The sequence below is a fragment of the Dipteris shenzhenensis genome, chromosome 4 (assembly GCF_047967505.1).
Source record: "Dipteris shenzhenensis isolate YYH24624 ecotype China chromosome 4, Dip_SZ_1.0, whole genome shotgun sequence".
NCBI lineage: Eukaryota > Viridiplantae > Streptophyta > Polypodiopsida > Gleicheniales > Dipteridaceae > Dipteris > Dipteris shenzhenensis.
In genome coordinates this window covers 11,073,173-11,134,120 of record NC_141599.1, presented here as the reverse complement: position 1 = coordinate 11,134,120, position 60,948 = coordinate 11,073,173, and the positions used below count along the sequence as shown (strand labels likewise).

At 40.7% G+C, this 60,948-nt stretch overlaps 2 protein-coding genes across 2 annotated transcripts; one reads left to right on the top strand and one right to left on the bottom strand.

Moving 5' to 3' along the window:
- The first annotated feature begins 4,694 nt into the window (after window positions 1–4,694).
- Window positions 4,695–13,677, top strand: LOC147902450 (cytochrome c oxidase subunit 5C-like). Its single transcript, XM_087374008.1, has 2 exons — window positions 4,695–4,846; window positions 13,224–13,677. The coding sequence occupies exons 1-2, from the start codon at window positions 4,744–4,746 to the stop codon at window positions 13,325–13,327; spliced, it is 207 nt and encodes a 68-aa protein (XP_087230134.1). The 5' UTR covers window positions 4,695–4,743; the 3' UTR covers window positions 13,328–13,677.
- A 32,508-nt stretch (window positions 13,678–46,185) lies between these two features.
- Window positions 46,186–48,030, bottom strand: LOC147902449 (uncharacterized). Its single transcript, XM_087373124.1, has one exon. It carries the CDS (start codon window positions 47,897–47,899, stop codon window positions 46,892–46,894), a length of 1,008 nt encoding a protein of 335 aa, XP_087229250.1. The 5' UTR covers window positions 47,900–48,030; the 3' UTR covers window positions 46,186–46,891.
- Window positions 48,031–60,948: the final 12,918 nt, after the last annotated feature.

The following is a 60,948-nucleotide window of genomic DNA, read 5'->3' as shown; positions in this document are numbered from 1 at the left end:
CATACTATGCGAGTCTTTGGATTTGAAACCTAGCAAGGCTGAAGACTTGAAATGGTGGTTTCAACCTTGGCTGGATGCAGGGTCTACATGGTGTAAGCTAGATGCTGAAATGGGAGAAGCTGATGAGAATAATGACTTTGTGGAGCCATGTGGTGAAGAAGAAACTATGGACGAGAATAGCAATGAAAGCGAAGAGGTTATTGCACTTAGTGAGATTAGACATGAAATTGATGACATTTTGAAGGAAACAAGAAACATGCCCCCTAAGAAAAACATTAGCCCCATTGTAGAGGTGGACGGAAAGTTTATTTTCAAGTCAACATTGGTGAGCCAACTCAATGGATGTCCAACCTTGTCAAAAGATAGACTCACAAGGGTAAAGCAAGGTGTTTACTTCAACCATGAAGCAAAAGCACAATCATCAAATGGAAATTTATTTGGCATAGGTTGTGACTGTGCTGTATACTTTCATGATGACAAAAAAGGACAAGGAAATCAACACATGAAAAGAAATGGCAAAGCTACAATCACGAGGAAGATGGATGCAACTCATGGTACATGGTACTTAGGAAGAGTTCAAAAGATGAGGAAGAAAGTCGGAGGGAGGTACGTGGATTATAAGTGTGGCTTTGATTTAGCAGATAGGCCCCAAGGTTTGGAAGTTCAGCTTGGATGGTATCAAAGGGCAAAAGGAGACAAATGTTTACTTCTGATTTGACAGACTTAAACATGGTGGACATTGAAACAATTATAGCATTAGCAAATTTGACATATATTGTAAGAACAGACAAGTACCAGCTAGATGAGAATGACTACAAAGTTTTTAATGACTTCTTGAAAAGTGCTAGGTAAGTTTACTTTGCATTTTTCATGCAAGATGAAACTTTCCAAAATGTCTTATAATGAGCTACATCATCTAAGGATCATCCTTGGCTAATTTTGGTTTCAGATAATGATACGTCACATGTATCGCATAAGGAGTTGGGCTAGTTCTTGAGGCAAAATTCTACATTTTTTGTAAGTCAAATACCTTAAGATAAACTTGAATACAAACTTTTCTTGAGATATAATTCTATATTTTTTGTAAGTCAAGTAATTTAGATAAACTTGAGTGCAAACGTTTTCTAGCTTTATCTAACATTAATCATGCAAAATTCTTGATTCTTATTGGTGAATAAATAGGGCAATACTGGATGGAGGGTCAAATTTGGAAGCCAAGTGGCCTGTTTTAGGGCCCTCCCTTGGCTATAATCTTTACACTATAAACAAGACAATTCCACATCCTCCATGTTATCCAGCAGAGGTCATTCAAGGATCCATCAGTGAGGAGGAGAAGTCTGTGTAACAACCTTTAGTCTAGCTATCTCTAGCTGATTTTTTGCCATGTCTAAGTCTAAGGTTTTGATTAAACTCTTGATGACAAGTCTTGGTTGTAACTTGTATCTATTTTTAGATATCAATATGCTTGTACTTTGGATTCAACTCTACCTTTTCATTTGGTACTTTTGATGAAATTTGGCTATAGCTTGTGAGCCTCGGTTCTGTGCTAGAGTCTAAATATCAAATTGAGCATCTAAATAGAATTTATCTACCAAATTGTGCAATCAATGCAAGTTTGATATGGATCTCATCGAAGCTTGAAACATCCCAAACCTCTAACTAAACCTTCATGTGAAATTCCATATTGAGCAACAAAATATGGATTATAAAACTCTAAAGGACTACTAAAGGAAGAATAGACTATATCCAAAAAACTATGCATCCAATGTACAGGTGGTCTATGGCTTCCCTTAAATATCCACGCAATCCAATTCTATCTGCCAAAATAGCTCATTATTTTATTTACAAATGGTCTCAAAATTGTAAGGGGAAGCATGGGTCCTTCAAAAGTTTGAATTGAAATATAGTAGGAATGGAATAAAGGGTGCTTTCCAAACTGAAAAATTGTCGGATGCATTAATAATTAGGATCTAAATTCAATAAAGTATAGCTGGCTTATGTAAGGTGGACCCCCCGAGGCTTGGACCCAGTCATGCAACTGACTCCTCGTGGGAGTGAGACCCGCCAACCACTACTCTGTCCTAGAGTGACTAAACTGTTTTCTTCACATGTTTCTTGTCTCCTAACAAAGGAGAACCTTAACAGCTTGTTGAGTCAAGGCTACTACCATTTGAGCCCCTCTTGCCCAACCAATCGCCACCAAGATTCTTTCTTTGAGAAAAGCAAACAAATCACTATGCCATGGAAGGAAGAGGGGGTGGAAAAGGAAAAGAAGAAGAAAAGAAAAGAAAAGGAAGGGGCTCATAGCTAAGGACAAGTAGGCACAGACTTTACACCTCTAGCCTTTGAGCAAAAAAGGCTACTCTCCAAGTATGGGATAACAAAAAGCAAGAGGCTAAAAAGTGAGCTTGAGTCTACAAGTAGAACTCCAACAACCCAAGGGTTAGATGTGCTCTTCTTAATTTGATCGCAATGGCAAGACCAACCACAAACACCATTGCTATAACCTTGAAGAAGCATGAGCTGCTTGGATCAAGAAGAGGCTACAACTGGCCAAAAAACAACACCAGGAACTAGGCTATGGAATTCAACTCAGCCTAGAAACAATGCATTGCCCCACCCTCAACACTAAGGAGATCTGCAATCACCAAAACCAAAGGTTGACTGGTTGTGAAGTGCCCAAAGATACCGTATATTGGTTGTAACTAGCCAAGACTTGTTGGAACACAATCACTCCCATGGCATACTCAGCCAAATGATGCCACGAGAGACATCTCTGGCCGGAGAAAACCATCAAGAACAACCACCAGGGAGCACCTAAGCAATCACAACAGTTCCAAACTATAGAATGGGTAGGCAAGCTAAGATTCAGTTTTAATGTTAAAGTGTAATAGGCTCGTGTGACCATTGGAATTGGCAGGGCAGATACCGATTTAGGTAGATGGATTCTAGAAAAAAGCCTACATCGAAAGGATATATTTAATTGAGTAAAGAGGTACAATTTTCACATGCATTTACAAATGGTGTAAGAACAACATATGGTTGTATTTTTTATGGTAGTTACATGCTCAATCCAAATAAAGCTTCCATTATATGCTAGCTTTGCAGAGTGTCTATTAAATATGCTTCAAATAAGAAAATATTATCTAGCTTCATCATGGATTACCCCATATCAAGATAGATGTATGGAAGTCAAGAGAACTAGTGCTCTATAACATTCCATATGCAACATTACACTTGTGACTTCAAATGATTAGGAATATCCTTTGTGGATATGATGGTCTACACATATCAAAGCCACACAGATATTTCAAAAGGAAATCCAAGCAAAAGCATTTAATGTAGGCGATTCCAATGATGGGAGGTTTATCTCTGAAATTGTAATGGTAGACATGAAACGTATGCCTTTGAGGTTGAGTTTGGTAATAGTAAGGAAAGTGTTATTAGAGAAAGAATACCTGGCAACATCGAGGCAATAATGGAAGTCCATGATAGTGACAAAACTGATAATGATATTCCTAGAAACGTATATGATTATATTCCATTGTGTATTCACAAAATTTACAAAGGTTACACATTGGTAAATATAATGATTTTAGAAAAATTATTTCATTCATTATGTTTTCATATGATGTCAAATAATTGTTTTGATTGCACGTGAATTCTCTTTGAAATTTCTCTCTATTGTGAGAAACCATGCTCAGTTCTGATTTATGCATGTTGAGTTACACTTCTAGGAGCCCTTTAAGATTCAAAAGTATCTGCTTCTATTAGAGGGAGCTTAATTCCACGTCGGTCTCTAAATCTTTTTAACCCATGCGGTAGGCAAAAATAAATAGAGTCTTTATTTCACACCTATTGAAACTCATACTAATGGGTAAGATGCTAAGTAGCATTCCCGTAATTTTGGAGGTTTGGACAATAGTCATTGAGCGTCAAGACACTCAAGGTAGATCTTTTGTGGCCATTGTTGAATTGGAGCATGATGTTTGGAAGGAGCAATTGCCACATCATGCATGGGTTGAGAAAATCAAGTAGAGTTCAGGTGTCTCAATAAACAAACCCATTCGTCAAGGTTGCCGCTTGAAGGAAAGACTGGCTAGACCGATTGAATGGCCAGGAATGCCATGATTATAGGATGAAATGTTGCCCCTTGGCCAGCTCTTACCATCTTGTCAACATTAGCCTCATGAATGATCTCGACGGTAGGGAAGGCATGTTGATTAGCATGATAGGCTGTCGGCTACCGCCTATTGCCTGCACGTCTCCCTCATTTGCATCCTCCAACCAAGGCTCTTTACCCAAATAGAGCCCAACGTGTGGGCGGAGAAAAGGAGTCTTTGGCAATTTTGGAATGGGCACACATGATCGGGCTGCTAATGTATGCTTCCCAATGTGTGATTGGTGTGGCGAATGGAGGAGATAAAATGGTGTAATGATGTACCGGTGGGAGGAGGTGGGCAGGGAGTGGGTGGCCGTGATGGGCCGACGTGTGAGTGAGGGGGCGGGGCGGTGTGCAAGGGGGGGAGGTGTGAAGGGAGCCTAAAGGGAAAACAAGGTGGCGATGCCAATGAGGCCCTCCAAAAGGAAAGAGAAGATACGATGGGGGAATAAAATGGGATATCAGCCTAAACAAGTCAACATGTCAACATGACTTTTCTCAAAGGAAACTAGAGAGAGAGAGAGAGAGAGAGAGAGAGGGAGAAGTCTGGCAGTGTTGAAGAGACGAGAAGGGCGAGTACGATGGGCTTTCCCCGTGTTTCTCCTCATGCCATGGCCGCAACTGCCAAAAGGGGTTCTGACGTCCTCAGAGAAATCTGCTATGCTATGACCGCTGGAGTCTTTGGTATGTTTCGCCCTTTCCCTTTAACAATTAGGCTCATTTCTCAAACGTGCATCCGTAGATTCACCATCTTCTCAACACAGCACTTCATCATTGAATTTCTCCCTGCTTCCTGTTTATTACTTTGTGTCTCACTTAAGGGCGGAGTGTTTTAATCGTGCCCATGCTCATCGCCCTTGTCTCGAGCGTACTTCTTTTCGGCCCTGAATTTGTGTATCTGTATATCGTATGAATTTTGGCGTGATATCTCCACAATAACTTGAATCAGATTGAATCTTCCAAGTTTCAGTTTGAAGACGTTTCAGATTTGGGCTCTTGTTTAAAACGGGTTTTCATGGTCTATGGTATCACTGATTTATTTTGTGTTTACGTTTGAAAGAGGGCTTATGACACAAATATTTTTTCGTCTTAGGACCAGTGTCCCCCAAGTCTCCAACAAACCGTGTTCCTGCATTAGTCGGAAGTGTGTGTGTATGTGTGTGTGTGTGTGTGTGGAGGGTTTCCACAATTGGAGGTTCCATCCTCCTCCCCCCCAACCTGCCTCTCCCCTACTTTGCCTCCCTTTGTTGTCAGCCTCTAGGGTCCTCCTCGTCCAGCTACCTCCTCTCCTCCACCCCTGCCCCTCCCTCCTGCTTACTTATCTCTTCATGTCCCCCATGCATTTCACCTCTCCCTCCTTGTCTGCCTCTCCTTCTCTATCCCCTCCTCTTATGTGCATCTCCACTTCTCTCTCAGCTTTTATGTCTCAGTCTTAAGCCTCTTTCTCAGCCCATCCCTTGTCTCCCCCTTGTTGCTCCTAGAGGTTGTGTGGCTCAGTGCCTGCCCCTCCCCATGTGCGTCTCCTCCTTCTTTGCCATTCCCCTCTTCTTGGCATGCCTTGCCTAGTCTTTTGCTTTTGTTGTTGGGCCACACCTTTGTGAGGCATGTTGTATTGTAATCAATACCTTCCTGTGCCTAACTTTAGGGAGGGAAAGCTTGGAGGACCTAACTACCCTATAGAGGTCTGAAGATAGATTATTATCCTTCCCAAGCTCACCTACTTGCTTGAAGTAAGATCCACATTTGGATCCTGGGACCACGTGGAATCCCATGAGGCCATCCACAGGCTAGGCCATAGGACATGCAATGAATTAAAGCTTGACGTAGGAGAGAATGGGTGGGGCAAACAATTGGATTTATGGTTGACTATACAGTCCAACCAGTTGGTGATCTAGGTCCGTCTAGGAGGAGGATGTATAGTTGTCTCCAATCAGTAGATTAGGCAACCCTTAGTGCCCTTGGATAGGGCCAAATATAGAGCACTTTCCTCTTCTACCATCATGTGATGCCATGTTCAAGGAGAGTGCCTCTGGAGTAGTTTATCTTCACTAGTGTACTCTTGGGAGTTTGCCACTTTGTATGAGCGGTGGAGGTTAAATTCACATGACATCTTTAGTTTGTTTTCACCAATGTACTCTTGTGAGTTTGCCACTTTGTATGAACATATGTTTTGCTCACATTTGCTCGAGTTTTTTCACTAAATTGTCCACTCGATTTATGTAATTGCTCTTTCTGACGTTGTTGTAAAACTCTTGGTCCACTCACACGTTTGACACCGATGAAACCGACCCAAATTACCTATGTAATGCTTATTTAGTCCATGCATGCATAAGAAGCTACTGTGCATTGGAGTCTGGAGATTCAACGTGGGTGACACTAATTAGCATATATGCTTAATTGTCTTTGAAACCTGAAAGACTTCTTGAAATTCGCAATAAGCAACAGCACATCACCTTCAATTCATAAACCCAAGTTTTCCTTCGGGCTAGAATTGGATCTATGGGCTCAGGTCCTTGATATTTCTTTAGAAGGCTCACATTGAAGGCATTGTGAATCCTCCAATGCTCTAGCAGTTTGTCACATGCACTGTGCAGGGCACAGATGGCAGTGACACCTGGTTGCACAGTCAACGTTTCACAGCATATTCTAGGACCTTTTGGCAAGGATTTAGGGGCAAAAAAGGCACCAAAAGATGTACCACCAGCAGAAGGCAATGCATGTCAAAGTAACGTAGAGTTGACTTAAGTCAACGCGGTGACTTTTTTTGTCAACAGCAGCTTTTGCCTGGCTTGGTTAACTATCGGAGTTGACCAGTTGACCAGGGTCAATGGTTGGCATTGGCCATCTGACCAGGTCCGCTAGTTTAATCTAAAAGTCTATAAACAAAGATACCAGCCCATGCATTCCAGCATTAGTTCAGGGGTTCTGACCTGTAGTTTTGGCCTTCAGCCTCATCATCCACCACGCATTTAGGTTAGCATTTAGTCATCACAGATCATTCATCATACACCCGTAGTCTATAGCATCAACTTCACCTACATCAGGAGTACCATACAGGAGCAGCATTCGAGGTATTCAGCTCAGTCTAAGCCTAATCATTTACTTTGTATTAGGCTCATCGTGGGGCGTAGAATCTCAGCATCCACATCAGCATTCCTTGTAGCCTCTATATCAACATTTAGTCCTCAGTAGTAACACAATAAGAGTCAGTCATAGCCCAACATCTAAAAGGGGCTCATTATTGTATTCAGATGTTTGTATTCATATTAGTAACTTCACATTGCGTTACATAACAATTTGTGTGTCTTGTGCCAGATGTCTATCTCTTTACCTCCCTATCTGTCTCATGCTATTTAGTCTTTAATTGTAGTTAGTCTAGGGTTGTTTAACTATGGTCAAAACCCTGTACACGTTACATTGGTATCAGAGCTTAGGGTTGTCAGCCTTTGGAGCATGAAGATAGCCATGTCGTCAGTCATTTCAGTTGCTTCGAATCAGATAAATCACTTGAAGATCTTGTTGCAAGTCGTGTGCTTCTTGCTAAGCATGTAGGAGCATATAGGTTCGGCTTGCATAAGCACATACGTCACAAATGAAAGTGACAAAGCTATGCTCTGATACCAATGAAACCTTAAAGACTTCTTGAAATTCACAATAAACAACAGCACATCACGCTCAATTCATAAACCCAAGGATTCCAACACAAAATACAACAATTGCAAATGGAGAGAGAGCCTTCCACAAATTGGCCGGAAACTTTGAACTGGCTATGGGCAGCAACGATTGGCTCCAAGAAATCATGCACTAAAAAGGCAGTGATCCAACTAGCTTCTTCAGTGCAATTGAGGAAGGGAGTGGGAAAGGGGAGAAGAGGGAGAGAATGTAGCACTAGGTCCCAGAAATCACCCCCCTGCCCCCACGCGCCCTTTGAAGGTCTTTATTGCAACAACAACTCTTTACAACTGGCTCACTGAGGAGCAAGAAGATGATGCAACTCGAATTCTGATTCTAGGGGCTTAGAGGCTCTCTCATTATTGAACAAGGGGCAGCCATGCTTTTTGGCTTTGTGCCTAAAAGTTGGGAGCTTTTCATCCAAGAAAAGCTGGTCTTTTAGAAAAAGGTACTAGGGCTTCCTGTACCCTGTGGTGTGCTATTGGCAAACCAAAACCTGCTAGGGCATATAGAAAGTCTTATTATCACAATATTTGGTGTTTTAGATAGTATTTGCAAGCAACCTTTTTGCGTATAGAAAAACGGATTAGGGAAACATATGATTGCACTCAAAGTTTTTTTTGAGCTTCAGAGATGGAGTTCGAAGGCAACCTCATTAGTATGGATACTCATGTCACCGATCCATGCTTAGCTAGTATCCTGGGAATGAGATCTGTTCAGTGCCACACTTGTGCCGTGCAATGAGGAGTCAAGAAGAGGCACATAATGGAGCCCTTCTTTTAGGATGGATAATGTTATGGCCTATCTGTCAAGAGATATATGTTTAGCAGTGGAGCCCACGTTGGGGTTGAGCCGACAAGCTAGCTTTGCAAGGGGTCATCCTTGTTGACTCTAAGGTTGGGACCTAGCATTCTAGTGATTCCCTAGCATTAGAGGATGGATGTAGGAGAGTTGTCATACACACGAAGGTTGAGAGGGGAGACTTACACTATATGCTCATCTAGGTTGAGAGAGATTGTGAGATCCTAGCAACTGCTACACTGCTACCGGAGTATAGATAACTGGGGCTGATTCTTGACGGAATACATACACATAAAGATTGTGTGAGATGGAAGTCTGAGAGATGGTGTAGTTATTTTGTGCTGACAACAATTGACAAATATGTCAGTTCGTGTTGAGGTGAAGCACGTTTTCATGATTGTGAGAGAACTGATTTTATTTAGTCGTTAACATGTTAATGCCAGTAGCTCAAAAAATCTTCTTTGTTGTACTTGTAAAGCTTGATTGACAGTGCAGACATTACCTTGCCTGTGAGTCTTCATTTGAGGAAGACAAGGGGGCAGGACACCTGCACTAAAATGGGCTTTGAGAGGGGTAGAAAGGGTCCAGATTTGGTGATGCGAGATGAAACGAAGGGGCCAAAGAGGGGGCTGATTGGGCACTTTATAGGCCAGACCTGGTCGGCTTGAAGCAGTAGGTTGGCTTAGCATCTAGAGGGGTCACGCGGGCTCATAGGTGGGTTGGCTAGAATAGCGGTAGGTCAGCAGATTGGTTGGCTTGTCATGACATGGATACCCAGTACTACCCAAATTAGTATGTTAAATAGGATTGATTGAGAGAAGAACGTTGTTTCAGACAGCTCTAAAATCGGAGTGAGATAGGGAGGAAAAGGTTATGTTAAGTTATAGGTCATTATCTAGGGATAAAAAAGGATTAGAATAATGAAAGTGTGTGTTGGAGGTCTGACCGTTTGGACTCCATTGTGTCTGACTCCATAGTCGATGGCTGTCCTCGCCAAGCAACCGACCATAGTTAGGCATATAGGTGGTGGAGTTAGGCACATAGAATTGTATCTTGGCATGTATGAGGAGCAGCCTACTTGTTAGGGAACAAGAAGAAAGTTTGAGAGGCTGGCCTTCTATATCTTGTATGGGTTTTCTCATGGCTGTTGCATGGGTTCCCAGCCATGAAGTGGTTTCTAATTGGCAATGCTATGCGTATTTTCATCCGTCCAGCGGCAGTGCCAAGGTGTTGCGGGTCTGACCTATCCAACTCCGACTCTGATTAGTGATTGGTCCGACCCACCAAGTGACGGCAGAATTAGCCCCATGGCCGCTCGGATCGTTAGGTGCGGAGTTAGGCACCTAGGATAATAGAATATTAGGTTGGCAAGGCATTGAAGGAGGCATAATGGCCAAATGGGTGAATGGTAGAAGGTTGGCTACATACACCTTCTATGGGCAGCTTCATTATTTGTATGAGAGTCTATGCCCTGATTTGGGAGCTTATGATTATTGCAGTTCTTCCTTCACTCCTGCGTCTCCCTTTTTTTGCTCATATGTGAGTTGCATTGAGGTTTCACCCTATTGATGGCCTAGTCCTCAACAGGCTAGGGAGATGGGTCAAGGAACCGTAGAAACTCTAGTACGTAAGGTTGAAGGATTAACCTAGGTCTTGGGGAAAATTGAAAGGGCAGGTGAGGTGTGACTACTTATGTGGTCACATCCCATCTTCCATCTCTTCTATTGGGAGGATGCTTCCCTCTCATACGTAGAGAGCAGCTAGGACATGTCCTAGGCACATAGTTAGTCAGCCTACAGTAGGAAACGAATAGGATACACAAATAAATACTCAATATGGAGGTCACGGGGGTGCTACTGTAGCATCAAGGTTGTAGGAGGGCCTGTAAATCAGCCATAGAGTTGTAATTTTCTCTGAAAACAGATAGAAATCTGTAATTTGAGTGGAACCAGACTTTCTGGTCCATTACACTTGGTATTAGAGCGGGATCAATCCATTGAAGTGACTGAAAGAGAAGAATTTGTTCATGTGGTGAGCGAGAGAGATGAAGGAAAGAAGAGTGGTGCGAGATAGAATGGAAAGAAGAGGGCATGTGCGACAGACAAGAAGAGGAGGTGACAGACAGGCCTCATGGGCAGGGGGCGGGGACCAAGGCAATGGAAGGTACATTGGCAGGGAGCGAAGGCTCGGCAAACAATGCAGAAGAGTCCTCTGCAGGGTCTTCTTTGAAATTTGACTGTTCGTTTTTAGACGGTGAACGGGATGAGTTTCTACCTTTAGGTCAAAATCCCACGCACATGGATTATGATCCAAATGCAATGAGAGGAGAGGAAGATAACGCTGGTCGATCAATGTTTCCAAAGAGGGAATTCAAGGAGTTGATCACTCTAGCAAAAGGCCGTAGACTCTATCTTCACATGAGTAGATAGGTCAAGTGTTCTAAATTGAAAGAAAAAATGCGAACTATAGGAACGTCAACTAGAGATAATGATATTGTTACATGCAGAAGCAGGGAATAGGCAATTTGGAGCTATAAAGCATGCAAGGTGTAAATTGCAAGAACATAGAAGTAAACCTTACGAGATGAAAAAATGGAAAAGCTAGAAAGAGAGAAATACTGTTCATAGCAGCGCCTACTGAAATGAAGCAAGAGGGTACTTTCATGTCACATGTACCAGTGTAGGGAACAGGTGGCAGTGACACCTGGCTACACAGTCAGCATTTCACAGCATTTTCTAGAACTTTTTTGTGAAGGATTTAGGGCCATAAAAGGCGCCACAGGATGCCCCACTAGCAGAAGACAATGTAGGTTAAAAAAACGCAGAGTAGACTTTTTCAGTCAAATTTAGGTCAACGTTGACTTTTGGCTGACCCACTAGTCGACCAGGGTCAATGGTCTGTGTTTACCATCTAACCAGAGCGGGCCAGTCTGCCTTGAAAGTCTATAAAAGGTGCCTTAGCTGTCCATGGTGGGGCATGCATTCGTGGACCGATTCCAGGCAGTCAGGCCTTCACTTCCAGCAGCAAGGACAGCATTTAGCACTTCATTTCGCATCAGTTCAGCATACTTCAATCAGCAGCAGATCATACCATAGCAACAGTCCATCATACAGCAGTTAGGAGCAGCATTGGGAAGGCACCAGCTCAGCCTCAGCCGGCCTTCATCTGCATTTTCTCAGTGCTATCTAATTGCAGTTAGTCTAAGGTTGTTTAACTTCAGACAAAGTCCTCTGCATGTTACATTGGTATCTGAGCATAGGGACAGTCTTAGGACCATGAGGATAGCCATTGCCGTATGACAACATGTCATCTACACCCTGCACGCCATTTGGGAGCAAGGTACAATGGGTTCTCGGATTACTGCTGAGAGGCGGGCGCGTTTCTGCAAGGCTTGGCCTGCAAGTGTCTTTTATGTATTCATAGATGAGGTATTCACTGGATATATAGTCCCCCACCTTGGTTGTTGGGGTCCTTGTTTCAGAGACTCGTAGGCAGTGAGCTGGGTTCTCTGAAAACAGGCTAGTTGACAGCCAGCATTTAATCCTTTACTTTCTTCCACGATCAGCATGGTTGGTTTTTTCTCAAGCATTAATAGAAAGAGCTTTACTCTGGAAAAAGAAACAGAAAAAGAAAAAAGTTGCCACGGCCATGGATTGTAGGCAGCAGGCTAGGAATCGAGGCCTGCTGACCTGGTAGTCTGCGCCGACTGCCTACTGCAGTCCAGGCCCAAGTGCCTTTCTGCTGGGCCCTTCTGCCTGTTTCCTAGACCTATGGCTGGGCACCTCTAAGCCCAACAGCCAGCCCCAAAGATGGGCATACAGGCAGCCCTAAGTGCTCACCAGGGTGGCCTTAATGCTTCCCTAAAACCAATACAAGGAGGACATTCTCATTCTGTCCATGTGGCAGCCAGCTTGCTGCCCACATAGTAGCCTCATTCCATCCCTCTACAGGTTTCAAGCCCCTTTGGTCTCCTCATATGGGGGCTCACAAGTGGGGCATGGAACCTAATATCCAACGTACTAATCATCCCACCCCCTCAAACTGCTGCAGCTCTGAGGAAGACACCAAGAACATCTGCTGGGCATGCAGCATTATAAGCCTTCACATCTGCTGGGCATGCAGCATCATAAGCCTTCAGCTTGAGGCTACAGATGTTTCTCTTGTGCCTCGCCATGGGGAGCGTGGCTACAATACTTGGTAAAGGTAATTTACAAGTATCATGTTGAAAAAGTGAATGCTTCCCCCTCCCAGGTGGGGTCCACACACACACCTACATTCCCTGAGACAGTTTCCCCTTTCTTTCTTTGCCTTTCCTCCCTTCCCTCTGGAGTCTGATTGTAGGAAAAAAGGACAGAAAAGAGCATAAGAGATCCAATCCCTTGGGATCTGTGGGAGTGCTGTTGAAAGATTGACTACAATAAAGTATTTTCTTTGATTTTTTATTTATGGGACTAGGTTTTTTTATCTAGTCAGAAGCATGGGAGCAAGGAGGTTATTAGATACATAAATTAAAAGGGTTGAGTAAAAGTGTTCATGGCTTTCTGCTTCTGTCGCAGCAAGTTGAACCTTGTCATTGGACCTGTTACAGGTGGTGCTCTCTGGAAAATCCATCACTTGAATGAGAGGCGAAAGACAGAAGAATTCTATTCTCTTTTGGAGAAAGGCATAATCACAGTAGTGGTCCAGGAGTGATGCTACATGCTGGTCGTTTACGGGTTCTTAAAAGGAAATTTTGTCTCTGAAAGCCAGCAAGAGTGGACTCTGTAATAATGGAATGAGTGATGAGTGTTTGGACTAGTGGCAACAATGTGAGTTGCTTTCCGATGTTTGATCGTGTCTTTGTAGGGTTGATTTGAATCTTCCTAAAAGGCAAACACGGCAGATTTCTAGATTTTAGCTTTTGCGCAGTCTTACTGTGGTGTATGCATGTATTGACATGAACGATGGAAGGAAGGCGGGGGATTGCATAATTCATGTATTTGCATCCAGTACACAGCTGTTCTCTAATTATCCTCTGAATTGCTGGAGTCTTCACTTCTTGATTGTTTGTCTTTGCATGTGAAGATCATCAAATGGCAATGTTTTGGTCGTCTTGTCTGACTTTCTTCTCTGCTTTTGTCGCTCATAGTTGGTGCAGTGACAGGAATGTTTGGTGCCTAGTATTTCTATATATATAGATCAAAGCATTCCTAAATTAGTCTGTCAGAAGTTGGAAACTTGAGGTACAGGATTAGGCTCTTCTATACTTACCTGAATTGTGGACTCACATTTCATTCCCAGTATTAATAGAAGTTGAATTTTCTTAAGTCGGCACTGTTTGCCACTGCTTTCTTAACCTAATGTATACTCCTTTTCAAGATTTTGTGGAAACTTAATTTTGTAAAGACTTTTCATGATTGTTGTTTGAGGTAGGAGCACCGACTGCGCAAAGTAGTGACTTGAAAAGGATCAGTACATTACAGTAGCAATACCTTACAAGGATGCAAATCACGGATGTTTTAGAAGGGACAGATATGCCATGTTCAAATATCCTTTCATGAACTTTAATTTCTTGAACCATTTTTTAAAGACAGTGAGCTATGCAATTTTCAAATGTTCATTTTGTTTGATTTTGTGGTTATTAGAAGCTAACAGTTTATGCAAACTTGTTTTATTGGGTTTTATGACATGCATTGCAAACTTGGAGGCACTTTGTGCAACTAAAAGTCTTTTATCACTCAATGTAGTAATTTGATAACTTTACTAATACACAAGAGGTATAATCCAAGAAAAATAATAAAAAAAGTATGCACAATCTTAGATATGAAGTCTTTTATCTATGGTGTATCGTCCTCAGGCAATTGCACATAAGCTAAAAGCAAAAATTGGGGAGTTGAATAGCTTGTTTTTCTTTTAGTTTCAAAATAAAGTTTGATTGACTATGCGTGTGCTTTCTAAGTTAGGAAAGTAATTTTGCATCTTTGTAGAAAGCGGTACATAAGTGTAAGGGTTCATGTAGTTTTCATTCCTGCATGAGAGAGATTTTATTCTTGTTTTTTGGTTGATTTTGTTTCTTGATTTGCTTGTTTATATTTGCTTAGTCACCTTCTTCCTTTCTTCTTTTCTTTCTATGTTGTTGTTTTTTGTTTTTTTTTTAAAAATGTATTTTTTGCAAGCAATGGGTATGCCCAAGAGACTTCGCAAGTCTTTAGAAACCCACTATAGCTGCTTATGCTTGGGCACCGAAGATGATAAAAGTTTTGCTTTGCTTGCTAAATATGTCTTCCTTTTGTTTTTCAAAAAAAATTTGTTATCTCTTTTTTCTTATTTTTCGTTTTCTCTTTTACTTTTAGTGTAGATTTTTGGACTTTAGAACAACATAAAATCTAAATTTGCACGATTGGATATATTAGTCTTACAAAGGCATATATCAATACCATGTTATGAATGTGAAATGGTTGAAGTCTTAGATTTTGAAAATAATGAATTATCAAGAGTTTGTTTAAGTATGCTTGTGCTTTCTAAGTTAGAAATGTATTTTTGACTCTCTGTAGGAAACGATAAATAAGTGCAAAGGACCATTTAGCTTTTTACGTTTTAAATAAGAGTAAGAGTGAGAGTGAGAGTGAGAGTGAGAGAGAGAGAGAGAGAGAGAGAGAGAGAGAGAGATATTCCAGTTTTTTGAAAGATTTTGTTTCTTGACTTGCTTGTTTATTTTTGCTTAGTCACTTGCTTCCTTTCTTCTTTATTTCTTGTTTTCTTTCTCTTCTGTTTATTTGACGTATTTTAGTAAGCACTGGGTTTGCCCAAGAGACTCTGTGGGTCTTTAGAAATCCAGTATAGCTGCTTATGCTTGGGCATTGATGATGACATAAGTGTTGCTTTGCTTGCTAAGTATGTCTTCCTTTTGTTTTTCTTAAAAGTTTTTGTTTATCTCTTTTTTCTTCTCTTTTTATTTTCTGTGTAGATTTTTGATCTTTAGAACAACAAAAAATCTAAATTTGTATGATTGGACTTATTCTAGTCTTACAAACGTATATTTTTCTATCACCTTAGCGGACATGCAAATTCATTGAATTTTCGTCTAAGTGGTGATCAGTTGGTCAACTACATCGTTTTATCTTACGCGGGTGCAGAAGCCCCAACAACTAAACTTTTTCTCTTTTATTCTTATTATTATTTTAATCTTTTTCTTTTTGTTTAATAATTTAATTTAATTTTTTAATTCTCTCTCTCTCTCTCTCTCTTAATTTTAATCTAAAAAAAATTATTTCTTTAAAAAGTGTGCTTTTGCGTTTTGTTTTAGTTGCTCTCCTTGGTTTAATTCATTGTATGACTGCTTTATTTTTTATTTTATTTTATTTTTAAAAATTTTGGTAACTTTTCTTTTCTCTTTCTCTTTCTTTGATGCTTCTAGGTTAATTAAGCTCTTACAGTGGCCTTGGGGCCCTGGCTAACCCTAATTGTAATCACCAGTTTGGGGGTATATTGGCTAAGCGATACATGCTATGATGAATTTGCCTTTTGGAAACCAACAAGGCGATCTCCTAGGATGTCATCTGGCTTCTGTGACATTCCCTTGTAGTAGTAAGGGAGGAGTTACCTTGGGACGAGTAGCGATTGTGCAAGCAAGCCCCTCCCTAAATACTAGTCTCGCTCCTACTAGAATTAGGGGATATAGCAAGGGAGAAACTGCCTTGGGATGGGTAGGAAGAGTGCAAGCAAGTTCCCTAATGTTGGATCATTTGACCTCACTAATTAACATTGGAAATAATAGTGATGGTCTTGTCTCTTTGGTAGGTGATTTAGTTGGGTCTAGCTCAGTAAATCAAAACAAAAAAGTTAGAAGAAACATATATAGAGAAAGGTTTTACTTTTTAGCTAGGTCAATTTTTATTCCTCTCGAAGCATTCAAGAAAAAGAGTCTGCTTTTCTCTTTCAAACCTATGATTTTACGACGCTTTACACAAAGATTGAGCTGGAAGACCTGAAGTTTAGAATAAAAAAGCTAGTGGCTGAAGTTTTCAATATGAGATTTGACAAAGATAGATGCAAAGTGCTAAAAGTTGAGAAAATAGCCTTATGCTTTGACTTCTTATGGCTAAAAAATAAAGATCATGACATAGGTTCTAAAAAGAAAAGATACACAAAGGTAGTAAGTGTGGAAGATGTTTGCTCTTGGATAGATTTTCTTTTAGATAATCTTTACATCACAATAGGTGATTCTTTGTTTCAATAAATTATAGGAATCCCCATGGGCACTAATTGTGCTGTCTTTTTAGCAAACTTTTATCTTTTCACTTATGAATTTGAGTTTATGCAACGTCTTATTTCTATCAATACCTGCCCTATCATTTTACATAAGCTTAGCCAAGTCAGGCGTTTTATAGATGATTTATTTGTACCAGATGTTCCTAACTTTCAAGAGTTTATGTACAAAGATGCTAGTGCTTTTGGAGAAGTAATCTATCCTCGTGACTCTTGTGAATTGAACTGCACTTCACGAGGGGATTCTTGTGTTTTCTTAGATCTTAGAATTTCTTAATCTACCATAGGATTAGAGGTTGATATGTACGATAAACATGAACAACCTAAATATGGTGGTTTATACATTATAAAAATGCCTCACATTGACTCAAACATTTCTGATTTGGCAAAATATGGAGTCATTTCTTCCCAATTCCATAGATTTTCCCGCCTTTGTACAACTCCTTTAAGGAGTCTTTTATTACTTAATGTAGTAATTTGATCACTTTACTATTACATAAGAGGTATAATCCAAGGAAAATAATGAAAAAAGTACGCACAATCTTAGATATGAAGTCTTTTATCTATGGTGTATCGGCCTTAGGTATGTTTAGAATGATTGATCATAAGCTGAAAACAAAAAGCGAGGAGCTGAATCAGCCCATGTTTCTTTTAGTTTCAAAAGAGAGTTTGTTTGAGTATGCTTATGCTTTGTATGTTAGAAATGTATTTCTGACTCTTTGTAGGAAACAAAACATAAGTGTAAAGGACCATTTAGCTTTTTAAATAAGAGTGAGAGTGAGAGTGAGAGAGATAGAGAGAGAGAGAGCGAGCGAGAGAGAGAGAGAGGGAGAGAGAGAGAGAGAGAGAGAGAGAGAGAGAGAGAGAGAGAGAGAGAGAGCGATATTCTAGTTTTTTAGAAGATTTTATTTCTTGACTTGCTTGTTTATTTTTGCTTAGTCACCTGCTTCCTTTCTTCTTCATTTCTTGTTTTCTTTCTCTTCTGTTTATTTGACGTAATTTAGTAAGCACTGGGTTTGCCCAAGAGACTCCGCAAGTCTTTAGAAACCCAGTATAGCTGCTTATGCTTGGGCACTGATGATGACATAAGTGTTGCTTTGCTTGCTCAGTATGGCTTCCTTTTGTTTTTCTTTAAAGGCTTTGTTTACCTCATTTTTCTTCTCTTTCATATTCTCTTTTATTTTCTCTTTTATTTTTTGTGTAGATTTTTTATCTTTAGAACAACAAAAAATCTAAACTTGTATCATTGGACTTATTCTAGTCTTACAAAGGTATATTCTTGTTTAGGACCTTTAAAAGTTATGGATTGCTTGAGGAATACCCAAAGTGCTTGTTGAGGTGGATGTCCCTATGAGGTTGTACTCAAATCAAAAGTCCTTGTCCAAAGTTAGGCTTAACAAGTTCTAATCTTTAGATGGATGTTTGTGTCATTGTTGATTGACAAGCATATTTATTTTGATCCAATAATCATCGTATCACTAAGACCTTGAATCATATCTCTTTTATTTCTTGCTCTTACTCTATCATAAGCAAAACATGGATTGATTATGCCATATATATTTGCAATTGTGATTGAGTTGTAGAGAGTCCTCGTGCCAACTACTGTGTCCATGAAATTGTGCATTCAGTCTACACGATCATCTCAATCTGAGAAAGAAAAGGAGAGAGAGTCTAAACACATTGTCCTTAATTATAGGGGACTACTTGAAAGTTGAAAGTTGATAGGCTACAAACGTTTGGATGGACTTATCTCACAATGTTTGTTGTTAATTTGCCAATCTTGCAATTATGCATGAAACAAAGGTCACAATGGCATGGAACACAATGTGCAAATCACTCTCCCTGAGATACACACTTGTTTTTTTGTATAAATCTCATAGCACCATTGTTACCTTAAACAGTGGGGTATTAATGCTCTTGGTAGAAATGCTTATGGGCATAGATGAGTAGCTTTTGTATGGGAAACCACTTACAATATGTCCCACTGTGAGTTAGAGCCCCCCCCCAAACACACACACACACTTGCATGTGCACGCATGTACACACACGCACGCACGCATCCACACACATACACACTTAATGATTTTGGTGTTATTGCCTATTTCAAGTTGTAGTGAAAGTTGGTGCTTGTTACGATGTGCTTGTAGTAGTGTGTTACAACTTTGGTTAATCTTTATTATGCACCCATTTGAATGTAGGAACACACCATCTTTCTCTAAATGCTACCACGATTTCTTTCCTACCACTTTTATTATGGAAAATATCATCACTACAGTAAGTAACTCTATTACAACATGTCCACTAAATTTACACACTAACACTCTTATGAAGTTTGACTCAACATTTTCCAACACATCCCCTTTACGAAAAAATTGATAAGGGAAAATGTTGTAGAAAATAATTTACATTTTCCAACACGTCCCCCCTCGAGCTCCACAGTTTTATTATGGAAAATATTGTCACTACATTAAGTAGCTCTATTGCAACATGTCTCATTAAATTTGCACCCTAATACATTTATGAAGTTTCACTCAACATTTTCCAACACATCCCCCTTAGGAAAACCTTAATAAGGGTAAATGTTGTGGAAAACAATTTACATTTCCCAACACATCCCCCCTCAAGGAATACCTCCTCATAGTATTTACTAGGGGAAAAAAGCCATTGCACCATTATTCTCCCTTAGAAGGACAAAGTCTAAACACAAGGACAAAGTCTAAATTTGTGTTGTAACTTTTCCAAACTATATGCATTGTTGGTAAAAGAAGAACACTACTAAAGTTCAATTGATCATGCTTAAATTTGATCTTATATGAAATTATATTATATCTCAGCATGCTTGTCAGTGCATGAAAAGTAGGATCCATAACAAGTGCAATTAAATTTAATTGTCACAATAAGCAAGAGTTGGTTCACAATAAGTAAGAGTTGGTTGTTGTTGTGGGATGCTACAGATCACCAAGAATTCATCATAACCATATTGATTCACATGGACTAGAAGATGTACGTATGCATTTTTCCATATTGGACTACTTATTCCTCCAAGCTACTCTGACCACTATTGTTGTCTATGGTGCTGCGCAGGCCTCTCAAGGCCTTATGATTCTTGAGGAATGTTGGTGTTGTTCCTTTTGAGCTTGTTGGATTTATTGCAAGTTGGTATTGCAATTGCTTTGTGCTTCTTTAGGGGCTTCATATCTCTTAAGCATCTTAAATTTTAATTTCCATTTGGCCATTCACTGCCTTAGATAGATGCTCCTTCATTGCTTGTTGGTCATGTGGCCCAAGCTTAGATATTTGGCATAAAATTCTCATTGCTATAGCTATTGGAGGGCTCTTGTTGGTTTTTATTTGCATACTTTTGTGTTGTATTGGCTCTCCACAAAACAATGTATCTTATAGCTTCTTAGTTGCTTTATCACAGCTTCCTTGCTCTTGCAATTATTATATCTTTACTATGGTCTCAACCCTTAGTAAGAAAGCCACAAGGGCTTTGCTAGAGATAGAAGGTTTAAGGGAATTTTTTATCCTTTTCAAACCTTTCACCCTAAACACAAATTGACCTCATAAGATAAATATTTTCTCCACCAAGATGACTATTAAAATCAACTCTAACAAAGGATCATTAAAGTTTCTCCTGCAGGATGACTGTTGAAGTCAACTTCACAAAATATATACAAATTGAAATGGGAAAAGATTAAAGTTTCTCTCCCTTTCAAAATCTCCACACAAAGGAAGAATGAGGTTACCAAAACATAAAAGACACTAACACATGATCTTCTCGTACTATAACTAAGGCGGGGAGGGTGGTGATATGGGGGATCTCTCTCTCTCTCTCTCTCTCTCTCTCTCTCTCTCTCTCTCTCTCTCTCTCTCTCTCTCTCTCCCCTCCAAGAATTCTTAAAAGTCATCCAAGAGACGTTTGGAGGAAGACATGTAGATTAAACATGTAAAGCCTTGAACCTCAAAGTGATTGGCAAGAAGAAAGACGAAGATAGGCCATTAAAAATAGATTATGAATTCCTCCATACAACATTTGGCATACCAAAAGACCAAATTGAGAATCCTCAGAGGGGTAAGACAAAGTGGAAAAACCATTCATTAAAATCAAGGAATGCCCAAGTAACTCAAAAGCTCCTCACAAAGAGTGTGAATTGAAAGGGGGCACTATAGTCTTCATCTATACAAGATCAAATTGACCAATGAAAAGAGAGTGTCAGGAGGTAATGTAGGAAAGGGAGAAGGTCAAATGGGTAATGTATATAGATGAAAGGGGTCCAACTCAAAGGAGTAGACTTGGACCAAGGACATGAAGGAAGAGATCCTAGAATTCCAAGATGGTCATAATACTCCCATCTATACAAGGTGCATTCAGTTGCAAATTAGAGGACATACATGCTAGGGTCATAGGTACATAATATGAGAGATACTTACGAGGCATGTGCACCACTCATGACTTGTTCACCTACAAAGAGATGGCTAGGATTAGAGACATAATATGTTGCCCACATGGAGGCAGCCACAATGTATTGACTAGATCATCTCGCTCAAATAAATTTCGATGTAGCTTCTGGGAAGGAGATCAACATGTCCTATTAAGGGCCGTAAGCTTTGCAAAGCTTATATAGACACGATATATGACATTATTGACCAGCCCCATCTCAGACAATGTCTCTCAGTCTTCACTACTATAAAAGAGTCCAAAAATTATAGAATGATAAAGCCAACGATCAAGAAGGCCTCGAAGTAGAACTACTACACATCGGTACATAAGAGTGATAATGCCTTCTGCAATGGAATTCTAACCTCCTAGACCACAAAATCCATCACAGTCATTCTCAAATGATCCCATGGATGCGTGCAACTATTGGACTATCATGGTTGGTCATTTGATAGCCTTGTTTATGGCTATCTCTCGAGTCATCCATCAAGGAGCATGTAGAGAGCAACGATGCAAGCAACTAGGCAGGTAGGTTTTCGGCAAGAAGATCCACATTGCATCACTTCCTCACCCTTAGAGCCATCATAGAGGAGGCCTAACACTAGAAACATAGAATATACTACATCTTGTAGACTTTTTGTAAGGTCTTCAATTTAGCACAACTTTCTTGCCTCATCATACATGGCTTCAATAAGTTGGCCTCTTTGGTACACACACTAGGTGGTTAAGGAGCATTTCTAGCATAGTCTATCATACCTTTTATATGTTGGTGAAGTAGTATTGACCATCATAGACAGACGAAAGGTCTTATAGATGCATTTGAAAACTTTGTAGGATTTTTGTGATGGTAGAGACATGAAGGTCAATCTAGGTAGCAAAGCCAAGGTCACAATCTTCAATGGTAATGATGCCCACATTCACAATGCAAGGCTTTCAACTATTAGAATAGTAGTTTAAAATAGTCGTATCCTATGTTTATGGGGGGTGCATTTTTAGAGGTCCCAAATAGTACTTATGTCCTTGAAATACAATTTACATATAGATAATGAAAGGGTCATCCATGATAGTCCCTCTTAGCTTGCATTTGTCTAGATGAAACTATCTAACTTGATCCAAGTAGGTGATAATCTAGAATGAGACATCTATATGGAGGGATCTTGTTGCAAACTAGGCTAGGATGACATTCATAATGACTACATCTCTTTCCATAGATCCTGGTTCTCCATTTTAGAAGTAACCTGACCTATCTACGTTGGTTTAAAGAATTGCTCCACTGGGTCTCAAAGTAAGATTTTAAAATGGCTTTAATTTCAAGAAATAAAATTTCAAGTTTCATAGGCAGGATTGGCTTCGCTTTATGATTAATTTACTCAAGGATTTAGGTAGATGAGCAGCTATGTGATGGTAAAAGAGGGGCAAAACATTCATGTAAAAAACTATGCCCCCCCCCTCTCTCTCTCTCTCTCTCTCTCTCTCTCTCTCTCTCCCTCTCTCCCTCTACTTGCCCTCTCTCTCTCTCTCTCTCTCTCTCTCTCTCTCTCTCTCTCTCTCTCTCTACTTGCCCTCTCTCTCTCTCTCTCTCTCTATCTCTATCTCTCTCTCTCTCTCTCTCTCTCTCTCTCTCTCTCTCTCTCTCCTCACCCACACACACACAGACTCTCTCTCTCTCTCTCTCTCTCTCTCTCTCTCTCGCTCTTCTTGCCCACAGACACATAGACATACTCTCTCTCTCTCGCTCTCTCTCTCTCTCTCTCTCTCTCTCTCTCTCTCTCTCTCTCTCTCTCTCTCTCTCTCTCTCTTCTCTCTCCCCCTCTCTCCCTCTCTCTCCCTCTCCCTCTCTCTCTGTCTCTCTGTCTCTCTATGTAGAATGTATTTTTTATAAATATAAATATAGTATATTATATATTTTACATAATATAATGTATACTATAATATATTATAATATGTATAATATAATATAATCTTATAGTATATTCTCTCTCTCTCTCTCTCTCTCTCTCTCTCTCTCTCTCTCTCCCTCTCTCTCTCTCTCTCTTGGCCCCCTATACCTCAGGCTACTGAATGACCTGGTGCCATGTGCCACTCGTGCTTTCCTACCTGTGCAATTCTAGAGTGCGTTGCCATGTGTGTATCCTCGTGTCTTGTGAACTTGACCATCTATATTCATGGCACGTTGGTGCCCTGCATTTATTCACACATGGGGACCCGCACTGGACCGCGTGATTGCCCCCTGCCCCTTCACATTGGCTAGGTGTCATGGATCCTTCTGCAGTCATCACATGATGAGCCACATCACTTGAGCTGCTCAGTCTGCATCGGCACAGTCTGGTTGGTAACCCAAGACGAACCAAGAACACGTGGATCTACGAGAGGGAAGATGTTGTCAGCTATCTGCCGTTGGAGAAACAGCAACACCCATTGCATAAAAGGACAGGTGTCATCTAGCGATCTTCGACTTTGCAATGTTAGCTTGCTGGGCTTCTAGTGGAGTGAGCTATTGGCTGGAATGTGGAGGCACTTGTTGTCTCAGCACAACCACTAGTGAATTTAGTACTACTGGTGGTGGAGGTGGTGGCACTAGCTAGGGAAGAGCGTCGCAATTTTGCGTGTGTATCTAGGTGGACTTGGAGAGCACCGAATACCATGGGGGTTCTGTAATTTGTAATTGTGCTGCCAACTGAGAAAGGCACTGGATGCCCATGCAGGCGTCATCACAACAATCTTCCCGTTGAATATCAATTGATGCCGGGCAGTGCTGAGGTTCTGCTAAAGATGTTGCTTCTCGAGCAGGAGGTCATTGTTGTTTGTTTGCAGGATGCGGACCATCACTGCCATTTTGCAGTGCTCCTCCTGCACCATATTGGAAGGAGGAAGCTCTTACACTTGCTTCTATGGTGGAGGGGAGGAGCACTCATTGGACAAGACATCTTTTGGAGGATCTGGATTCTCTTGGCTCCATGTCTATGCTTTTCTTTTCTTAAGCACACTCATGCTCTTCTCGAGCATCTTGATTTGCTGCTTGATGTCATACTCCTGCTCCACCCAGCTCTTGGACTCGAGCCCAAAATGTATCTTGACTGCTCTGAGTTGGTCCTTGGCATCGTCCTAGTTGCATTGGGCAAGAATGTGTTGCTGTAAGAGCCAAAGTCAATGCTTGTATAACTAGTAGTACTATTGTGTGAAGGAGAGAAGAAGTTTAGTAAGGTCTCAAGGATGGATCGGTAGAGGAATGAATGAGATATACATAGCAAGGCAAAGAACACAACATATCTGCTTGATGATGATGGCTATCATGTGTTTTTTGGCAACAATACATGGAAAATTAGCAAAGGGTCACTTGTGATTGCTAGAGGTTCCAAGCATAGAACGTTGTACTCAATGCATGTGTCAGGCATAAGAGATAATGTAATCAATGTGACCGAGTAGCCATCCATCTCTTTGTGGCATCATTGGTTGGGACACATGAGCATGACAGGAATGAAGATACTTTCTGGTTTGCAGTATGTTCTCGTGTTTAATTTTTCAAATTTTAGCATGTGTGAGCATTGCATGTATGGGAAGCAAACACGGGCTTCACATAAAAAATCTTTGGGCAAGAAGAGGCTTGAACCATTGGAGTTTTTCACAGTGATGTGTGTGGACCTATGCTTACTGTCTCATTGGGTGGTGCTTCTTACTTTGCTACTTTCATTGATGATGCTACACGGAAAGTGTGGGTCTATCCTCTTCGGAAGAAGAGTGATGTCTTTGATGCATTTCAAAAGTTCTTAGCATTTGTTGAAAATCAGTCGGGCAAGAAGCTCAAATGCTTGTGCACTAATAAGTGCACTAATAATGGAGGAGAGTATACCTCTCATGCATTTAAGAATTTTTGTGAGCTACGTGGCATCAAGCGGGAGTTGACTACTCCTGAGAATCCCATTCAAAATGGGGTTGCTGAGAAGATGAATAGAACTATTCAAGAAAGAAATATAAGCATGCTTTCTAAGGCTGGTCTACCTCATGGCTTTTGGGCTGAGTCTATCAAGACAGTAGTACATCTTATCAATAGATCACCTAGCAAGGCACTAGATGGGAGAGTGCCAGAAGAGGTTTGGTCAGGCAAGCCACCATCTTATGGGCATCTTCTTGTGTTTGGCTGTGAAGCTTATGTTCATATCCCTAAGGAAAAATGCAGCAAGCTTGATCCAAAGTCAAGGAATAGCAAGATGCTCATGGTGAGCAAGTGTTGAGATGTTCCACTAGAGTCTCACGACCTCCACAGAGATATGCTCCATCTCTAGATTATGTCATGTTGACAGATTGTGGTGAGCGTTCATGCTTTGAGGATGCTATGTCTAGGAATGACAAGCATAAGTGGGAGAAGGCTATGCAGTCAGAGATGGATTCTTTGATGAAGAATGCTACTTGGGATTTGGTTTATTTGCCCAAAGGAAAGCATGCATTGCCATGCAAATGGGTTTACAAGCTGAAGATGTCTCCAGCAGATGCATTGCCTAAGTATAAGGCAAGGTTGGTAGCCAAGGGTTTTAAGTAGGAGAAGGGTATTGACTTTGATGAGATCTTTTCCCCAGTGGTGAAGATGGCTGCCCTTCGTATAGTGCTTGCATTGGTTGCCAGAGAGGACATGGAGCTTGTCCAAATGGAAGTTAAAATAGCTTTTCTACATGGAGATCTTCATGAGAACATCTATATGTAGTAGCTAGAGGAGTTTGTTGTGTAGGGCAAAGAACGGATGGTATGCAAGCTTCAGAAAAGTCTTTATGGGCTGAAGTAGGCTCCCAAGGAGTGGTACCATAAGTTTGATGCATTTATGCAATCCCAAGGGTACACACGGAGTGAGACAGATCATTGCCTCTACACAAAGAAGGCATCAGTCTTATTTTGATTTTATATGTTGATGACATGCTTATTGCTAGGAAATCTACTTTGGATGTGGATGCCTTGAAGAAAAGGTTGCATGAGACCTTTGACATGAAGGATTTGGGTGATGCCAGTCACATACTTGGCATGATGATTGTTCAGGATAGGAACAAGAAACTCCTTCATTTGTCACTGAAAGAGTACACTAGCAAGGTACTTGAGCATTTCAATATGGAGAGGGGGAAGTCCATAAGTACTCCGTTGCCTCCATATGTGAAACTCAGCCAAGCGAATAGCCCTAAGTTAGATGAGGAGCGGGCTGAAATGGCAAAGATACCTTATGCATCCGTAGTAGGAAGCTTGATGTATGCCATGGTTGCTACACATCCAAATATTGCTTTTGTAGTTGGAGCTGTTAGTAGATATATGGCAAATCTTGGCAAGAAGCATTGGGAGGTAGTGAAGGTATCATGAGATACTTGAATGGTACAAAGAACATGTGCATTTTCTTTGGGAGGAAGGACACATCTATTGTTGGATATGCAGATGCTGATTTTGCAAGGAATGTAGACACCAGGAGGTCTACTATAGGATATGTTTTCTCATTCACTGGAGGTGCAGTTTCATGGGTCTCTTGTTTGCAACCATGTACGTCTTTGTCCACCACTGAGGCAGAGTATGTTGCAGCCACTGAGGCATGTAAGGAAGCTATATGGCTTACTCATCTAGTGGGAGACTTGAGCATTGCAGGAGAGGTTTCAGTTTTGTACTGTGATAGTCAGAGTGCCATCCAAGTGGCACGGAATGCCGTCTTCCATGCAAAGACAAAGCATATTGATGTGAAGTATCACTTCATCAGAAAGATGATTGAGGACAAGTGCATCTAGCTTGTCAAGGTTCACACAGATGAGAACCCTGCAAATCTTCTTACAAAGAGTCTTTCCTCAAAGCGGTTTGCACATTGCAGAGTATTGATGGGTGTCGAATGACATTAGGATGCCCATCTTCTCCCTTAAAGGTGCATTGGCCTTTAAGTGGGAGGTTGTTGAGGTAAAGGCCAATGGCCTAGTATATACCCCTTTGTACCATACATAATAAGAGCTTACCTTGATCTAGGTGAGTTAGCACCCACAATTTCGGTGTTCTCCCTTTCTTTGTTGCTCTCCGATAAGACCTGCTCTCCATCATCTCATTCCCCTTCTCTCTCTCTCTCTCTCTCTCTCTCTCTCTCTCTCTCATTTTCACATTGGCTCTATCTCTTTCTCATTCCCCTTCTCTCTCTCTCTCTCTCTCTCTCTCTCTCTCTCTCTCTCTCTCAATCCCAACCTCTCCACCTTACCATTTTTGATTGAGTGTTCACTTACTTGTTGTGAAGTGTCCATTTGGCCTTTCCTTGGCAAGGATTTTAGTTTGATTGTGTGATGGGTGCATGGGTGCATGGTGTGTTTTCCAATGTTGATAACTAATACTTATCTAAACAATACATTTCTGAGAACATACCTCGCTATTATTATTACTACGCATTTTCTTCTGCACATTACCAGCACTTTGTAATGTTCTTCATTTTGCAGTCCTAGTTTAGGGTCCATAGCAATGGCAAGGACAAAGAAAATTCCTAGAAGAAAGGCAGAGGTTCCATCATGTTGGAAAAGCCACCAGATGCTGCCACATGGTAGCCATAGGGAGCACCAAGTCCCCATAGGCATGCGTGCAACCAGAACTCTCCAAAAGGTCCCAAGAAGGGATAGCTCTAGAGGGTTTTATCTCTTATTTATATTCAAGCTCTTCATATGCGTTCATTGATTTAAAAGATTTATTTTTCTTACATATTACATGTGTCATCCATGCGCTAAGGAGCCTTTTTAGCCCCCTCTGATTTCCATTAACCACATGCTCCACGAGGGGGGTTTGAGCCACATAGGCCTATATTTACAACACCCCCCCATGGTTGACACTCAACGAGTGTGAGCTAGCCAAGCAAACAACACTCATCACCCACACAGGGCGTGAGCTAGCCAAGCAAACAACACTCGCCACCCACATAGGGCTAGATTAACAAGCCAAGTAGATTCTGACCACTCACACAAGGCATGGTCAGTCAAACAATGGAAACCACCCACATAGGGCATGGTTGACCCCAAATTCCAACCAACTCAGCACCATTTAAAGGAAGAACTCATGGTAGGGAGGGAAAGCCTGTGCACATTCTTAAACAAGAGAGAAAGAGGAGATTTAAGCAGAAAAGTGATCGTGTTAAGAGCAATGGGATTTTGCATTCCTAAGGCAACTTTCCAGAGGCTTGTTAAGGAAGTTTGTGACTACTGGAGCCTTGATTATAGGTGGAAGAGAATAAATATTTGGGCACTTCAGGAGGTTCTAGAGGATTTTGCTATAGACTTCTTTCAAGGCACTATGACTCCTTGCTGCCCATAACCATAGGGTGATAGTCATGGTCAAGAACATGGATACCTTCAAATTAGTGAGGTGGAGATATGGCAAGTTGCTTAAAGCTACAAAATGGTCAGATGTCAAGATGAGGGATATTTTGCTTAAACCACCTGCAAGAAATCCAAGGATGATGATGTCAAAGTACAAGAGTTAACACGCAACATAGATGAAAGAGCAAAGACAGCTTTTAAAGAATCAATAAGGGAATAAATTAGGGAATAGAGGCATCCTTTCTCCTCTACCCTCATCAATTAAATTGTAGCCCTAAAGTTGTATATTTTATAGACACTAGGGCCAAATATTTTTATTAATCTTGAGGATGTAAATTCAATCAGAGAGTTTGACCTTATAAATTGTATAAAAGCACTAAACCATAGAGATGGAGAAGTGTCAAATACAATCATCTTTGCAGTAATTTGGTAAGTTTCTATTTGTTTTAGAGCACTTAAGCTAGCCAAATCTTTTTTTATATTATTCCTAGCTAGTTAAACAATTTTGCAGCATGCTCAAGAAAAAATTACATGAGTCTGTTCAACAATGTGCACATATTGTGTACCCTACAATCTCTTTCAAATATAGAAATCATAGAGAACCATCTGAGCAGATTGCAAAATAGTTCATGTATTATGATTTCCAAACAATTGCTATGATGATCTTCCCATTACCACTCAAAGTAAGTGATTAGTCACGTATGCTACATAGAAACTTCAAGATTCTATTTAAGCTACAAAGTCTAATCTATGTATGCATCTTCAAGTGCATCTTGATCTATAATCATAACAGTGCTTTTGTTTCAACTCCCTAGAACAAATTAATAGGGATATTGGCATGTATGTGTTCTCCATTGCCTATAAGAAGTATCTTGATTTTGAAGTTCAATAGAGGATTTTTTTATGGAGACCTGCTAAGAAGGTTTATCTCAATTGCAGTGCTCTAAGGGATTATTTGATGCATTGGACCATTGCCTCCCCAATATCAAAAAGTTAGGTGCAATTGAGTTATTGCACATGGATGTAAGAATTGAATTCATCTTTGTCCTATGAGAATTTTTTTTGAACTTTACCCAAAGAGCTTTAAGCTAAAGATATTCTACATGGTGTACATACACCATAGTAAAAATATGTACATTATTGTGCGTGGAGGGTTTTGATTAATGCAATGTACATATAGATAGTGTTTTTTACCACATTCCACCACTAGCCTATAACTACAATCAGCTTTCCATTCATGTATTGAAATTTGGTTTATAACAATAAGAAATTGAGTTTTCATTACCATTTGTACAGATGAAGGAGGATAGTTATCACGTAGGCTATGTATATTATTTTAAAGCTAGGATAATTATTTTGCATTGAAAGTGAAGATTATGCTGGCCAAAATCCCAAAGGCAATGGGAGAGCTCATGCCAGAGCAGGTTAAGCAGCCTGAGGGGTACAAGTGCAGGACCCTCAGACTCCACTTCAAGACCCTGCATGGGACCCTCTACCTCAAGATACTTAGCTTCCACTTGAGGACTCTCCAAATGATCCTTAGCTTCCACCTGAAAATATTGGACCTTGCACCTCAGGAGCCTTCTCAGGATGAGCCTATGACTAAGGGCCAGCCTTAAATATGAGTTGATCATTAGATTAGATGGCACACAATATTTCCTCCAAGGATGATTTTGGATTGTAATAGATATTAAATTATTTTAATAGTCATGTATGTATCATAAAGGAATATTCTTTGAAAATGGTACCTATGTCTCCATAGCCATGCCATGATACATACATACATACATACATACATACATATACATATATATATATATACGTACGTATGTGTGTGTGTGTGTGTGTGTGTGTGTGTGTGTGTGTGAAGTCTAATAACAAAACAACTCAAGAGAAGAGTGATCCAAATCTCCCTCATGGCTGGCATCATAGAGGGATTGTCTCAGCGAAGCTCATTGTGAATTGATTTTCTAATATATTTGTTCATATTCTCACAAAAAAAAAGTGTGTGTGTGTGTATGCATGCACGCATGCATGCATACACACACACACACACACACACACACACTATTAGTCGGAAAAGAAAACAAGACCAGAGGCTAGAGGCTAAGCATGGCGACGCTCGAGGGCCATAGAGGAAAGGATATCGTGAGGGCGAAACGTTATCATGGGAGGGGAAAAGGAATTAGAAGGGGAGGGAATGAAGAGGGAGACTATGACATAAGGGGAAAGGGAGAGGGGGAAGAGAAGCATGTACATGATAGGAGGAGGAATGTAAAGATGGAGACATCAAGGAAAGAGAACCATACTTTATTTGAAAGAAAGGATGAGAGGGAAATATCAAAGTACTAGCTAGGTGGCTTTACAAGAATGAGTGTGTCTCATCAAGGAATAGCCCCCTCCTTTTATAGCCAAAAGAGGGGGTCTCTCCTAATTAATTTATCCTCCCACATGCATGGTGTGTGTGGAAAAGTCTCCCATGTGGGCTAGGCGGTTACGCACTCTCAATTGTGTGCACAACCCTTTGCCTCAATTTTCCACATAAATGAAGCCCCATATCTCAAGTCTATGATACTCCCTCGGTCTCTTCCCAATTTTATAATATGTTCAAATCTCTAGGAGGACAAATGGAGGGTTGGTACAAGGAATCTTGCCACCTCATCCTACTTTCCCCATTATTTAACTTGCTCTCTTTGACCTTCTATACCTCCCCCACATGGGCCTATCTCATATGGAGGGAATAACTCAATATAATATCCATCTCCACCTATTTTATATTACTTCTCCCATGGACTTTGAGCCATATCTCACTAAATGTAGCCTAGGTGGAAGGGTGGCACCTGGAGGAGCCATGCCACCTTACATTTTATAACATTACTATCATGGATTATGTACAACACACCTTATGGGTCCTCTTACATGGAAGGGTGGCACATGGTCATGCCCTGCCACCTCAACCCTGGGCCCTATGCACACCATATTTTATTATACTATTGCCACATATACAAACACACACACATATTAATGCCTTTTTCCTTAGACAATTTTATCCATAACAGTTCCCCCCTGAGGCAGGGAATGCACAGCATTTCCATGCCTGGGTCCATCACACACAAAGAAAGGCTTGAGGTAACGCTTGTTGATCACCTTCTTGCCATATGGTTCATGCAGCTCCTGAACTTGTACAGACCCATTGCTATGTTCCTTGATGACTTTGTATGGACCAGTCCACAGTGGCAGAAACTTCTTATCCATTTGGTGGTCCAATCTGTTATCAAAGCATAGCACAACATCCCCCTCAGCAAAGTTTCTTTCCCATCCCTTGCGAATCTTAGCATCCAAGCGGGCCTTTTGTCAATTGTTTTGGACCTCTGTTTGGTGTAGTGTAAGGCGTCGGGTTTCATCTACTTCTCAAGTTGTACCAATCTAGCCTCTACATGTTCATCTTCTATCATCCTCTATTCTTGTGCCAATCTCAAAGCTAGAATCTCTATCTCTAGTGGTAAAATGGCCTCAGTACCATACACCAACTCAAAAGGAGTGTGACCTGTAGATGTTTTATGAGATGTTGTAAGCCCACATGGCTTCAGTGACCTTTTGATCCCGTTGGCTCCTATTCCCTGTGGCCATTTTTCCCAGGGTTTTATAAAGGAGGCCATTGGTCTGCTCTGTTTGACCCATGGATGCCGGATAATAGATGCTAGAAGTGTGATGATCAATACCCATGCGATCCATGAGTAACTCCACTGCTTCATTTAAGAATGGACTCCCATGGTCAGAGACAATCTCCATGGGTGTCCCAAACCTTGTGCAGATACATTCAAATATGAAATTTGAAACTGCCTTACCATTTGCATTGGGGAGGGTGATAGCTTCAACCCACTTAGTGACATACTGAGTGGCTACCAAAAGATACTTCTTTTTGCAGGCAGTCATGGGCAAGGGCCCGACAAAATCTATTCCCCACTTCTGAAATAGATGGATGGACATCACTGGGTGATATTGCCCAGGATGCAAATCCTTCCTACCAAAGAATTGGCATGGTTCACAAGTTTTGCAATACAAAGTGACATCCTTGAACAAGGTCAGCCAATAGTATCCAGCATGTAAAATCTTCTTAGCCATATAGTCACTGGCATAGTGGCCTCCACAAAATCCATCATGATAATGCTTCAATACCTTAGGCACTTCATCTGCATCAATGGCCCATCTTAGTACCCCATCCATGCCTTGACGGAACAACACCCCATCAAGGAGGGTGTAGCGCCTACTATCTCTGTGGATCTTCTTTCTCTCATAGCTAGTACTTTCTGAAGGAAAGGAGAAAGCAGTCAGAAACTTGTAGATAACACCATACCATGGATCCCCAACTTCTATGGTTGCTACAAGGGTTACATTAAGGCACTCCTCTAAATCAATCAAAGCATTCTTCAAGTTGGAACAACCCCCTTTTACAATTTTGAAAGAAAAATCATATTCTTGTAGAACTGCCAACCATTTGGCCAACCGGCCCATGGGATTTGGTGATTGAAGAACCTGCTTTGCAAGACCAGTGCTAGTGAGTATAATGAAGGACTTTCCAGCCACATAATGCTTAAATTTCTCAATGCAAAACACCAAAGACAAGGCATGCTTGTCAGCCTCTGAATAGCATCGCTCAGTGTTGAGCAATTGTTGAGAAGCAAATCGAACGGGATACATGAACCGATCCTCCCCTTGCTGGAGAAGAATACCTGCCAAAGTGTGCTCACCAAACCCAAGATTGATATAGAAAGTCTTTGACCAATCTAGATTGCGTAGAATGGGTTCTGAAGCTAGAGCATTCTTGATTTGTGCAAACCCATGATCACAATCCTCATCCTAAGAGAAATCAACCCCATCTTTTAATAGCATAGTCATGGGTCATGTCAAAGCAGCATATTGATCAATGAAGCAGTGATAGTATCCTACTAGATTGACAAATGAGCGTACCTGACATTTGGTTGTAGGTGGGGAGAGCTTGAGGATGGCTTCTACCTTCTCGGGGTCAGGCTTGACGCCCTCGGATGAGACAATATGTCCCAGTAACCTCCCTTGAGTGCCTCCAATGGTGCATTTCTCAGGGTTGAGACTACCATTTGCATCATTGACCCTTTGGAAGGCCAATCTAACCTTCATGACGTGCTCCTTATGTGACGAGAATATACAAAAATCATCTAAAAACACCTCCAAGAAATCCCCCAAATAAGGAGCAAACACCATCTGCATAAATCTTTGAAAGGTAGCAGGAGCATTGGTGAGGCCAAATGGCATTATTTTGAATGCAAATGTCCCCCAGGGTGTGGCAAATGTGGTTTTAAGCACATCTTCTTCGGCAATTCTGATTTGATAACCATCACAGAAAGTATACATCTCATGACCACTTACCTTCTCAAGAATGAGGTCTTGAAAGGGTAGAGGATGATGATCCCTCTTGGTGGCTGCATTGAGTTTCTTATAGTCAATGCAGACCCACCACTTGTTGTTTTTCTTTGGGGTGACTACCACTGGTGAAACCCATTCAGTATTGTGAACCGGAACAATAAACCCAGCCTCTACAAGCTTTTGCAACTCCAATCGCAAAGCATCGGTTGCAGGGGCCCTAATCTCTGATACTTCTGAGCCACAGGCTTCACATCAAGCTTCAGCTCTATCTTGTGCTCTATGGTAGTCACATGGCGAAGGTGGTGGTAGCTAGTTGCAAAGAGGTTAGGGAAATCTTTGAACATTTCTAGGAACTCGTCTTTCTCACTTGGAGTGAGGTCTGGGGAAAGCATAGATTCAAGCTGTTGAGGACTAGCTGTTACCTTTTCTGTAGGTGGCCGGGTCGGAGACACCTCCATCATGTAAACTTCCTCGTTTGAGAATTCCTCCCCCCCGTCTGATTCTTCCTTTGATTGAGACACCAAGGATGAGAGAGTATCACTGTCTTGCTCCTCTTCTTCTTCCGGTTCCATGGCACTGGGTTGCACCGGGATCTTCTCCTTAGAAGCACCAAAAGACATGTGTCCTATCTTCCAATAGCTGACTACATCACTCTTTCTCAACCATGGTCTCCCGAGTATGGTTGGGTAACTCCTGCCTGTATCTTCAATGTCCACTACATAGAAATTGATAGTGGTGGTCAACCCATTGACAATGATGGGCAAATCTTCAATGACTCCTAGGGTGGCGAGTCATCAACCATCTCTACTACCTTGATTCGGGTGGAGGAACGCCTTGTACATTTCAAATTCAATTTCTTCGTGATTTGGGGCACCATGATATTATGTGCAGCTCCCCCATCAACACACACATTTTTGACACGGCAATTATCTATGATGACATCGACTGTATGTGGGTGCCGATCAATTTCTTCAGAGATAGAGGATACCTCTCTTACCTTTCCCTTTTTCTTGTTCCTCCTTGTTGAGAGCCCTTGCTGCAGCTCACGTCTCACCTTAGGGCTTAATGCTATTAGTTGAGGGAGCGTGATGCTCAAAGAACGATGAGCAAGGTCCTGAACGACCGAATAGTTTTCTTGCCCCGAGCCGATGGGAAAATCCGAGGGTGACCACTTACTCCTGTGGGATCTTTTAGTCTTCTCTGTTGGTGGGTCTGCCATCTCAGCATCAGAGGGCTCTGAGAAGGACACCTTCTTCCTGGGGTGGCCCGGTCCACGGTTTGGAGAGGGGTCCGAGGTGGTACGACTTCTTTTCTCGAGGTCAAGGATCTCTACATCAGAATCCTCAGTGCCAGACTCACTTAGAAGATTCACCCTTGGAATATTGGGGCATTCCGTGCGATAATGACCCTTCTGGTGGCACTCGTAGCATACAACATTAGCACGGTCTCTTGGAGGGTGGTTGGCTTCATTTCTGATGCCCACCAAAGATCATTCAGGGCCTTGGCTAGGTCAATGACTCCAAGTTCTATTGCAGGGGGGGCCTCTTTAGCTGGAGGGGCCAAGGGAGTAGAAAGGAGGGGGGCTCGTGGGCGAGGCTGGGGAAATCTTCGAGGCAGAGGGTGAGAATATACACCTTGTTGAGGGTAAGCATCTAAGGGAGGACCATACATTTGAGGTGGAGGCAGTGGATACATCCCTGATAAGGGGTGGGGGTATGCCCTTGATTTAGACCCCCCACGTTGTTGTTGCAGGAATTGAGGGGGTTGCGAAGGGACAATCGTCTTCTTTGAAGTGGGGTCAGACTGAACTTTATCAAACTTTTGAGCAATCTCATGTGCTAGCACCATAGTTTTTGGATTCTCCCATTTAAGCTTGAGGCAGAATTCATCACTTGCTCCTGCTACAAGGTAGCCTAGCACATGCTGAGTCATTCCAGCTCGAAACTTGGCATTGTCCTCCTGTGTGGCAATTAAACGGTCCAATAGCATGGCCGCTCGATCCACATATCGACGCGCCGTCTCACCTTCTAACTGCTTCAAGTTTTCCACCTACAGGTACACATTCTCCGGCTCCTCTTCTTTGCCGAAATACTCAATCATCGCTGCTGTCAACCTTGGCCAGCTTTGGCAAATGTCTTCGGCCTGCTTCTCATACCACACTTGAGCCAAACCCTCTAGAAATGTGGGAAGAACCAACAGCCATCTGTCTTCAATAAGAAAGTTGAGAGAAACACAACGGTGCTTGAAGGCCACAAGATACTCATTTGGATTTTCTTCCACCCGTCCACAAAACACGAGAATGTCAGCCATGCTTGGAAGATGGAAAAGAGAGGCTTATCTATGGACAAACAATAGAAAGAGGAAGCTTGAACTGAAAATCGGGTGAAGATACCTCCACAAAGCACACATAGGCAGGGTAGGGTGTGACTGGTGTATTGTGAAATACTACACGGGAAGAATCTTTAGCATAGAATAGCACATAGACAATCTTAAAAGGACCAACCCTCATGATATCATGTCCATCTTTACAAGCGAGGGTTAGAGACATGGTGCTGCATGAGGTTGTTCATCAAGGCAAACAAGAATGCCATGACAAATGTCAACAGTTGGAGAGCCTGCACATCACCTTCAACTTCTTCCAGTTCTTGTAGTCGCCATGCTATTTCTTCAAGGGGTGTGCGGTCTGGCATCCTTCTTTTGAGCAATGTCCTTGAGGACCTTTCTGATGATCTTCCGAAGTCGGTAAACTCGTATCAAGTATTCCCAACACTTAGTTTCATGATGACCACAACCTTTGCATTCCTTACAAATGATCACCCACCTTCGTGGCTTGCGGCTTTGTTGGGGTGGTGCTTCCACTCGCGTCATGTGTGATTGAAGTACAAGCTTCACGTGCCAAGAAATCAGCAACTAGATTTCGAGCTTGAGGGAATTTTTACCTCTTCAAATTGGTTGCAAAGTTCCAATGCTTGTTGATGTTGTGGAACCAAGCCTTTGCTCCGCACCTTCCACCTTCCACTAACTTGTTCACACACTAGTTGAGAATCTCCTTGAACTTCAAGTTGCTTGGCATGATGTTCTTGTGCCTTTTGTAGCCCAAAAATGAGCGCTGAGTACTCAGCTTGATTGCAAGTACTTGTAGGTGCAGACTTGCTGTAATAATACTCCTCACCACCCAGTGAAGTGAGCTTCACACCCACGCCAGCAGCCTTGGTCGAAGGTTTGTAGGCTCCATCAAATTGAAGGATCCAAGATGTCATCACACACCGACTAAAATTCGGACATCCCAAGTTTCTCGGTAGTCCAAGATAGGTAGGAGGAGAGGGTGGGGAGAATTCAACACTTGAGCCAAACGTTCAGCACCAAATAAACTTGCAATCCTTTATTGATAGTTTATCTTTAGACCAAAAAGAATTACAACTTGAAGCTCGAAATGAGGCACAAAAGGTTGATTAGGTACAAATGGATTCCTTAATTGAAACATTACCAACCATAGCCGAGGCCTAGAAACCTTTGTAGTGAGATTGAGAATAAACCATTCAGGATGAGCTTATCCACAGGAATTAACAAGAAGATGCGCCAAATCTCCCCCCAAGCTTGGGGAGCATCCCACCCTTTGATGAAGGACATCGTTTTAATTACCTCTGAAGTAGCAAGTAGTTCGATCACCGCACAATGAGTAGAAATAAAATCAAAGTTCTCCCAGCGTATCAGTAGTTCTTCACCATGAATCATCCTCGGTGTATCATTCCACCCGTCATCTCCTTGAACAATGCACTGGACAATCAGCCGTTGAAGGTCGACATGAAGATCAAGGAAGAGATCTCGTGCATTGGTAGCCATAAGGTGCTGAGGGCCAGGGACCAAAGCCTTAAATGCGTCGAGAAGTAACATAAATATCCACCCTCCTCATGTGGCGTGCGTCCGTGAAAGTGAGCTTAGAGAAGTTCTGAATCGGTGATCTAGTAGGAGATGTGAATAGAGCACATGAAATGAAGTACTTTTGCTTTTTACAGCAAGAGCAAACTCCCCACGGTTAGAGAGTTACAGTTCCCGAGATTTCAATATATAAATAAAAATCATTACATTTTCACCACTTCCAACTTGTTGGCCCAATGATAAGTCTCCCTTTTGTGAAGGGGGAGGTCTTGGGTTCAAATCCTACTCTTTAATAAAAAGAGAGGAGAGGAGAGGAGGGGAAGAGAAAGAGAAGAAGAAGAAGAGAAGAGAGAGGGGGGCGCGGGATCTGCAGTTATAGTTTTGCAGAAACTCAGAAAACTGTCCGCGACCAGAAGACGCAGCAGCCCAGAAAACTGTCACGCGGGTGAACACAGTAGACACGCAGAGCAAGAAAACTGTCCACGACTAGAAGACACAGCAGCCCAAATACTCTCGCGCGGGTGGACACAGTAGACACGCGAATCAAATGCGCATGCAGTAGCTGAGAAGAAGCACAGATGGTATAGTTTCGCAGATGCGACCAGTATGAGCAAAAGATTCGCCACTAGCCATGAAGATTTCGATCCCAGCAGCCACACCATTTCTATTAGCCGAAAAAGAAAACAAGACCAGAGGCTAGAGGCTAAGCATGGCGACGCTCGAGGGCCATAGACGAAAGGATACCGTGAGGGCGAAATGTTATCATGGGAGGGGAAAAGGAATTAGAAGGGGAGGGAATGAAGAGGGAGACTATGACACAAGGGGAAAGGGAGAGGGGGAAGAGAAGCATGTACATGATAGGAGGAGGAATGTAAAGATGGAGACATCAAGGGAAGAGGACCATACTTTATTTGAAAGAAAGGATGAGAGGGAAATATCAAAGTACTAGCTAGGTGGCTTTACAAGAATGAGCGTGTCTCATCAAGAAATAGCCTCCTCCTTTTATAGCCAAAAGAGGGTTCTCTCCCAATCAATGTATCCTCCCACATGCATGGTGTGTGTGGAAAAGTCTCCCATGTGGGCTAGGCGGTTACACACTCTCAATTGTGTGCGACAATCCTTTGCCTCAATTTTCCACATAAATCAAGCCCCATATCTCAAGTCTATGATACTCCCTTGGTCGCTTCCCAATTTTATAATATGTTCAAACCTCTAGGAGGACAAGTGGAGGGTTGGCACAAGGAATCTTGCCACCTCATCCTACTTTCCCCATTATTTAACTTGCTCTCTTGGACCTTCTACACCTCCCCCACATGGGCCTATCCCATATGGAGGGAATAACTCAATATAATATCCATCTCCACCTATTTTATATTACTTCTCCCATGGACTTTGAGCCATATCTCACTAAATGCAGCCTAGGTGGAGGGGTGGCACCTAGAGGAGCCATGCCACCTTACATTTTATAATATTACTAGCATGGATTATGTACAACACACCTTATGGGTCCTCTTACGTGGAAGGGTGGCACATGGTCATGCCTTGCCACCTCAACCCTGGGCCCTATGCACACCATATTTTATTATACTATTGCCACATATACAAACACACACACATATTAATGCCTTTTTCCTTAGACAATTTTATCCATAACAACACACACACACACACATACATACATACATACATACGCATACACACACACACACACACACACACACACACACACACACACACACACACACACACACACACATATATAGAGAGAGAGTTGACTCATGAATATGTAAACATAGTTTACCATCATTCATGGAGAGATATATTTTGAAAGCATGTACAACGCATAGACTACAACAAGAGAGTGCAAAAATATTGATCAATATGTTCACAATGTCATTGTACAAATACCACTGGGAGACTAAAAATCATTGAATAATTATTATTCTTGTGCTTGATTACATCTTACAAAGGATGAGCACTCCATTTTGTCCGACTATCACCCTGCATCTAAGTAGTGATACCCTCTACTTAGCAAATGCCCCATCCTAGATACTAAAGGCAAGAGCCTCTATAATTAGCTTCCATCTCAAAATCCCCCACAACATCAATTGTTTCCTGAAGAGTAACCTATAAAGCTAGAGATGACTAAGATAGAGAATCAACATCCTGTTTGACTTTCACAATAGAGTAGATAGACATGTACTTCCCTCACATTCACATGTACAAAATCATTGGTCTTTAGTACCTCTAATTAATTTTGATTTATCTCAATAACCACATTATGGATGTCTTTGCATTGAATTGTACTTTCTCTCCTTCGAAGTACCTATTTTTACGTAGTCTTAATAAATCAATATTAATAAATCATAACTATTGATAGTGTTAACACTATTTAGTAGTGTTAAAAAATCAATAGAGCTGACTAATAAACCATAACTATTTAATTAAATAAAAACTCCAAGTTTACCTTCTTGTTGTTGAGTACGAATGCAAATGGAGCTAAAAAACTTCCTCCTATCTCCATATGAATGTCATGGTGCAATTGGGTAAGTGCACATCTTTGTTGAGTGATATAGTCAAAATGCTACCACAGTATCCAACAAGTTCAACATAAGGAATATTTGAGAAGAAATACTTTAATTGACTATGACATGGTCTTGGATTTTAGTCTGTGAAAAAAAAAAGTTTTCTTTATGAATTGTTGCATATTGTTTTTTTGGTTATAAATAAAGTATGATATATCCTAATCATACCCTGCATTTGAGAAATATGATATACCATGTACACCATGTACCATGTTATTTTCTTTGTTTATATGAAGCACTAAACTTGTGAGTATAGATATGCCTAAACTTGTTCACTGTTCCAAGGTCATTCCAAACTTTCATACCTTGCTAGAATTTAATGTATTTTTCCCCATGATATATGGATGATAAAGCTTAAATCTATATCAATAGGGAAAATGTTTATTGTTAAAGAAAGGGTACAGTATCTAACACGTTCAGCATAAGGAATATTTGAGAAAAAATACTTTAATTGAATATGGCAAGGCCTTCGATTAGCCTGTGGGCAAGGCAAAGTTTTCTTCATTACTTGTCATGTAATTGTTTTGGTTAAAATGAATTATGATATAATATCCAAATCATACTCTAGACTTGAGAAATATGATATAATATCCAAATCATACTCTAGACTTGAGAAATATGATATACCATCTACACCATGTACCATCTTATTTATATGCAAGCAATAAACTTGTGAGCACAAAAAACTTGTATGCCTAAACTGTTCCAAGGCCATTCCAAACTTTTGTGCCTTGCTAGAATTTGATGTCTTTGCCCGATGATATGAGGATCATAAAGCTTAAATCTACGTCAACATGGCGAGTGATTTTTGTTAAAGAAAGAGTGATGGCTTTTTTGTAGTTATTCAAGTTTTGGAGCCTTTCCAATTTGATGTATAGTAAGAGATGTTAATACCCTATATGAGAAGGACTTACATCTAAGAACTTGGCTCAAAGGCATGAATTCAAATGATTACATGTTTTTAACAAAGACTTTTTCAGTCACATTGGGACTACCTAGAAATTTTACCCCTTAGATACCTTTACACCCACATGGGTGAGATACATTAGTCATAGGATGGCGACCATGACAACAATTTTTAGAATTACACTTGTGTGCTTCTGATTTGGGTAGGTGTTTCTCAACTCTTCCTTTGTAACTTTATTCTCTCCACCCATCTCCCACTAGTGGCAAAGTTTACTCCTACAACCTCATGTATTCTTTGTATTGGTGATAAGGATAACAACCATAAGACGGTGTTGAAGCACGACTTCCGCAACATGTACAAAATGTTATAAAATGTATCTTGTTGTGATGGTGCTAGGTGAGTCGGCTTACCTTCAATGCACAAATGATTGATTAAAGGAGGGAGGACATCATTGATACAATATATTTTTGGTTGTCAAATCATTTGAATTTATTTCATTATTACAAGATATATTATGAAAACCCACACTTTCCAAATTCATTCGAATTTGCATATTGATAATTTTTTCGATGTTGTGTATCCATGGGCTTGCCAAGTGTTTTCCTCCCTTATTAAAATGTATCGAGGTGAAAAAAATAGAGGGATAGACTTGCAAAACACATCCAACCATGTATTCCTGGAGGAGCTCTTGCTCCTCTCAAACAAACATCTCTCATCAATCAATAATCCAAAGAGGGGCCAACATACAATGAAACAGGAGGCCATATCCCTCCAATGGTCAACTCCAATGTCTCCTACCCCTCCCCTAATGTCCACTTGCACAAGTGGCTTCCCTCACAAATGCTAGGATGCTCCTCCCAAGATACCACTCCTATGTGGAGATAACATTCCAATGTGGCTAATTCCTCCTCCAACTTCATGCCTAATGGTGAAGGCATGTTCTAGTGCAGTGTCCTACCAGAGTCGAGTGGGCAAGACAGGTAGAGAACCCCTACAACCATATGGCAGATCTTCCATTGCATGCATGAACTATCTAAGATAATGGCAATCTTTGAAGGTACTATTTTTGCATTTTGTATTGCATTTGTTTGTATCTATAGACATGTTCTATCAAAGCAAAACCACAATTTTGGCTACTATGAATTTTGTCATGAATCAAGTGTATTGTCAATTCATCTCGGGCTTTGCAAAAGCATGGTTGGTTTATGACATTGATGTCATGCTATATTTTTCTAAAAGTTGTTTAGAGTGTTTATAAACTCAATATCAGTTTAGAGCATAACTTGTGAGAGTTTATAGTATTTGAAATTCTATGTCCAAATGTTTGGAAGGAGTATATCTTGTTGCGCGAATATCCACTTATCATTCTTATGGGGTGCTTGATATAAGTCACTGAATAACATGTGTAGTTGTCCAATTGGTAGCTGTTGTACACGTTTGAATGTGCATAAACACTATTCTAGTATTGTAAGGATTCGTACTTCTTTAAGGATATTTCATCGATAACAATTGCTTATACTTCAAAGGATGTTTTTGTGAGCAAGTCTAATGGTTTTTCTTGTACTTTTATTTTTCTTTTTGGTTGATAGGAATACATAAAGTTGAGTGTATTATCATTCCATCTATGTTGTGTGCAACTTTACCAATATCTAGTTTAAAGACTTTTAGTTTCAATGGATTAGCATGTTTATTATCGTTAAATTTCCTTGTTAAAGTAGGCAATGAGTACATTTAAGGTAGTTGTTTTTCCAATACTAAACCCTCCTATGGATGATAAATGCATATATTTATTGTTCCTCTTGGTACATTAACTTAAACACAATGTCTTCAAAAAAGTTACGTTGTTCTAGATTTAGTTGTCATATTTTTTTGCAGTATTTATCTAAGGATAAAGCAACTCCTTTTGGTGTTAGTAGATAGAACAATGAAATGCTTTGTTTAGGCAGGTAGCATTGTGGCATGAAATGGAATACTTCCTTCTCGTGGAGCCACGTGTCATGATTTCAAATTCAATTTTTACATTTCAATATTGTTTTTCTTTATTTTGAAGTGCAAGAAAAAGAAAATGCTATATCCCTTTGAAATGTAACTGCTCTAGTGGCGCATCTAATTCTTTGTCGTTTCACATCTTCGTCATCACCGTTTCCATGCCATTGCTCCACCTCTGTCTATTCCATGCGTCTCTCAGTCCGAGTTCCTTACCCTCCTTCCTTATTCCTTGCTCATTTCCTGTTTCTGGCAAATTCATTTGCAACTCTCCTCTTCTCCAGCAATTTCCTTTAAAACTCCCCTCCTCTAGATTCAGATGTTTGGTAGTCCCTGTAGATACCTTTTTGCACGTTTTATTTCTATTTGGATGGAAATTTACAGGCGAACCTCCAATAGAAAGTCGCTCTAGATATATATGTGTACCTCTAGAGTATGCAGTAGTATGTTGCGGCGGGTGAGGGACAGAGTTCGCAAAGAGGGAGATTGTCTTGGATCCGAGTGGATACTACAATGCGAGGAGTAGCTTGTGTGGCAATTGGCATACTTTTAATCAGAATTGAATCTTGTTGCGCGAGCATGGTGGGCCTGTACATGGACTACATGGAAGAAATGGGCTCAGCAAAGGAGGATCACCTGATCTGGCTCTTTATATAAGTTCTCAAGGGCTGCAAGGGCTATGCGGTGACGGCTGTTGGCTCCCCTTGTTTTCACTGCATAGGACCTAGTCCCCAGGATATGAGCGTCTCCCTCTAGAATCCAACAGTGTTGCTTTGAGTTCAGAAAATCTCACATTGAATTGCGATAAATTCTCGTGGTGTGAATCAATGAACGAATGAATGAAATAATCATAAATCAATCTTGAGACCAGAAAAGATTGCTACCGCTGGTTGAGCACAATCACCCATTTGTGACAGGTCGCTACTCTGTTTCGAGACACGATCGCAAGATCAATGAGCCGTGTCAAATGTCGGTAGATGGAAAACTTTTACCGCCTCTACTACTACTACAAATGCAGCCAGGAGCTAGCCCACAGCGATCAGCAAGCAAGTAAGCAAGCAGCAGCAGGTCGGTGAAACTTTCAATGGAAATGAGCAGGGGATGTGTGTGTCTATTGTTTAATCGGCGGTCAAGTCAAATGGAGAATGGAAATGAAGCATTTGGAAAGGGGTGCGTAATTATAAGGTGATGAATATGAATGGGTCGGCGAGTGTAGGTGCAAGGATTCGAATTCAGAGGAGGAAAGTTAAAGAGAAGTGGCAAGGGAGCAAGAAAGCGCTAGAGATTTGGATAGCAGAGTACGGCATCCTGCTCGAATGCTACAGCTTCTCGTGAAATTTTCCTTTGAATCCGTTGTGGCTTGGTCTGTTGAAGCTCTTTCTCTTTTGCCTGTCTCTGCGCTCTAGTTTGGATAGCTAGTTCCGTAGCAAAGTAAAAAAGCTCTTATCATTTCGTTTCTGATGTTTGCTTTGTGAAAACAACAATGCATCACTTTCAGCAAAGAAACACAACTACACATGTTTTCTGCCTATACTTTTTGGAAGAAATATAGCCATAAGCGTCCAAGATTACGAACTCACAGGGACTATCCAATAGATAGGAAGGAAAAGGTGCTACAAGAGAAATGTAGCACGTTTTCCTTCCTATCTGGACGGAAATTCACTATGCACAGTTTATTTGAAGAATTGCCAAAATTTTGCTCTCTCAGTCCCTTGCTCTCGCATTTAATCTTTACGTTTGGCATCTAGTCTAGTTCTCTATTGTATTTTGATTCTCTAGCAAATTGGAGTCCTACCCATTTCTTGATGTGGCGTTCAGTTTGTTCGATGAATTCTTTTGTTTGATACAGGCTCCATTCTATCAATTTCTTGGACGATTGTCCTTGTATCCACAATCTCTCCTGACTTTTAAAAGAAGGGTAGGCATTCCTTCTGTGGCACAGCAACTACTCTTTTTGTAAATATTACTCATCGATGTACAATCTCGGCAGTTCCACATTCTTGTACCACAACATGCTTGTATCCATTCTACGTGAGTTTCCTCTCATTGGCGTCCACTCAAACAAAGTTCTATTCTTTGCTCTCTCCGTGTGTTTTGGTACGAGCAATTAGTAAATTATTGTCATTTGTAGCTGCATTGTTGTTGCTTGTAAAGCTAAGATTTTTTATTTTGATTTCAATGTCTGTGGTAGCTAAGTTGAAGTTGCTTTGTTGTTGCTTGTAAAGGTATATGTTTTAATTTTCATTTCAATGTCTATGGCAACTGACTTGAGGCAAAATTAAAAGTGCTTTGTGCCAAATGGAAATTGAAATGAACCCAAAGAAGGGCACATTCCTTGGTCTTATAACTTTGGTAAGGAAGTGTGGTAACTCTTCCCCCACATAAATGTGTGGTCATGTCCTAAATAGAGCGTAAAGTGCCATGTGTTGAATAAAAAGTGCAATGTACCAAATTCAAATTGCTATGTGCAGATTCAATTTTCTAAAAACAATACGTGTGGTTATATGCTAAAATTAAAACATACAAATAAAAACTATCCTCTGTCAATACAGCTACCTGCCCAGATCTAGTTAGAATTGTTGTTATCTTCTTCATAAGCCAAACTATATAATTAAATATTTGTAGCATTTGTTAACTGGATACTATCTTCAGGATGCTTGAGGATAGTCAACCTTACCAAATTGTCATTGTCTTTTGATAATTGGCGAGTAGTTTCTTCAAAGCTATCCTAGCCAAATCTATCATTGTTGCAAAAAGCATGTGTGTATTTCTTTGTAGTATATGTTATATAATTAATGTTTGCAAATTGTGGCAAAGGTCCTGATGGCTACCCACAGTGAAGTGGGTGACCCCCTTTGCTTTCTATCCCTGCATATCTACATCGTGCCTAGGCGTGGTGGCATTTGAGAGACTTGCGACATTTGTAGACCTCAACTTGTTGATAAATCTCTGGCCCATCACAGGCCTCAATAACAATCTTGGTGGGTAAGTACCCAGGCTTAAAACAACATGATGCTTAACTCTGCCTGACCTCCATGCTATGAACTTTACAATGAGTGGGTTTGAAGTTCTTTTACAAAAAGGAGGGACCTTAACCCACATGTTACTGACATAGTGGGCTACAGAGCTATACATGGGTGGCTGTGCCTCAAGAGATACGCGTCTTGCCTGCTCTCGTATGATTAAAAGTCACACACCATGAGTGGTGAAAGAGTCTTTGTTGACATGTTTGTGTCTCTTCCTGCATGAGTTGCCTGGACTTAAGAGCAGAAATATCAAGAAACTTGTCTGGCCTGCCTGCACTCATCTGAATAGAAACCTACACAATATGAATGCTCATACAGTTTTGCATGTTCTGTGTCTCTTCCTACCCAAAAGGAATACCAGAAACTTGTCTTGCCTACTCTCATATGATAGAAAACTATACAATATGGAATGCTAATAGAGTCTGTTGACTTGTCTGTGTGTGTCTTCCTGTTCTCAGAAGTCCAAGATTATGAATTCAATTCAAGGAAGCATGTCTTCCATCTGTATGGATCCTCTGAGAGGCACGTACTCGCCCAGGTAGGCACCCAAGTGCTCTGACAACATGATTCGGTCGATGCTCTCTCTGTGATATGCCTTGCATGTGAAGTAGAAAACTGTCTGCACCAGAAATCCTACCAGATCCACCAGGGAGAGTAGCAAAATTAGCCCACATCCCATGAACACTCTCAGAGAAACTCCAAAATGGTGTCCATGCACCACCCCAAAACCAAATCCCATCCCTATCAGAAAGGTGCACACTGTGTACATCAGAAACAGGCAGTATGCCACCAGTTTCTTGCCCTTGATCAAACGGAGACTCTTTCTCATGGCTTGCAAGCCGTAGGTGTCCTCCAGCACCGTGATTACGCTTGCCAGGTGCCACATGCAGTTGATGTATATGAGAGTCCCGAAGGAGAACACGAATCCCGTCCAGAGGATGATCTGCAGAAGGATCAATTTGGGTCCAAACAAAGAGAGAGAAAGGAGAGCCACAAGGAACACGGCTGCAAAAACAAGCAGCATGAAGCCAGAAACAAGGAGCATAGCCCAGAAGAAAGTGACGAGGAGGCGCTTCCAAACGCGAGGGACGACGGTAAGGACTTTTCGGTAGGATGTAATTTTCTCAGAGTAGATGCAAGCAACACTGTAAACGATGGCAGAAGTGGAGAGGAGGGAGAAGGCAAGGAGGGAAACAAGGTAGATGGAGAAGATGACAAAAAGCTTAGTTCGTTCACGGTGGATGTCTTCTTGGGTCTTCTCTTCTGCACTGGTTCCTCGTTCTCTGTAAGCCAAGTATTCATCCCATCTCATTCTGGCAATCAGGGGCTCTGTCACAAGGCTATGGCCCAAACCCAACAAGCACAGAGGCACTATGAGGGTGAAAGTCAAGGCTATGAAGAGCTTGATGTGGGATCGAAGGAGCTTGAAAGACTCATTGAGAACTCCAAAGACATGCAAGGATTGCAATTCCTCGGGCTCAGTATCCATGATGGAGGTGGTGGTTGTTTCCTTTGGTAACACAGAATGAGAGGACTCCAAAAGCAATAGGGATCCAAGAGGGTGGGCAAGATGAAGGTATGCAAAAATGGGGAACTTTCCTAAGATTTTGTGTAGAGCTCATGAAGAGGAAGGAGAAGAAAGTGGTGGAAAGGAGGTGCTTTGTCAAATGAGTGTGGGTGCCACTCTCATCATCCATTGGACTTTGTCAACAAAAAAGTAATAGACTACCATTCGAAATAGACTACTTGGAATTGCGCATCCCCATTACCTACCCACTTCATCTCAAGTCAAGTTCAACCCTTCATCCGCACTCATCTCGCTATTAAACACCTGGAGTGAGCTATTGGCAATATAACTTTACTCAGCCAAGATATCAATTCTCATAATGGGGACCACACATGAACCAGTCACCAATGGCATCTTAAGCACCTTTGCTTACTAGTTGTGTGATCCCTTTTCCTTCCTTGAAAAGAGACACTACCCTCCAAGAACATTGGCATCTCACCAGCCATTGCTTATGTGTTGGGCCATTCCTTTTTCCCTCAAAGGACAAGAGACACACACAAGACACTCCTTCTAAGCATCACTTGTTTGTGTGATGTAAGGAAGTCTTCATGTCCCTTCTCTTATTCCTAGTCAAGCATTTCCAAGTTCTTTACCATCATGAATGCTAGTAGCTATTTAGTGAGAGAATGTCACATTCTAAGGAGTTGGTAAGTGATAATGCTCCCACTTTTGATGCCTAAAATTTTTCCATTCAATAAACAATTATGGTCATATTGAAACTTCATTCAATCGATTGAAAACAATCAATTGGACAAACTAATATCTCAAGGTAACTACATGACTTAAATTTCAATATTTAGCTTTATATGGATTATGTTGGATATCCTTTACTCACAACTTCTATATAGCTATATGACTTAAGAAATATGTGGGCAATTGAAAGATTGTGTATTGTCTATTGAAATGTAATAGTGTACCTTTGTGCGTATGTTTCTACAAATGATTGAATATAAGGGAATCACATGCTACTAGGTCAATCTAATGTTAAGTTAGCAAGATGTCCTATGTCATTGAGTATATAAAAAGTTGAGGGCATTATTAAATGAGTAGCACAATGAGAAATAATTTGCATTACCATATGTAAGTTGCTAAATGGATCCTTTTTAAACACTCCCTAACCTAACCTTACACCAAACCATTCAACTCCTCTTTAATTTCTTCCTTAAAACTACATTATTAACTAGATCTCAAACACTCTTAATGACTCATAAACTAAACCTTATTACTAACTAACGCCCCCCTGGACTGTATTGTGCCTGGACTGCCTCACTCTCTCGTCGTCTCGACTCCTTCACCTCCTCTCTTTTTTCACCATTCCATCTCCCGACCCAACCGACTTCCACCACTGTAGCAATAAAATATCCTCCTTGCCTACTCCAACCCAGTCTCTCCCACTGCTCTCTGCTACATTTGTCCACCCCGCCTGTCGTGTGGTTCCACATGTCAACGCCTTGTTTTCTTGTTCCAAATACCATGTACTTCTCTGCCTCTATGCCTTCTTCCTCCCTCCGCCACGCATTCCAAAGAAACCTCATTGTGCGGCTCTGCTAGGTAGTCTATACTGCAACATCTGTGGTCCTTAATCTTGGCATGTAAGGTTGATCTTGGCTACTCTTTTCACCAGTACTTGTGGCTCCCCACAGAGTACATACTTCTCGTATGATTTTCCCTTGAGTGCAGTTAACTCCCTCAGGTTCCTTTCCCTTCTTATCATTTATATCACCCCCTTTTGTTTCTTTGTTTATCTAACCCCTCCCTTTTTCCTTTTATTAATTTCCCCTTCTCACTAATCTAATCTATGCCCCCCCCCTTTTTTTAGTAGGAAAAGGGAAAATTAAAAAGGAATAAATAGAGTAAGACAATAAAGGGGAAATAAGGGGAAAAGGGAACAATTAAGAAGGGAAATGCGAGGGAAATGAATAGAGAGTGGGTGAAAATAGAGAAAAACTAGGGAGAGAAATTGAAAGAGGGGTTTAGAAGGGGGGGGTTGTCGGGGGGAGATCTAATGAGCAAGTGACCAAACGAATGGAGGAAGGGATAGTAAGTGTGTGTGTGTGTGTGTGTGTGTGTGTGTGTATGTTTGTGAGAGAGAGAGAGAGACACACACACACACACACATAATTATCAACAACATTTAAAAGCAAACAACAATGACCTTTTAAGCACCCAATAGATGTTTTAATAATGCAAAGGTATGTGTGGAATGTACAAAAAATTAAAGTCGCCTTTTAAAATTTTTTATTTAAAACATACCACACAAAGGATAAAATGTGGGATTGTGTCATTGTGTTTATTAAGGTCATTAAGTTATATGTACAAAGTAAGGTTCATAACCAAAATAATTGTAGATTTGTGAGGCCAATACAAAAGCATGTGTTCAAATTAAAGGTGCTTCTAAATGTTGACTTGAAGTCCAATGTATGGAAAAATAAGCTGTATGTAGTGCATTAATGAACAATAAAAAATCTAATTATGAACATTACTTTGTTAGCATTAGTATATCTTGGTAAAATTGGTAGGGTCATCCAAGGTGGCAGTGGTCAGCCACTTGGCATTTGTGCATGCATACTTTGACGTGGTGGTAATTTTAAGATGCGATGAAGCAGGTGGATGAGCTTGGTTGGTTCCTAAATGCTGATAGAGGTGGTTGCTCATCAGCGATGCATGGTAGTCACCATCGAGGGAGATCGCTTGTGATACAAGTAGGTGTCACCATCTACCATAGCTGTGTGCTTGGTAGCTTCAGCCTCTGTGGTCTTCACATAACGACTATGGTCAGTCAACCTTTTAAATTTTATCATTTTCTCGACTCTATGTCGAGATCTTTAGAACTCGTTTTGTGAGTTGCAACAAGCCCGATTGGGCTGAGCAAACTAGTTAATAAGGTCAACGTTTGCTTGGGTGTAGCCAATCGTGAAACTATTTTTGGGGCCATGACACGACACACTCTTAGGTGAGATTTTGAATTTGGGATAGACCTGCGTTCTCATCGAAAATTTTCCCGATATCATAATTCTACACTAGCATTATAATGAGACACAATCTATTTATTCTAAACACTGCAGAGCTTGACAGAGCTTGACACATGGTAGCTCTGCCCTGCTTCATGTAGCACAGCAGTCTCTGGCTTGACTACATCATGCATCTCTGCACTGCTTTGCGCAGCATAGTCTTTGGCCTGCTGGGTGACTACCTATCATTACGCAACCTTTTGTTGTAGTTTTGCCACCTATCACTAGGCAGCATGCCCATGCAGATCCTAAAAATTCAATGCTGGCTTAGAGAGATCACCGTGCTGGTTGTTGTCATAATAATGAGATGCAATTTATCATTTTGACCACCACCGCAGTGCAGTCTCTAGCTGACCACCTGTCATCGCCTAGCCTTTTGCAGCAGCTTTGCCACCTGTCACCGGGCATATATTAGTTTGCTAAGGAAAATGTATTTCCTTGTGTAACCAAGGAAAATACAATTGATGATATGGCCCTTAAGGGGTCTTTTTTAGGAGCATATCGACATGCCATATCTATCCAGTGGCATCTTGGATATTGTATAATGCATGTCAATATGGCCCTTGCCCCTAGAGGGGACCCCTCAAGGGTCATATCGTCATTTGCATTTTCTAAAAGTTTAATTGTATTTTTCTAGATGTATCTCCATGCAACCACCGCAGTGGGTTGTTGGAGCTATTCTAGCGCTATTTTGGTCCTAAACCAAGGAAAATGTAGTCCTACTTTACTAGTATTTTGGTCCTTGTTGCAATAAATCCTAAATAAGGGCAAAAGTATTCCAAGCCATCGCAATGACTGGAGGCCCGGTGGTGCCATCTAGATAATCATCTACAATTCATTGAGTAAAAATTGAGCAGAAGAGATTACATCTACATCCATGAATAGGTTATATAAAAATTAACAACAATTTATAATGAGAGAAAAAATTAAACAGAAGATCTTACATTTATAAAAACTTAGCAATTGCTAAGAGCCTTGGAGGCCAAAAGATTACATCTGGCGACCATAACCACTCAACCCCATTGCTAAGTGGTTTATGTAAAAATTAACTACAATTTATACTGAGAGCTTCAAATTGAAGAGATTTTATTTGTAAAAACTCAGCAATTGTTGAGAGCCTTAGAGACCAAAAGATTACATCTAGCGAGCCAAAAAATCACTAAGAGCCTTAGAGGCCAAAAAATTACATCCAGCCATTGTTGAGTGGTTACGAGCCTCATTGTGTAAGAGGATATTTATACAACCCAGTATTGCCACCAGCCCATCTTGCTGAATTCAAATTTTTTGGGGAGCCAATGGAGAGGCCTAAGACCATGCACATTGCCAGGGCTCATGGCCCCCCCAACAAGACAAGAGTACTTTGTTGTAAAAATCATGAGCCCTTAGTCAACATCTAGGGGGAATCCATAGATCACAGCCATATAGAGGCCAGAGGTGTGCATGCCATCCAAGCTGGTGGCATGTAGATGTGGGGGAATCGACCAAGGGAACATAGAGATTCCATAAGAGCGAGCATTTCCAGTCCTAAAGAGTGCAACACAATCACCTTATACTAGAAGGCAGACAAGATTGGGATCACGTTGCATCGTGGGGTGATAGTAGTAATAGGCATGGTGAAAATGAGTGGGTGAGCAGGGGAGCAGATGAGTGATGAGAGTTGAAGGAGCATGGAGCAAAATAGAGCAGGGGCAGAAGAGACCTAGAGGAGGGTGCATGAAGCAAAGTAGCAGAGTAGGGGCAGATGAGAGCAACGTAGCCAAATGCCAAATGCCAGGGACCTTAAATATTACAAAGTTTGAGCCATCGTGGTGACTAGAGGCCCACTGTTCCATCCAAATAATCATGACTACCACCTGCCATGGACCTTATATTAATCAAAGTTTGAGCCATCAGGGATCATCATCTTCTTCTCCCTTTTCACTTGGAGGCTCAATGTACCATCCAAATACTCATGATCCATTTTAAACCACCACCTTAATTAATCAAAATCCGAGGAGGGTGCCATCGAAATTTAATCATGAGCCATATTAATTGTAGGCCACCACAGTGGCTGGTAATTAACTGCCAACCTGGTAGAATCTCAAGCACCACCCCAGATGCCACCTCACCACCGATGACAATGGCAATTAATTATGATATGGCTAGAGATGCCGCCATCTTGGTAATAAATGTGGTAATTAACTGCACTCTACTGAGCATGCAAGCCCAAAGACTGGTAATTAACTGCACTCTAGTGATCATGCAAGCCTAGTGGTGGTAACTAGCAAGTGAGTAATTGCAAGCCATTGCGGTGACTGGTAACTAGCCCAATGGAAAATTAACCACCGTAGACGTGGATGAGAGCCACCACCACTAGGTAGTAATTACCACAAACATAAATCATGAAGCCTAATTGCTTGTAATCACTCATTACCATATGCTCTATTGAACATGCAAGCCTAGTGGGGCTGTGGTAATTAATTGCACTCTACTGATCATGCAAGCCCATTGGTGGTACCTAGCAAGTGAGTCATTGCGGGTCACTACGGTGGCTGGTAATTAACTTGCTGCTAGCCTAATGGAATCTTAGCCACCACAAACATGGCTAATGAGAGCCACCACCATCGGGTAGTAATTACCACAAATGTAAATCATGAAGCCTAATCACCTCTAATCACACTTTACGATGCACTCTACTGTGAGCAAGCAAGCCCGGTGACTGGTAAATTAACTGCACTCTACTGATCATGCATGCAATCCCAGTGGTAGTAACTGGCCCGGTGGTGGTAACTAGCAGGTGAGTAATTGTGGACCACTGTGGTGGTTGGTAATTAACTGCCAGCCTGATATAATCTTAGCCACCACCACAAACATGGCTGGTAATCTTTAGGGCCACCACCGATGGCCACCACCATTGAAAGATGGTAGTAATTACCACATACGTAATTCATGAAGCCTAATCGCCTCTAATCACTCATTAACATGCAAGATAGGACTTTTGCCTTGAATTAATCAAAATTTGGGCCAACTACTATGATGGCTCTTACCTTGATAGTCCTTGTAGTCAGTTACAAACTTAAGCCTCTGCTATTCCATTCCCTTGACTATTTTGTCTTCTATACCTCTCGACCTTTTCTTTCTCCCTTGCACTCGGACCGCAAACTTAAGCCTCCACTATTCCATTTCCTTCATTGTTTCACCTTCAATCCCTCTTGTTTGTTTCTTTCTCCCTTGCACTCTTCCTGTAACTTCTATCCCCTCTCATAATGGACCCCCCTAGACACACCAAGCTCCAAAACATGTCTGCATAGTTTGAAAGCTCTTCACATAATCTTCTCCCCCTCTATACAGTCTGGGAGCTCCTCACACATTCTTTTTACCCCCTTTGTAGCACAGTGTGAGAGCCTCTCCGCCCCTAATCTTAAAATTGTGACATCAGGGATCTCCTCACTCGCTCTTCAAAAGCCCAATTTGAATGCTCTCAACAACTTCACCAAATTGGTACAAGAGGTGAATGTGAAGGAGGGACAAAGAGTCTATTAAGGTCAGAATATTACCATCACTGAAAGCATGATTGAAAATGTGCTAGGCATTCCTGGAGGCAATTTTCAAGCACACTTCTTGGAGAAGCAATGGAAGAGATAGGATATTGTAGATGTATATCCTAATGCTCAGATTAGTAAAGATGGTAGAGTCAATATTTATACTCGCCAACAGACCTTCAGGATGTGCTGAAGAAGACAATTCACTTCTTTCCTAATACAAAAGGAACTGTAAAGTTCTAGCAAGTTCAAGCAGCAGTAGAGCAACTGAAAGGATGTGATGTCTTTTTCTCAAGGGCGATCTCCAAGAGCATGATAACCAACTTGAAGAATTGCATGGATGGCAAATCCAAATTGTCATCTCAGTTTGCTGGAGTTGTAATGCACCTGATGACATCTACCCTCAAAGGGATTTTTGAGAAATACGATAAGAAGATGTCTTAGAAGGTGACTTTTCTACAAGAAAAATCCACCAATGCAGCAAAGGCAACACAACTTGAGAAAATTATCAGGGAGGGTGTAGAAACCAAGGTAGAGGATGCAAAAGTAAGGGCCTTGTAGGCATGAGAGCAACCTAAGTTTGTGTGGTGTTTATGCATGCAAGCTTGATATGTAGAGTATGTAATGTGACATTGCCCAGGTCATGGACAGTCAAATGTGCCTACCTACTACAACTATCTATAATGAGAAAGTAGATGCTGTAGCTCAATTCGTCATTTGGGAAAAAATTGCAAAAGACAAGAAGATTGAATTAAAGAAGGCCAACAAGCCTGACTGCAAAGAAAAGGAGCCTGAAGGAGGAACTAGTCCCCTTTAGGAATGGAGCAAGAAGGGCCGATCCCGCAACCAGGGAGCTCAAAGCAAGGAAAGAGGAAGTGACATTAAGGGAGGGGCCGAGATTTTTTGAAGGGAGGAACCAGTCCCCTTCAAGAAAGGAGCAAGGAGGGTCGAGCCTACAATTAGGGAGCTAAAAAAGGAAATATGATCAAAGCAATGTGGAACCAACCCCCCTTGAAGGGAGGAACTAGCCCCCTTCAAGAAAGGAGCAAGGAGGGCGAGGTTGTAGTCAAGGAGCTCAAAAAGGTGACTTTCTCAAAGCAATGTGGAACCAGCCCCCAAAAGGAAAGGAGTCTTTGAGATGTAATCTATGTAATTTGTATGTAATCTATTGAATCAGTAATGCTCTCCAAAGTTCACTTGGGCAATGTATCTGTTTTAGGATAACACTTTGTAGCAATGTGATTTGTTCTAGTATAGCACTGGTTGGTTGCTACTCGGAGGTTGGTTACACACTAGGATATTAATTACCACCAGCACGGTGGTCTACTTCTATTATTACTAGGATATTAACTGCCACCAGCGTGGTGGTTAGTTGCAAACTAGGATATTAACTACCAATGTGGTGGTTTGCTTCTATTATTATTATTACAAGATGAATGGCATACAATATATTCATTTAGGTTTTGTGGATTAGTTATGGGATTTCATATTTCTCAATGTAAGTGCAGTTGTTACTATATATATATATATATATATATATATATATATAAAATAATACATGTATATGTATATGCAATTAAAATATTTCCAAAGTGATTGAAGTGATGTTTTGTCAGCTATGTGACTAGATAGTGTCCTTTAACAGGCCAAGAACCATAATGTGAAAGATTTTGATTAAACTGAGTTGAAGATTTGAAATAAAGTGGTTGGATAATGCTAATGAGAGAGGATATTACATATATATTATCAATGCTGACATATAAACTTTCAAAGCCTTGATAGAGAAGGCATGTAATCCAAACAATCAATTGTCCAAAAAATCAAAAGGAGAATGAGAAGGAGAGAGACCCTAAGATGTTTGCCAGGGGGAACCTATGAATTTAAATCCAATATGGGAGGATTTACTTAATTGAAGCTAGAATGGGAATAACCAAAATAAAAAACTTCCATTTTCAACATTGATGGTATTGATAGGGCAACTAGATCAATGACCATTTTGGATCCCAACCCTCCTTCTCCTTCCAAGTAGCCCCTTTCCCCTCAACACTTCCATTTTCAACAAATCATTGATGGTATTGATAAGGCAACTAGATCAATGACCATTTTGGATCCCAACCCTCCTTCTCCTGCCCAAGTAGCCCCCTTCCCCTCAACACTTACGTGATTGAGGGAAGGTTGTGGTCCTTGGGTCCATAGCATCTTTTCAAGTAGTGATCTTACATGCTCTGGTGCCATTTTTTATTCAAGTAGGGATCTTACATACTCTGGTGCCATTTTTATTCAAAGAAACTCCTCCCTCTGGATGATTGTGGAGAGGAAGATTTTGTACCCTCCACCTTTGTTGATGTTGCTCTTCCAAAACCTGTCGATAGAGCATCCACTTCTACAAGGGTGGGGATTGGTTGTGCCTACCCACAACCTCAACTCTAGACATTGGATAATAGATTGGTAATATTAGATATATTAGGGAGAGTCACGATGACCCAAACTGTGGGGCCCATCAAACCTAATAGCCTCAGCTATGGAAAAGGGTAGACCAAGGAGAGGGGGGATCTTTGTGATCACCAAAGGAAGCTCCAATCAACCAAGAGGCGGTGGTAGATTTGAGAAAGACTAGGAGACTTGATGAAGAGATCTATTTGTCCTCCTCATTAGGTTGAAGCCTAGCAATAAAGGTGTGAGACAAATCTTCCTAGAACCAGATGTCAAAGGACTAGCCTAGAACATTGTACTAGAGACTCTAGGAGAACCAAAGCCCACATAAAAGAAACCTTGCCCTAATAACAAATATCTAGAGCCTAGTAGGTGAGTTTGAAGCCAAGGTAGTAAGCATCTAGCCCCTAGCCTAAGCCTTAGTTAAGTGGCACTCATGAATGTGTGTGAAGCGGGTGGTGGAGTTCTTGAAGTCCACATCCTTTAAACGCTGTAGTAGTTCGTCGTCTTTAGAAAAGATTTAGTTCATGTGGCCAATGGAAGTGGACAAGGATTGACTAAATGGATAGCCATTTGTCATTAATCAAAGGTGGAATGCCAATTTAAGAAAAATTGAGATCTATCCATCAATCATTAGATTGTCATCTTTATGTAATTTTCTCATGTACTTATGTTTCAAAGGTCTTTTAACACCTTTTTCAAGGAAATAAATATGCTATCGTATAGTCAAACTAGGTCCATGGGGTGATAATGAGCATGGAAAGACAGACTAGTGAGGAGCAAGTGTCATTGCTTTGCATTACCTTATATTTACTTGTAAAGCTTAATATTTGAAAGTTATGATATCAAACAAAACAATTAATCTAGGACTTCCAAAAACTACGTTAAATATAGAACTTCCTATTTTTCAAGATGTGCATCCTGCAACTTATAAATAATTTTTTGTTGAAAATAACATCTAAAATTGTTTCATTCAATGATATATGTTGAATACCTTATAAATTTATTAGATTAATAATTTAATATTTATAAGGAACTTATTCCTTGAGTCAAAGAAATGGTGATATATATTAGTAGAAGATGTAAACAAGCTTATCTCAACCAAAAAAAAATAGACATTCCAACTTATACAACATTATGAAGAAGGGTGAAACCGAAAATTAGCTAGAACCATGATAAACCTTAAGTACAAGGCTAGAAAAAGTCAAGTAGCAATTGATAGCTCACCACTAATGTTGTAAGACTTGTATAAATATTATTCTTTTGGACATAAAATCATCAATACTTGATCAAAAAAGTTAATTCATCCATCTAGCACAATCATGCATGTAATTAATCTCAAATCATGAATAAGTAACCCCTTCACCTCCTTCTTCATGTTTCGTAAGTTGCATATTATGTCTTAATTACTTGAAATTCTTTGTGCCATTGAGGATTGCAAACAATGCTCAATGTTGACCCAAAAATTACAACATTCATAATGTCAACTTAGGCATTTTGGAGTTTAATCCCCCTTAGGGCATTTATGGTAGCCGTTAGTTGATTTTTTTTGACTTGAGGAAGAGACACTAGTTTGAAGAAACTTGATTAACATTTTTGGCATGTCAAGGTGATGCTACAATGGCTTTAGAGATATAGCATGCTTATGTTGCAATTAGTCTAAGATGTCCTTTGCTTTGGGTGTCTTAAGTTGACATATGCTATCCTGTGCTTTGGGTGGCTTAATTTGACATATGCTTTGGATCTACAATGTCCATTTCTTTGGGTGTCTTAATTTGACATATTATCACCCCAAATAATATCATCTTATGTGTGAGGCACCTCCAAATCATCAATTCTTACACTAGGCATTTCCAATGAATGTAATAATCATGCATACATTCCTCGACAAAATCCCATTCAGCCCAAACTGGCTTAAATGATTTGTACCTTATTTGGGTCTCTACCAAGAAAGGCTCAGAGATTAATTTAGCCATGGTGCTTTAACATACCACGACACAGCAATATTCCTTCTATGTAGAAAAATGAAACTGTATAGCTAAGCTACAACTCAAAACCACGCCAATGTAATCTAATAAAAAAGACACTAAGAGAAGAATAATAAAATACATGCTCATGGCTAGTAACCCAAAAAATGGTAAATAGTAATCCCTTCTCCTAAAAGTTTAAGTCACACGAAAAAAGACAATTCTTTAAGGCCAGTACTTTAGAATCCCTCAAGGCCAAATGTAGACAAGCCTAATCTCAAACCACAAATGATCTTCTACTCCCCTTAGTCAAGATTAGAGAATGCACAAGTCATGCTAGCATAGCCCCATAACTAGAAACTAAAATCCCTTTGATTAAAACCAATAGTAACAAAAAGTAGGGCAACTCTTTGAGACCTCTTCTTCAAAAATAACCCAAGCTATGATGAAAAAAATATCGCAATCCTTTTTATCAAGGTTGGAGAATGCATAGGACAATCTACAATCTCGAATCTTCTCCTCAAAATCATTCAATCCCGAATGCACAAACGGAAAAAGAGCTCACAATCCCAAGGAAGAGTTACAAGGAGCATGAACTTATATATTATACTATTTCAATATATTATTGATATCTTGGCATATAACAGTGATCTATTATATATAATTGATATTACCATCTTTATTAGTGGTATTGTTTATATACTGTTAGTATACACTCTTTTGTTGATGGGTTTGTCATCTCAAGCTGTAGCTATCGGATCACCACTAATAGCAAGTGAATATTGAGCATGATCATGTGATACATGAAGGCATGACCATGATATGAAAGACATTGAGGCTTCATCATGGTTGAGTTTGCCTCCCACGTCCCTAGTGTTGATAGAGACTTGGTTGGGCTCTCATAAAGTAAACAAATACTCATTTATATGTGGACATGATCTTATGTCCATAGAATTGAGCACAAGTCTATACATTGGACTGCATCCCACTACTCATTTATATGTGGAAATGACCTTTTGTGCATAGAATTGAGCATAAGTCTATACATTGGACCGCATCTCACTACTAGAAATGACGACATTAGTGGAGCTGAATATTTTCAACCTTGTGGATGACTACCATAAATGTTGAATTGTGCTGCTAAGTTGATTCGAACTATCAACACTTTTCTTGAGATTCATCTATATTGATGAAAGAAACTTATAGTATTGATGGAATTAGTTCTAGTAAAATCCTATGGGCACTCTTTGAGGATTGTATGAATCCCTCACATTCTCAAGAGAGGTATGCTTGGGGCCTGCTATGTGGGAGAATGGGTATATGAAGAAGAAAATATTAAATCATAGCTTATATACGTCTATGGAAATGGAGCAGTCACTCATCTAGATTTTCCTATTTAATGCTTTGAAATAACCAAAGAACAATTCACGGATTTCAATGCTAGTGTTAAAATGACTTCGAAGGCACTCTTTGCAAAAGAGCGATCCATCATTTGTATCTCTTTGAAAATTGAGAACCTAACCACATGCGTTCTTTGCAAGGTGAGGAAGGTAAACCATATCTGCAAATATTACTACTTTTCATAGTGTGGCATAAATAGTTGGTCCTTGAGCCAACATCACAAGTTAACCTCTTTGACTCTCATCGATCTTGGTCATAAGGGTAGAACAACAATGGATGTTTATGGGGAGCTTACTATTAAAAATTATGTTGTAGTTTTCCATGGTATAAAGAAGTATTGGAATCCATTGCTAGCAAGATCAGGCTAGGTTGGTTCGATTGCATGGCCATAAGGCCTATTTCATAATGATGAAGTTGCCCTTAGGAGGTAAACAATAGTTCCAAGCGGAAAACTTGACTTGCACATGCACATGCTCACATGTGTGTGCATGCACATGTACACACGCATTCAAAAATCCTAACAAAAACTCATAACTCATAAAATGTATTTTTTCTAAGCATAAAATCACCAATAAGTATTCGATGGGGGGACATAATGGCGCACTTTTATTCCTCATATTTGTTTTGGCCCCTAAATG

Bases quoted from the DNA above. Each gene is read 5' to 3' on its own strand.
- LOC147902450 (XM_087374008.1), top strand. From the start codon at position 4,744: ATGGGCTTTCCCCGTGTTTCTCCTCATGCCATGGCCGCAACTGCCAAA. The intron at 4,847-13,223 runs GTATGTTTCGCC...GACCTGTTACAG, and splicing joins TATGACCGCTGGAGTCTTTG to GTGGTGCTCTCTGGAAAATC.
- LOC147902449 (XM_087373124.1), bottom strand. From the start codon at position 47,899: ATGGATACTGAGCCCGAGGAATTGCAATCCTTGCATGTCTTTGGAGTT.